The sequence below is a fragment of the Camelus bactrianus genome, chromosome 10 (assembly GCF_048773025.1).
Source record: "Camelus bactrianus isolate YW-2024 breed Bactrian camel chromosome 10, ASM4877302v1, whole genome shotgun sequence".
Classification (NCBI taxonomy): domain Eukaryota; kingdom Metazoa; phylum Chordata; class Mammalia; order Artiodactyla; family Camelidae; genus Camelus; species Camelus bactrianus.
This window is the reverse complement of record NC_133548.1, coordinates 72,484,917-72,557,005: the sequence shown is the minus strand read 5'-3', so window position 1 is coordinate 72,557,005 and position 72,089 is coordinate 72,484,917. Positions and strand designations below refer to the sequence as shown.

Genomic DNA, 72,089 nt, shown 5'->3' with positions numbered 1-72,089 from the left:
TTAATATTTATAGCAACTTTATTCCTAAATGCCCAGACTGGATGCTGACCATATGTCTTTCAATAGATGAGTGCATAAACTGCGGTAGATCTATACCATGAAATATTATTCAGCAATAAAAATAAATGAGCTATGAAGCCATGGAAAGACACAAAGAAACATAATTACAAGGCTATTACTAAGTGAAAGAAGCCATCCCCAAAAGACTACCTACTATTTCATTCTAACCGTATGGCTTTCTGGACACAGTAAAGAGACAAATGCTTGGCAGAGTTTAGCAATGATGGGTGGGCTTGAATAGGTAAAGTTGTAAAACTATTCTGTGTGATACTACAATGGTGGGTACATCGCATTATGCATTTGTCAAAACCCATAGAACTGTACAACAAGAGTAAATTTAATGTAAACTATAGACTTTATTTAACAATAATGTACCAGGATTGGTTCACTAATTATAAACATACCACAGTAATGTAAAATGTTAATATTAGGGGAACCGTTGGGGGTGGAAGGGAATACATTGGAACCCTGTACTATCTGCTCAATTTTTCTGTAAATCTAAAATTGTTCTAAAGATAAAATGTATTATTTAATCCACTGTTTAAAATAAACAAATTGTAAAGTTGTATATAACACAGCCCTGGCAGAATGCCATTATTCATTGCCTTTAATAGAGCCAAAATAGGTCACCCAAACCAAAAAGGGAAACCTCATCATTGTAAACATTTCCATGCCCTGATTCCATGCCCTTTCTGTCATCTGGCTCTTTTTACTGCGGTCTAATTTTACCATTGCCATCTATCGTCAAGACAATAAAGCGCTGCTTTCTGTGACAATGACAGGATAGTATGTGTTCCTTGAGAGGTACTGACAGGTCTTCCTCTGTGGTGAAAGAATTGTACTTATAAGCAACAGATAAAGTTTGCTTGTACAGTCCCTGCCCTTTGTCATTGTTCCCTGAATTCAGTGTCCTGCTGTGTAACATCAGGATTCCATTCCGTTCCCATCTTACTTGGACTTCCCAGGAAGTAATTTAGCCACCATGTCCCCTGTAGCCACTATAGAAGTAATTAATTATGTCATTAATATAACAGATATTATTGTCATTACATTAATATATAATTAATTTCATGACATAGTAATTATTATAAATTATTATTTTTATGGTATTCAGAAACATTAATGAGCACTTATATGGCAGGTAATGTATTGTAGCAAGTGCTTCTTATCAGTAACATCTTTTATTCTGATGTCAATTAACTGATAAATTTATAATTATTAGTCCTTTTCTACAAGGGAAGAAACCAAGGATTTGGAAGGCTAAATAAGCTAATTTTGATTTGCCCAAGATCACAGCTAAGTGATGTAGCCAGGCTTTAAACTAAGTCAGTGTGACTCCAGAGCCTATGGTCTGATTGCCTCTGTTCTGCTGTATCCAGAGAGCTGCTCTCCAATATTCTAGATGGTGGAATTAACCTGGAGTGCTCTGTTGTGTAGTGAAGACTGCAACGGACAAGAAATGAGAGTCCCTGCCCTGTATAATTATCCCTGTCAGGTCACTTGAGTTTTTAGAAAATTCAGGGGGGTTTAATTTATAAATTACAACTAAAAACAGACTTGTGGTTGCCAGGGGGGCGGAGGGTGGGAAGGGATAGACTGGGATTTCAAAATTGTAGAATAGATAAACAAGATTATACTGTACAGCACAGGGAAATATACACAAAACGTTATGGTAGCTCACAGAGAAAAAAATGTGACAGTGAGTGTGTACATGTCCATGAATGACTGAAAAATTGTGCTGAACACTGGAATTTGACACAACATTGTAAAATGATTATAAATCAATTAAAAAAGAAACATTAAAAAATATAAATAAACAAACAAATAAACAAACAAACAAACAAATAAATAAATAAATAAATAAATAAATAAATAAATAAATAACAACTAAATCTGTCTCCAAAAATGTGTGAATATCCCTTGCGAAGTTGTATACTAAAGAGTATATAAAATAGATTTAGGGCTGGTAGCCACTACATGCATACATTTTATTGTAAAAATACAAATCTCAAGGGTATAGTACAAAGTGTTTTGATGAATGTATACATCCTTGTAACCAAAACCCCAATGAAGAAAATAGAGCATGAACGTTATCCTGGAAGGTTGCTTCATGCCTTTCCTGTCCATCCACCTCCAGTGGCCTCCACATAGAATTTCTTGAACTTTATTAAAATAGGATAATATTGTCTGTGCTTTTAGGTCTGGCTTCCTTGCTGAGTGTAATGTTTTTGAGATTCACCCCTGTTTTGACATGTATTACTAGTTATTACTAGTTTGTTCCAACTAACTTCTCAGTAGAATTCCATTGTATACATCAACTAATGTGTTTCTTCTTCTAATGATGGATATTTTTGTTGCTTCCAATACTCTCCTAAACTGAATCAAGCTAAAATGAACAATTGTTAAAATCCATCCTGTGGATGTATGTTTCCATTTATTCTCTGCAAACACTTAGGATTGGAACTGCTGAAACAAAAGGTCGGTGTATGTTTAACATCTCTAAGGAACTAACAAATAGTTCTGCACAGTGATTTGACAATTAGACACCCTCCTCCCTAGCAATGTATGAAAGTTCCACTTCCTTCATCCTCTCCAACATTTGGGGTTGCTGGTCACTTCATTTTAGCTGTTCTAGTGGGTGTATTATGATGTATCATTATGGTTTTAATTTACATTTTTCTGATGAAAATGATGTTGACCATCTTTCCATATGTTTATGACTGCTAGTATAACCTTTTTCTGGATAGTTTATAATCATAATCAAGACTCATTAGCACTGATATAAAGCTAAACAAAGCAATAACACTAATACAGAGTCCAAAAATAGACTTTAAACATATGGGGACACATAAGTTTTAAATAAGTTACAAGTAAAATGTATATGCATACATATATTTCCCCAAATAAATGGTATAACAAAATCTATATTTTTCTTCCACTTGACTTTATAACTAGGTAGGGTATTTTTCAAATAAATAGTTCCTTTTTAATGCTACATTCTAATAGCTATATGAATATAACTGAATTACTATTCTGTTTTTTAATTCACATACATTTAGATTTCTTTCTGATTTTGGACTATAAAATTTAATGACTATCTTTGTAAAAATGGATTTATCAAATTATGCCATAATTTAAAAAATTATGGTGGTAATATTATACATAAGATTTACTCTCTTAACAAAATTTTAATTGTACAATATAGTATTGTTAGCTATAAGCACAACGTTATACATCAGATTTCTAGAACTTATTTATCTTATATAACTTTATACTTGCTGAATAGCAACTCTCCATTTTCCCCTCTCCTAAGCTCCTGGAAACAACCCTTTCAACTCTGCTTCTGTGAGTTTGACTATTTGAGATACCTCATAGAAGTGGAATCATGCAAGATTTGTCTTTCTGTGACAGACATTTCATTTTAGCATTTCATTATTGCATTGTATGTATATACCACATTTTCTTTATCCATTCATCTACTGACAGACATTTAGGTTGTTTCCACATCTTGGTTATTGTGAATAATGTTTCAGTGAACACAGAGGCAAATTTCTGTTTGAGATCCTGATTTCAGTGCTTTTAGACTGCACTTTAATTTGCATTTCACTGACCATAAAAGAAAAATATATCAACTTGTCTTGACCATATTTAAAAATTGCTGCTTACTAAAATGCATCTATAAAAAAATAAATAGGCAAGCCAGACTGGGAAAAAAATATTTGCAACATATATCTGGACTCATAAAGGACTCATATGTAGGTTACATAAAGAACTCCAACAAGCTGATTTATATATGCAGTTCTTATAATCATAAGAACCCTTAAGCACTACCTAGAACGAGGTAATAACAGAGTTCACATGAAACATTACATCCCATGCATCTTACCCTCTGTCAGAGTCCTTGAGGCATCTGTGTAATACCTCGAGGGCTGAAAACAAATGCACAGATGTTGACACTTAAATTAGCAATATAAATAAGAGAACAACGTTTTTACTCGATTTGTTTCTTTTTTTCTCCCTTAGGAAGTCTTTCTGGGGAATCTCACTGTCAACAAGAAAGTGCCGCCTACATTTAAGCATGCTCTTCAGCTGCCACAATTTAAGCTGTTCAATGTTTCACCAAAAGCAAGTTTACCCCCTGTCTCTGGCTGGTAACTGGGGTAACAAAAATAAGTTTAGTGATTTGTTCAAGTCTACATTTGAATTTACGGATTTTGTAGTTACGGATGTAGGAATATTCCAGTTTTCTGAACAAATCTAATAAACCTCTACCTAGTTCCCCTGAAGAGCAAGATGATAAAACTGTAAATACTTCAGGGTCTCAAATCACAATAAATATATATTCTCTTGACTCCCAGTAAGTTGTTTTAACTGCCTGATAGGAGGGCAATCTAGTGAAAAGGAAACTCTCATATATACACACACAAAGGGAAGGTAACTCTCAATTCAGTGGGAGAATATAGAATATTTCTGATGAAAACATAATGGTAACAGTCTCACAATTTACATCATGCCTTATCTTACACAGGATGGTTTACCCAATAAGTATCCTACAATGCTTTCCCTCTGAACACCTGGATTTCTAGCTTGGAGGGGACAGTTTATTTACCACCTCTTTTCTGGGCCCTGGTTCTTAATGACTTTTTTATCATTCCTACAATGCCTTGCTTTTTAAATATTATCTGAATTAATTCATGGTCTAATTTATTATTCTTCTCACAAATAGTACATTTCAATTAAAAATCTCTGCAGCTCTTTTTGTTCCAGTAATACAATTATATCCAAAATTGACTTAATTAGGTTTTTGTGGGTTGATCTGGTAGCTTAGCACTATAGCACTGCTTCGTTAAAAAAGTATATTCCTAAAATATGAAAACTCATTTATAAACAACTTGGAAACATAAATAATTCATAAGTTGGAAGCATATGAAAAAAATAAAATAAGATGCTTATGGTTATTCTAAGAAGTCAGTTGATATCACCAGAACTTTATACTATGTTAACTGTAGTGTGAATGTTTGTGTGTGTGTTGGGGGGGCATCCTCCCATCCTCCCACATGCCTAAATAATAATGATAATATAACCATACAGAATTAGTCTATGGATGTGTTCCTTAACATTTAAAAAATGCTACACTTGTATATGGAAAAATATATTAAGATGGTATGCATTCTCTGGGTTCTCTATTATTAAGTGATGCATCATTTAATTCATTATTCTTTTTAGGGCATTTTAGCTACTCATTAAGTAATATACTTTGGGAAAATTCTAAGCATCTGAACATTCAAAAAAAACAAACGATGTATCACATTGAATTATTAGAAAGCAATGGTTTGATTAAGTAATGTTAACTTCTATACTTTCCAAATTACATAAACAATAAACTCAAGTGTACGGCATTCTGCAGTGAACAGAATAGGAAATTAATTTCTACTTTTAAATTAGCCTTTATTTGTATCTCTAAGATGCAAATAGGGAGCAGTGTAGTCATTGAGGGAACAAAGAGGAGGATTAGAAATTTTCAATTCTCTTCACACGCTTCCTGACTCTATCAGTACTTTCAAGTAATCAGAGCATCATGGAGCTTAAATGGGCTTTAGAGATCATTTCTAGCACCCTCATTCTGTAACTTTTTGAATCTCAGAAGGGAGCCAATTCTCTAAACAAATATATTCTAGCAGAGGAAATATCTTGATTATATGTTTCTACTATGGTTATTTAAAATTCCAATTAGGGTATTAATGTGATTTTTAAATAAAATCCTGTAAAATATTTATCCCCTGCATAGTTCAGAAGAATCACAATAGAGCATTGTTCCCTTATGTGAACTGCATTTAAGAAAAAAAATATACACATCATGTAGTTTTCCCATGATCAGTTGTAACACCCATTAAGTCAGGCTGACAGGTAATTCTTCAGAAAAATGAAAATCTGTTACTCAAATGGAGTATATCAGAAATAACAAACGTTCTACAGTTTAAATTCTGTTAACTTGTGGACTCAGTAATTTCTATCAAGCCATGTATGAGTTAATTATAGAAACTAATAGGGACAATTCATTTCTCTTAAATGCAAAACACAAATTTATAAAAAAATTTAGAATCTAATAGCTCTTGGGGGCATATTCAAGAACATCACTGAGACATGTAAATCATATATATTTTAAGAACTCAATTGAAGAGGGGTTGTATAACTTGCCCATGTAATTCATCCCAAGGTTTTAAAATCCTGTGGTCAGGAGTTTCTTCTCCCTATCTAACCTATATCACTCATGCCTCAGTTAAGTCCATTCCTTCTTGTTTTTTTCTCAGTATAAATTGAGAACTGCTGAGATAGAGCTGATTTAGAGATTGAAACAAGTAGAATTGTTTCCCGGACTACTATCTCTTAGAAGAGAACATTCTAAAAACAGAACAATTTGGGTAACTTAAATAGAGTTAAATATAGAGAATTACTGACAACAAATAAATTACACTGAAGTAATTTGTAAAACTCTTGAGAAGCAGTGGAATTGGTGCTAAATTACCTTTTTCTGGGTTTCATAGTGCCAATGCCCTAGGTAAACATAGGTGAATGCTCTCATTAAATTAAATACCATAGAAACAGAAAAATGTGTAGGCATATATTCAGAAATTTCATAAATAGTAGAGTTCTACATACTTTGAATTTTTAATTTTAAAATGATATAATGTACAACATGGGGTATACAGCCAATATTTTATAAGAACTACAAATGTAGTACAAACTTTAAAAATTGTTAATCACTGTATTGTATACCTGTAACTTATACAATATTGTAAATTAGCTGTATTTCAATAAAAGTAAAGAATGCATTTCAAATTTCTTTGATTTATCTGAGCTTATTCTTAAAAGAAAATTACACTTCCTATTCAAGTTGGTGAAACTCCATCACCAAGTGATTGCAACAACTTAGAGAAGATGGCAGAAGCATAGCTTGAAATGGAAACTTGTGTGCTGAATTCTAGGGAACTTTTCAAACCAGGTTTCCATACCTCACATTATTAGCACTTCATGGTTGGATCAGTAGCTCTATGCCTATGACTTTCAATCCTTTCAAGGTTACAGAAACTAAGAAATCCTTGTCTTTGGAAGAAATCCCACAGATGGACACAGAGATCTGTCTTTGAGAGAAACCATACTTTATACTCTGCATAAATCTAGAGATTCCTTGTAGTATCTTTAGTTGACCTGAATCGATGTAAGACCATGGAAAAATTAGCCAGATCACACTAAACTTGGAACATTTTATCCATAAAAGAGAAAGCAGAACTTCAACAGAAAGGGAAAAGTAATTTAAGAGATTATAGTTCAGACAACCTGAGTTAATCAGGGTGCTGACATTCCAAATCCATTGTACTTGACATGACTTTGCAGATTCAGTGTTAAAAAAAAAAAAAAGAAAAGAAACTTTTTTTGGCTTCTACCACTGCCCTACTTGAAGCTGTAAAACTAAGAGATTTTTCTCAGTAATTTTTTTTCTCATTTTCACACTTTTCCAGCTACCACATCAGTATATATTTAGGTAATCAAAATAGTATATGTTCAACTTCTCTTTTAGGCAATTTTGTTGAGCTTTAAAATAATTTGTGCAAAGAGAGAAAGAGAGAGAAAGAAAGAAAAACAAAATTTGTATAGAAATATCCCACACTCAGACAAGAAACTGCCACAAGATAGAAATGTTCTAAATCCTGTAAAGGGGGAAAACAAACAACAAAATAATGCTTAAATTCAGAAATATTTTAAAATCTACACAAACTCTACAATCTGAAATTAAGATTTTTCCCCCCTAAAATATAGATTATACCTGAAGTACTTGTTAAAATCCAAGTTTCTGAGCATCAGCCTTGTTTACTTAAGTAAAATCTCCAAAGGTGAGTCTTGGAAGTTTGCATTTTAAATGTTTCCTATGTAATAACTCAAGCCACTAAAATTTGACAAGCACCCTGTGGAATTCACAGACATGAAAACAAACAAATAAACAAAAAAACCCTCTTCCAACAGGAATAATTTTCATGATGTCAGGTTCTAAGTCCCGTTAGACTGATTAGCTTGGTTGAAACAGAGGATCTTTTCATCTTGGCCAGAAAGCCATCTCATTAATGCTGGTGTTGCCTATAACAGCAAGATAAAGAAAGTAACAGTAAAAGCAATCACCCCAATGCAGAAATCTCCTTGAGGACAGAAACTCTGTGGTTCATGGTTGTGTCCTTAGCATAGACTAGGCACATAAATATTTGTCAAATGAGTAGGTGAACATGATCAGAAAGTTTGCCTTCACAGCCAAAGGGCAATCAATTGCCTTATTCAAAACACAGCAGTCTTTTTCAGAATGTATGACCAGCTACAATACCTTGAATAATCCAGCTCCTAGGTACGCTGAAGGCAATGGTGTGTGGGGGAGATTAATGGAAAATTACCAGCCAGGAGTGAAAGCAAGCTGTGTTCTTAACCTTCTCCGTGCTTTTTCTTTTTACTATGCAATTGGCACAAGTATTGTTTTCATCACTGCTGCTTGTAGTATTCTTTATGAGCAATTTATTGGTGTACTATTATTCTTTCTGCATCTTTCTATTGTATTTCTTCCCTTTAAACTTTCAGTAATTTTTTTTTCAGATGAAACATTTTACTTTATTGCAAAAATGGTAAGCAGATACTTAAAATGATGAGAAAGTTTAAATTTTACCTGCTTATCTTAATGCACTGATTTTAAAGCATTAAATTGGGAGCATAAATTGAGTGCTAGTAAAGGGAAAAATCAATATCTAGAGAACATATGAAGCACTCTAGCAAAGGCTGGTAATATTTGGTGGATGAAAGCAAAGAGTGCTGTGAATAAGAATTTCAAAGTCTGAAGAATGCATACATACTGAAAGATAAAATTTACATAAAAATATTTTTATGAGATAAAAATTCACAATCCAGCAGTAAGACACAATGAAGGTAAATCATTTCACCTATTTATTACAATTTTGCCTTTCTGAAAACTTGGTAAAATAAAATTCATTATCACTTAGATAAAATATTTCTATTTAAAAAATGAGGAATCAAAACATAATGAGTGGTTTTATAGTGGGATAAATTTTGTAATACCAGAAGTGGTACAAAGATTACCTACCATCATTTCTAATTTAAATTTATATATAGCATACATTTCAAATATTACACATTATTTATAAATAAGGCACTCATGTAAATCTAGCGTCACAAATAGCATTAATTAATAAACAATTTATTTGTCCAGAAAAAAATTACCATCTAAATACTAAACATCATGATATAGTCTTTGGAAGGATAAGGATGAAAATATATGCAGTCTTATTGACAAAAAATCTGTAAGAAATACTTTACAAATGTAACACCTACTATTATGTAAATAAAATATGGAAATATAAATACAAAAATTATACACTGACAAAATGGAAAGATAAATGGAAGAAGATTATTGTAGACAATTTCAAAAGCCCTGAGATTTTCAATGAATTATCAACCCAAAATAGCTGGAGTATGGGGGAGAGAGATAATTGTGGAAACCGAACATACACTGTAACTGCTTTGTTGATGAGGTGTGAAAGCTTGAACCATTTTTACTATCCACTTTGTTTCAAACCTGAATCCCCCATTATCCCAGTAGCATGAACCTTTCCAAGTCTGGGCATACTAGCCAGCAAACTATCATCCTCCTCATACCTTTTGCATGTGAAAGAAAATAACACTCTTGCATTAATAACTTTTCTCCTGAATCTCTCTGCTGAGAAAGTATAAAGCAAGATTATTTTTAATGCCTCAGGGTAAAACAACATCATCAATGATACCTAACTCCAGTTAATTATCAAATCTAAGAACTGGGTTTGTTTCCCAGGCTTGATGGTCCCCTTTAACTTTCGGTTATGGTTGCAATGAAATACCATGACGTATGCTAACTTTTGCTTGTATGAGACAGTCCAGAAATAGACTATCATTTGTGCTGAATGAGACAACTATTTGCAAAGTTAATAAAAACCAAACAGATTTTAGGAGTTTTAAAGTGTTGCACTAATATTTATATTTCACTATTCCATTTTTATGGAATTTTATATATTTGAATTTAGACTATATTTGAAATCTCCATTTCTAAATGAATACCTACATTTAATTTAAATTAATACTTACATTCATAATGGTGGGTGAAACATTGTTTCTGCTGAGAGAGTTTAACTGGAAAACCTTCAGGCATGCAGTTCCAGTTCATGAGATAAAGCATACAGCTAATAACCAGTATAAAGAATTCTTTACAGTTTACAGAGTGCTTGAGCATATATTATTTTATATAATCCTCATATCATTTATGTGAGATTTCATTGTCACCACACACATTTATTTGGAAAGAAATGGAAATCTTCAGATTACTCTTTAAGTTATATAGTGACTAAATTTCAAAACTCTGGCTTGAATTAAATCTTATCACTAATCCATGTGTATTTCACAAAAATAGTGCTCCAGATGACAGAACACATGGATAATGAAGCCAAAATCAAGGGTGACATCACCCCAAAAGGTAATTAGATTTATTTTGATCCAATAATCTATCACTTCATATTAATTAAAAGTCAGCCCTCTTGTAAATGTTTGTAACAGATACCTAAGAGGAATTAGCAAAGAGATTGCAGATATTTCAGGGGAAATCATAATCAGTAGTGGACAAAATAAATCAATCTCATATAATTCTGATGATTCATCAAAATAATTCAAAATGCACACCTATCTATCTAGTCTACCTCTATAGATAGATAAGTATAGAAATATGCAACATCAACGTATGTATAGAAATCTAACTCTGCTTTTTCAACATTAGAGCTATAGTATGCTTTCATTAGTAGAAATATTTTTTTAATTTATTTTTGAAATACTTCAACAAATATCAAAATATTTCTCTGTGTTTTGCTTTCTCCCTCCCTTTGGTTTTACTTTGAATTTTTATTCTGATTTTTAAACTCCCTCTATCTAAGATGAAAACTATCTCCTTATTCTTTAACTGATTAGTTCTCTGTGGTCCTCCAAATCCCATCAATCAGTAAAATGACTTAACAGCAACACATTTTTTTCTTTTAACCAATAGGGATTTGAGATATAAAAAGAGATATGTGGGTTTGCATAATTTCTGCCTAAAACATTGCCAATGATCCATAGTATAGCACAGTGACTTTTATGTAGTAGATATTCAATAAATGTTTGTAGAATTATGGTGGGGAATGTGGGAGAAGGATTCAGTTCATGCAGGAAAAGTGATATTGAGTAGAGTGATTGCTCTGTATATTTATAGATAGTTGGAATCTTCTAGCATATGTGATTCACAGCCCAGACAAATTATCCATTGCTCAAAGAAAAATACAAAACAAAACAAAAAAAAATACCTAATCTATGATATCAATTTTCTTCCTTCATTGATAACAAAAAATGAAATAGAGAGGAAGAAATCAGAAGCAATAATGAGAAAGGATTCATTAAACTTCTAAACTTCATGAAAATTTAAAGTTTGAAGAAATGAAGTTTGTACTTTAGATGACTCAGAGCATCCGGTTCTGATAACTCTATAACGGCAATTTTCTTTGTAAGTGAATCCCTTCTTATGCATGCTGTCTCAGATTGATCACAGAATCCTTTGAAAGGTTGACTATTATTCTTGTCTGGCTTTAATGAACTTGTATATTAGGATAGAATTTTAGGGACAGAAAACCTTATCCAGTCTGTATGACTTTCTTCATTGAGATCACGTTGAGGACATGATCACAAAATAGTCTCAAAATATGATCACCCAAAGCACATTTTCACGTTGACAAGCCTTCAGATTCTGCTTCACTCTCAGTCAGATTTCCTTCCCTCCCAAAGTGCAGGGATTTCATTCAAACAGCCAATAGAGCAACAAACTGTTGGCTCCTGTGGTGGATTGTTTCTAATGCTTAATTCTTTAAAATAAACTAATTCTTCTTTAGTAATTGACTTATTCTTTCTTACAGTCTTTCAAAGCATTTTTTTATGTCTGCTAAGTGCACTGCACTGTGAGAGATGAAATCATCTTAGCTCTATCTTCAGTCTTGTAGGGGATTCAGACAGGTAAACAAATCATTACTCAATATACTGGGATGGGAGGTTTAAGAGAAACAAACACAAAGCACAACAGTGGCATAAAGATAATGGCCTTTTCAGAGAAGGTTATACTTGTGCAGTAAATTTTAGAAAAAGAGTAGACTTAAGAAGGTGTAGAAGTGAGAGGAGAAGTTCTTTCAGCCAAAGGGAATAAAGGGTGAAAAGACAAAATGGTATGAACAAGATAAAGTATTGGGGGAACGGATGTGATTAGAAATATACTACCTTAGGCAAATAAGCATAATGTACGTCGTTCCTCTAGAATTTTGCAGGAGGAGGAAGATAGTAAAGCCAACATGTATCAGTCAGTCAGGATCAATAACAGCAAAATTTGAAATAGACAGAAGAAAATATTTGGCAAAATGAAATTTGAGATATGGAAAGTAACAATGAATAGATATTTTTGACCCATAAAAGCACCAAGTGTTAGGTGTAATTTCTCCTGAACAATATCATGAAATTAATTTTGGCATTAATTATAGGCCAAATAAAATTTTGAAGTCATTTTTTTGTGTATGTGGAGTGAGTTTTAGGAGAGTATAGCCATGAGGCTAGGGAATCACTTTCCCAATTGGGATAAAATCAATCTCATCAGACTCCAAGTCTCTTAAGAATAAAAACTCCTTTTTCTTTTTCTTTTTGCACCAAACTGTACATAAGTACTACTCGCAAAGAATCTACATAATCTACACCTTACTTTTTAAAATTTCAGACCCATTCTGTAAAAAACAGCATTTAATAAGATTATTTTTGTAAGGTATTGATACATATCTCTAAATTTGAAATGTGTCCAGCTTTTCAAAGATCTGGGACAAAATAGTACATATTTATATCATATCAGCAGATACAGTCATGTAGTTAATGTACCAAGGGATCCTGAATATTTTTCAAATACAATTTTTTCAACACTTAAAGACTAAGAGGAATATATCTATCTTGAAGTTTCAGTCAAGAAATAATTGGCGTTCAAAGAAAGGAAGGCATGGATAAGAGTGTAGAATAATGCCCAGCTTTCTCTAAACTTAAGGCCTCAGGTTTGTTTTGTTTGTTTGTTTGTTTGCCTTAGTAACATTGCACAGCACTGCTCTCTCCTACAGCTGCTATCTCCTTACATGGGACAGGTAAGACTTAGGAGTAAGCAATCTGTCACTGCAGAAAGAGAGAGAGCAAGAAAGCCACTCACTAATCTAATGGGTTGGTTCTTATTCCTAAATATCATTATAATATAAACTTCCTTTTTTCAAATTTCCTTCCAACTTTCAAATTAAATAGGGGGAAATAAGTGTCAAATGCCTTTGATATGCTGCCTCAAAAAAAATCTATCCTTGTGGAGATATAAAACATGACCTAGAACCAGTAAATCTGAGTTTCTACTGTGACACTAAAATGCACAAAAAATGTTAGAGTGAAATCAAACAAAGAGAAGAGAACATCGAAAACTGCACAGTAACCATCATGTTACCTATCGAAACAAGAGCTAATAAGCAAAGGCACAGTGAGAATATGGACAATTTCAAAATACTTCAAAGCACTCTAGGTAGAACTTCCTAATTTAAAAAGTCTCAAACTAGAGATAATCTAATCCATTAATCATCAATAATCATACAAACCTAACGTGAGAGACCCGTGAAAGGCCAAGACAGTTACTAAGTGTTCAATTAATTGGCCACAGTGTCTTCAAAGTGAAATACATGGGAACAAGTTCTCAGAAAGAACAGGAGATGAAAATTAGATATGTCTATTGGTTGGACACACTCAGTGGAAAACAACGTAACCACTATGGAAGGGCTTACTTCTTCTTACCCTTCCTTCCTCTCCTTGCCAACAGATTACAATTCTTGGGAAAAGAAATAACAAACAATATAGAAAAAAGCAAAAGTTGGGACAAACACTGAAGATTGGCATTCTTTCTTTTTATATAACCCTTCACACATATTTTATTTATTATCATATCTTGGCACTCAACCTCCAAAACATACCCTCTATTAGCTCATTTCTCTACTTTTCATAGATTACCACCAACCCAAGTCTTGAAGATCTCTGTCTCCACTGCTTAATAGCCTCCCAACTGGTCTCCTGCTCCTCAGTTCTGCCACCATGACCACCATTTCTTCATTCTCCACCTAATTTCCAAATAATCATTCTGAAATAAAAAAACAGATAGATCAGCCCCTTCATAAAAACACTACAAAGACTTTCCATAGTACTTATTGTATGTATGTATGTATGTATGTATGTATGTATGTATGTATGTATACATTTATGATTTAAATACAGTAAAATATACTGTTTGATGTGCACAGTGTATGGGTTTTGTCAAATACATAGAGTCTTACAGCCACAATTATAGTCAATAAAGAGGGATTTTACAAAATTAAAGTAAATAAAATAAGTTAAGACTAACTGCTCAGCCCCTGCACAGCCTAAGAGGACAACTTTAACTAGGGTTCCCATGCAAATCCTCTAAACAATAGACACATGTCTCAGTGGACCCTTGAATGAAAACAAACAGCCATGTGAGGATTTGGAGGCTTAGCATAAGAAATCAAAACCAAGTGATGACAAATTTTAGGATGTCTGAGATCGAGAAAGGTCAGAGTGAACATAGTACTATGAACACAGAGAAGAGTCATATAAGATGAAGCTTGGAGACCTGGTGGGTGCAGCTCCTGCAGAGATGTCTAGGCACAGTGAATAGTTTAATTTTTCTCTAATTGTGATAGCAGGAACGGTATGCTTTGATTTGTGCTTTAAATATGCTCTGCTGAACAGAGAATAGATTAAAAAGAAGAGGAGTAGAATCAGATTGATCAGCAGAAATACTGTAGTAGCTCAGGTGACTATCCTGGCATTTTGAGCAGGCATATGTTAAGATGTTGGAAATGTTGAACTGGAGATATATTTTGAGACTTAAGAGATAAGATTTTGGGATTAGATGGGATGATGGAGTGTGGCAGGAAAGAGAACAAAAGTATGAATGGTTGTATAAGTTGCCAAAGCACCTACAGAGGGAATGAAAACATTCTTAGAGATAAATTAAGACCTATTTTAGATTTGTTAAATTTAAAATTCATTTATGACATCTAAGTATTATACAAATGATGATAACATTTAATTATATTACTTTAAAAACATTTTTAAAATTCTCAGCTTAAGTAACAATTTTTGTGGAACTTCTCCATGATGTCTTCAGAGTTAGGTATGCAGGTCTTCTCTGTTCTCATGTTACTCTGTGTTCACCTCTAATATCCCAGATGACAGCAAATATAGACTTTCTTTCACCAGCTTTAAGAGAATTCCTACTCTAGAATGTACTCAATTAATAGATTTTAAATATGTTTTTTCTTTCTTATATTTTGATTTTTTGAATCATATTTCCCACAAAGAAGAACTTTCTGTAACATTTTGAAAATATCAACGTATCAAAAGAAAAGAAAAGACCAGTGTATCAGACCACCACAGTAGATTAAAAGAAACACACACACCAGGGAATAGAAGAGAAACATTGAGAGACAGAGAATTGTATGAGAGACAAATCTCCCTAAATGATATAGTCCAAGTGCTCACAATGCAGATGTTTACCTAATGTCAAGGGGGCTGCCCTGCTTTCAACAACTTCATGATATTTTATTAAATATGTCTCAGAATCTTTTTCTTTATATAATAATTTATTCTCATTTTTTTTTGCCTTCAGTTTTATACTTTTGACAGTTTAAAAGATGATCCTTTATTCTTTTTATACATTCATGTGACAAAAGTTATTTTTTCATGGCCCTCCTCCTCTGTTCCCATAGAAATTGTTTTCACCTCCCTGGTAGGAGATCTTGCAAGATCTCATCTGAAGTAAATTTTGGATGAATGGTCTTTAATTACCAGTTATTGCTGAGCTGACATATATGTTGTAGATCAAACTATCATTTTTACTGAGGGTACTTTTGATCTTTTCTCTGTTTTATGACCCTAACCAAAGTCACAACTACTTTTTTCAAGGTATATCAGTGCAAGGAAATCCAAGGATTTTCTAATACTGATATTTTCAGCTCAATAACTTTTACTAATATTGTTGATGTAATTAACCTTTCACAAATGGTGGGTATTCAGGCATCCTATCGTATAAGCTATATACATAGAATAATGTTTACTATGGTTATATATTTTTATTAAGACAACATAGTGTTAAGACAAGGCAGTATAATAAATAAAACATTACCTAGCATAGTAAGATGACGTCGTGTTGAAACAATATTTATGACTTATTTTGCTCTTATATAGATACAAAATTATCAAGGAATTCAAGTACCCACATTTCGAACTACCCCTGCATTTTTAAGAACAGCTTAGTCACAGAAAAAGCCAAGTAGCTCCAGAGAGATAAAGTTTACAGAAGTAAGAAGAATAGTCATCTAAAAAGTCTTCATGAATTATTGAATTCAGAAAACAAATACCTCAGCATCTGTTCTCTCAAGATTTTTTTTAAAGTTTTGGGCATTCATGATCTCCTTTATTTGTAAAGCAGTGGCATTAAACTAAAAATACTTATAGGACATTTCAGTTAAAGAGAAGGAGGGATGGCAAAAATATGCAGTCTTATCACCACAATGGACCTAAGAAAGGCAATTTACAGAAAACAGAATATTTACAGTCAACCAAATTGCAATAATACCAAATATACTTTACCCAGGTCAGCAAACTGAGGCAGCAGAGGAAGAGAAGGTGAATGCGAGGAGGAGCTTGCTTGAACTAGTTGGTATGGATACCGCATAGCAAAAAGCATTTCAAACACAGATTGTACATTAAACCCGAAATTAGATACCATGATACAGAAGAGGCATGGCCATTGTCTTCAGGAATTTATAAATTTATTGGGAATAAAGGAAATCATACAATTGAAAACAAACTGATAGCATTACTTACACCTTTTGGTATTTTCATTAAGGCCTCAAATAATAGTACCTTCCCAATTTTTAAATTATTTTTGATTGATTTGATTAACCATACAACTTATTTGCCACAAAGGTTAAATCAAAATGGCAAAAGTTTAAGGATAATTTAATATGAGGGAATTTTTGCATAATTTAATATATGTATTACATGATTTCACATATAAAATTTTTGCTTTATTATAAGATATAGATTATTTCCATTATTCAGTTGTTAGATATATTACTATTTAACTGGGTTAAAATAGTTTCATCACCTTTAATCTCATCATTAAAATGTAAATCACTATGTCTTTAGTATATTATACTTGGTAATATTTTCATGATTGCTTCAAATTTTAACCCAAGTTTCACATTCTTATTTTTCAAGTGATATATCACATAGTAAATCTGTAGATTCTTGAGCATTAAAATCTCCTTATTTTTGAAGCTGTTTGTTGAACCAGAATTGAATCCATTATTCTTTCATCACATCCAAAGAAATTATTATGACAAGGATATTATGCATGTACTACACTTTTTTTAAGTGCACACAATAGTGTTAAGAAATTATAACGTTCTCCTGATATACCTCTAGTTCTTTAATGGAAAGGCCAGTTTTTTCACTGATTCATTTATTAAAATACACTCATTTAACAGCTATAATGAGCCAAGCATGAGCTTCTATTATGAATAATAAACAACTGATTGTTCAATAAGAAAGCTTATATTAGAACATATATTAAGCAAATAATTTAATAGCACTTTTCTTAAATTACTATCTATTCTTCAACAATTTCATACAATAAGGCAACCAAAATAAATAACTAACATAAAATTATCAAGGTCAGTATATTGAGGGGCCCATGATTAATTTCTTTATTTTTGTTTCTTTGAAAGATTTAGATTAAATATTATATGACACTGTAGCTGAATTTTTTTGCTCCATGCGTTTGAAAATTCATTTTGGTAGTTAAAATTTAGCGGGCTGCATGTGTTTCTGTTTCTACCAGGGGATACTGTGTAAGCTGCTTATCTTTAAAAAATTCAGTGAGCATTACCTTCAGCAGGGATATTGTGGGACTATAGAGTTGATGGAAGGAGCAATAAATAAAAATAACAGGTATTTTTCATGACATCATGTACTGAACAATAGAAACAGTTCAACCAATGAGAAGTGGGCTCTCAGTCTTGGTGTGGTACCTTAGCAACAAGTCCCAAGTAACACAGACACACACACACACACACACACACACACACACACACACACACACAACCTGATGATGTGCCATCGTAAAGAGGGCTCAACCCCTGATACTGTATCCAGGAAAAACACTATTAAAACAATGAAATCTATAGAGGTCAAAATATTGAGGTTGCTTAATCAGATGATGCTGAGTGAACATATTTGACTCCCTAGTTGCCAGGAAGAAAGAAGTAAAGTGGGAACTTGGCAGCACACAAGTCCTAGTCTAGGAAGCACCACTCCTATCACTATTACATTTATCCCCAGCCAAGGCATCCAGCAGGAACGCCATACCCTGGGGACCCGGATGAAATAATTGGGGTATAAGCAGTTAGTTTGCTGATGTGCTATTTTTTCATTCTACCCCCAATAAATATCCTATTCCTCAAAAGTATAGCAAAATCATTTCTTAATTTATTACTCTTAATGGTGAGTCAAGGGGAAATGAGAAGTGCTGTTAAAATTCCCCCTCCCCTTCCCAGATTGCCCAACTCACTCAAGGGCCATCGTAAATAGAGAATTAGAACAAGTCACTCAAATTCTAACAGCTTAGCTCTGCATGAGCCAGACTTCACCCCCAAACTGTCTAATGTTTAAGCTTGTACTATCTGATGCTGCCTTAACTGAATGTAGCCTAATTTTTTTCTTGTTAGTGTGTTGCTGGAAGATTTACTAGAGGTTGAATTCTCATTGCCAAGATGCTTGGAAGGGGAATAAAGATGGGTAGAAATATATACTACTGCAGTTTTATTAATTCCTTCTCCTTGCAACAATCTAACGTCTAACTGTAAGTGGACAGTAAATGAATTTCCATTTTTTCATAGTCCATAGCTAAAATCATCATAAAGCTTCAGTAAAACCCTGCTCTAGTAAAATCAAAAGATGGCCATGGAGACATTTCCCGACACATTCTGCAATCAGATATAAGAAAGTGCAAGAAAAAGAAGAAATTGTGAACTTATGCTTTCATTTTGCTACTGGAATTAATACATGAAAATGGCTGCCAATGAATATAATACTGTTATCATCAGTAGCTATTAGAAGTTGTTTCTCTCTAAAATAATCTATGGAGGAATTACATTAGCTAGAAGGCATAAAATGAATAGCACAAAGCAATTTGGGAAATTTTTATTAGTGAATTAGGGAAGGATAGAATTTGGAATTAATTATTAAAGAAGAAAACAATATAAAATTCAAAAATAATTAAAACTATGATGATAAGATAAACTTTGCAATTTTTCCAGACCCTTGGCTGCTCTTTCTAATTTACACAAAGGCCCAGGCTCTCAGTGCTGACCCAAGCAGAACAGGCATTCACTCATCATACTACTAAGAACTTCCTAATATTTTAACATTCACAGCTTGCAGAATATAATCCATAATACTTACAGACAGGTTATAAATCAATACAGAAAGTTGTTAAATATATTATTGTGAGCTAAAAACATGTTTGAAAACTCACAAAAGCAGAAAGTGACTACAGAGTCCATGTATACATCCGGCCATAAGATTTTTAAACCTGTTTTTAAAACAAATCAAGGATTTCAGAATTGAGTTAAATACATGATTTGTGACCCAAAGGGGTCCAAGAGAGTTCATAGTGAGGGTCTTCAGAACAAAGTTCTTTGCTAGGAAAAAAGTTTGGGAAAACTATTGTTTGAAAACATTATATTGTGAAAATAAAACTGCAAAACCTAGATGCTCTGTTTTAAGAGGCATAAAGCAAAGGAAAAAGAGGTTGGATCATGAATATATGTTTATTGTAAAGAAATATTAACTGAGTAACATTAAATATTAATTCTAGGTTTCAAACTAAAAATGTGCCTACACCATTCAGTCAGATACCAAAGTGAGACCTTGAAAAAATAAAATATTTATATATAAATAAAAGTGTCCATAAAGGAATTTAAAGTTTATCCCTGAATCTGCCACTCTAACACTGCACCAGAATGTTGTCAACATGGCATAAATTTACATCTTTGAAAGGAATCATGATTTGAAAAGCACAAGAAATTCTCTGGTAGTAAAACAATACAGCACAGATAAGGTTTTTTTGTGGTGTTGTTGTTAATTTTAAGACCTCTAAAACATTTATAGAGAATTTTAAACTGTGATTCATAATCATTTATTTATTCATTCAATATAATTTATCTAGAATTCTACATGATAGCAATCCAAGAGCTAGAAGATGTATAAAGTTCCTATTCCTCTGAAGTTTGTATTCTAGTTGGGATGAAATTGAAATAAAGAAAAAGATTAATGATTAAGAACATGTCAATTAGTGAGAAGTTACATGAAGAAAGTGAATAAAATTAAATGAGAGAAAGTTACTTGCATATGCTACCTTAGAAATCAGCTAAATGTGCTTTACATGGCAGGGGTGGTATGAGATACACAGCTCCTATACAGAAAGCAAAATTTGATTTGAAATTTTAAGAGCAATTTCAATGAAATATTATATTTGCAGCATTGATATAACTTTTCCAGTTAGCCTTGACTTCAGAGTACAAAAAAAAAATAAGTTGTTATATAACCCAAACTATAACTGGAACTTTACTAAGAGTCAGAAAACCGGGTTCTAGTTATATACTTATTAATTCATGTCTCAGTGAATTCATTTTTCATTTATTCAATACATATTTATTAAATGCTTACTAAGGGCCAGAAAGTCTTGAATGGAAGCCTTAATACATAGCAATCAGTACTATGTGTAAAGTCTTCATTATGTTTGTCTCCTTCATGGAACTTATAACAATTTAGATTAAGTATGTATTTTAAATCACCTCTTTATTTCCCCTTTCCCCCACTAGAGTGAAATCTCAGAAGATCAAAAACTATGTCTGCGATGTTGACCACTGTATAGCTAACACTGTCATGTAGATGCTCTGTAAATATCTACAAAGGTAATAATAAAGGAAGGAGGGAAGGAAGTAGAGACAGAAGGAGGGAAGAAGATAAGGCAAGAAAGAGGCAGAGAGGAAGGATGAAAACAAGGAAAGAGAAAAAGGAAGGCAAAGAATGAAGAAGGTGGGGGATGGGGAAGGAGGAGGGACAGAGGGAAATTAACAAGGATTTATTGTCTACTGTTTGTCTAACCCTGTTAGAGTAACTGTTTCTGTGATCAAAACAAATAACAACCATAACAACAACAAACTACCAGTTTAATGCAAGTAAATAGATATTTCAAGAGCAGAATGATTACTGCTATGATGGAGAAAAACACAAATAGAGCCAATAATCCAGTTGAGGAAAGGAATCAGGAATGAGTGTTGAGAGAGGTAATGCTGGAATCTGTTACAACTGTGTGTCTTTAGATAAGCTGTAAGTCTAACATAAGACTTTCTGCTGAAGTTCAGGCAGACATGTCTAACTGCCTACCAGATCTTCACTAGGGGCCATTTGACAATAATATAAATTCAGTGGGTCCAAACTGATTTTCCCGTCCTATTCTCTATATCATGATTTCTTTTGTGAATCATGTGATCATCCACCACATTAATGCCCCTAAAAGCAGAGTGCTTTCCTCTTCTTTATCTACTCTATCCAAGTGGCTCCTAAATCTTAACAGTTTTCCCCCAAAATATGTCACTAGTCCTTTCTCTCCATTCATACTTGCCCTGCCTGCCTTGTTTCAGATCCACCTTGGTTTTTTGCTAATTACATCGGCTACTTAACTAGGACTGCTTATCCCTGTACTTGGAGATTTCATTCTACAGTATAGATGAAATTAAGAAAACCCAGATATAATAGTGTCATCTCCTTGATTAAAATACTTTAGTGACCCTCCTTTAGTAAAGACAAACTTAGCATAAATGAATTTGGACCTCAGGATTTGGTCCATAAATACTTCCCCTACCTCATGTTCCCTGTGCTCCATTCACACACAAATGCTTGAATTTCCCAAATGCATCCTCTTTTTCTCCTCTCCGTAATCTTGCATATGGTTTTTATTCTTCCTGAAGTCTCTACACCTCTTTGTGTATATAACTAATTCCTTCTCATCCTTCACTTTTACCAAACTCTTCCTGGATAGTATTACTCACTCTTAGCATCCATGTTTACTTCATAGAGCTTTTAGCACAATGCTATGTAGTAGGTGCTTCATTTTGTCTTCTCTATTTAATTTTGAGCTCCTGGAGAGCAAAAGGTCTTGTCTGATTCATTTATAACAATGAGTGGTAAATGATTAACTCCTGACAAATACTAAGTAAATCAATGTACAAAGTAACTAATAAATAAGCCATCAAAATTAGTTTATTATCTCATCCATAACATGTTTTCAGTGGACAAGTTTATTCTAAGTTACTCTCCAACGATAAAACTTCTTATGTTTGTGTGTAACTGAAGCATTATGCTGTACACCAGAAATTGACACAATATTGTAAACTGACTATACTTCAATTAAAAAAACATAAAAAAGGAAAAATAATATTCCAGAATCTTACATCTTATTCTAAGAGGGATTTCATTCTTATTGTTTCCACACAGAACATGTATGCATTCACTAACACCTGCCTATGGCCTTACTATTCAGGATATTTAGTCTTCTTATTAAGAGAAATCGGGATTAAATAAGAAATATAAAATTGTACTGTTGATGCAAATTAGCATACCAATGAATGGTTACATCTGGTTAGTAGAACTTTTAAAATTCCAGTATCTATGAATAAAGCATTTTAAACTATACTGAGTTTTCTTCTCATCATTTTCTTTTCTTAAGGGAATTCAAAATTCATTCTAAATTACTCCAGGTGTAAGTTTTAAAGAAGTAAATACTACACATCATTTACCACTGGGGACAAACACACAAACACACACACACACACACACACACACAAACATACACATCTTAAAAATTTGGAGATCAGCAATGAAATGGAAATTTAGTTAAGGTGGATTTTCAGAAAATATTGAATGCTAGGCTAGCATCAGCAAGAAAAATAATCAGTAAAAATTAGCATCTTCTTTAAAAGGAAAAAATGCAAGACAGAGTCCTAAGTATGAAACAACAGCAACATCAAAAATAACAACTTAATCCTTGGACTGACAGTTTAAATCTATTCATGCACTCCAAATCTTGATTAATTCAAAAACAATAAAAATGACTCAGGAGATGCCATTGACACAATAAGCTAGAACCAAATATTGAGTAAGACAGACTATCCTATTAGCAAACATACTCAAGGAGAACAAAATAAACAATATTTTGTAATATAAATGGCAATTATGAGAGGAGAAAATACTCAGACAGTGTGTACCAAACAGATGCATCTTTATGAAGGGAAATATGAGACATCCCCACACCACTAATATCGCCTCCTCCCTTGGTGCCCCAAGGTTGAATCTGTAAGGACGCTGATGGGAAGAAGAAGTCAATTGCATAGTTAAAACCTTCAGTACTTCCGTATTTTTGTTTAGCCTTGTAACTTTCTTAGTAACACTTGATAGACTATATTAGAAACATTTTCTAAATGCTAAGACTTGTATCATACTGAAGTGAACTTACTCATTTTCTTATCGTTCTCTATCCTATGCAACATTAAGTTTCTTGAGAATAGAGTGTCCTTTTTTTACAGCATCTTTAAATGCCTAGCATTGTGCAAATACAGAATAGGTGTTCATGATCTTCTGTTCCTGTTGAATAAAGTATCAGTGCCTTCTAATCAAAGACCAGCAGTAACACACTCATGGCTAAACAAGTTATTTTTATGATTCATGGCAGCCAGGAAAAACACTCATCAAAAGGAGCAACAGGGCATCTCAAAAGAGAGTGTTAGAAAGAATTTATCATAGGATTTGGCCCTGTCATAGGTAACTCTGAAGCTCATCAAACACCTTAGGAGGAGTCTACTCATTCAAAAAATATGGTACATTTCTTGAAAGTTAGAATAATAAAGAAGAGATCAAAATTTTATCATTTTTATTATGAATAACAAAAAAAATGCAAATTTTTCAAGTTCTTTTTTCTACTACTAAACTCTAAGAAATTTTAACCAGGAAAACTTTAATGGATAACTTCAAGTTCCATCTGTGCCCATGAGAAAAATTTTACAACTAATGTGGTAGGAATGTCCATTTTGCTATTTCTATGATAATTCTTGATATGAGTATAATATTAAATAAAAATAAATGAAGAATTCTTAAACTAAGTAATGTACCCTCAATGAACAACCTTACAATCTAACTTTACATAAGAAAGAAGAGTAGAAGTCTTACTTTCTAAGCTGGGGAATTGACTAACAGACCATTTGTAGCATTGGTTTTGGATGGAGTGATTCTGTATAAGTGGCTGAAGGAAAGATAAGTTTAAGTTTGCCATATCAACAGGTGCTAGTGCTGACATGCTAATAAGATTGGAAAATGCCAGCAGCTTTGTGGTTCAACAAGAAATAATATTTCAACTTAAAATAAAAAGTGTTTGAAGACATCTGCAGATATACCTAGAACAGTCCTTAAGAAGGCCATTTAAATCCAATCTAGCCCTTGAGTTGTAGTTACTTGAAAACCTAGATTCCCAAACTATAGATTATATTATAGATGCTGTTTTTTCCCAGAGATTCACTTGGCTGGACTCTTGTTCCAAGAATGCATTACCAATTTCTCTCTAACTTGGTTAGAAAGAAACCTGACAAATGCCACTGTGGAGCATCCAATTTCAAGGAGCATGATCTGCAGTGTAACATTTATGTGCTCTATTACTTAGCAGAAATCATTTTTATTTTGGTAATGATCTCCTAAAAACAATCAATGACAGTATGAAAATAATTATTGCTGAAACTTATTTTCAACAGTAGTTAGAAATTGGAGCCAATTATCTACAGGACTAGACTTCGAGGAAGCCTAAAGCCTGGAATAACAAAGAAATGATGCACCTGGGAAACTGACCTTCGATTCACCTAGTCCCACAACAAATGCCTAGGCATACACTTAAATTGTTAGCGGTTATGTGCCTTTCATTGGCAACCAGGGTACCGCTTGAATCTCAGACATCACATCCCCATAGAAAACAGCAAAGCATGGCTCTGCAAAAGGGGCAGTGGACTACTCACTCTGCTCAGGGGTGGCACTGGGTACTGTTGTAGGGATCTGAAGTCAGAGAAGCTTGTCCTTTTGACTGTGACTACTGTTGTTTTCCTGGCTTTGCGTAGCAACTTTGTGTATATTAAAGGGCCTTTGTCATTTGAGTCTTTGGCCAACTTCCTTTCACCATCCTCAGGCTGGAAGCCCTGCAGACTGATGCCTAAAGTAAATTTAGCACAAGGCATCACATTCTGGTTTACCGACCTGTGGAGATATTCTTTTTAAAGATGGAAGGATAGGATCCCAGAAAAAACAAACAGGTTCAGAATTTAACCCTTCTTGTGCCAGACAACAAACGCTGTGTAGCTGGAGAACTGGGAAGAACAGTTGTCAAAGCGTGCTCTCCTCCCTTTTGACTCAAGGCTCTGTGGCACTTTGGCCAACTGGTTAAAAACAAACAAAAACAAAACACTAGAATCTGAAGTGAGCAAAACATGTAAAAAAATATATGATTTCACTGTGGCTTCTATTGCCTCAATACAAGAGGCCCCTAAAGTTTTACAAAAGAAGAAACAGAAAGCCACCAGATTAGGTGTCTGGCTGGCAAGGAAGCAGATACTAAAACTGTGGTCCCTATGGCTGGAAGGAAGGCAGCTGTCTATAATGGTGCTGCTGTTAATGGCCGAGGTCCCGTGGGCCTTGCAAGTCCCAGCCTGGCAGGCAGCAACTTTCCAAGCACGCTTTTGCAAACTGTTGAGGTATTAGATATAGGAAAGGGTGAAAAAGGAGCTGAGAAGTGCTCTTCCTTATACTGATGCAATTCTAACTAACTACAGGGGGAAAAAAGAGGATGAGGAGATCAGATCACATGAAAGAGATAAAATAAGTTAAAGTATTGGTATCACCCTTGGTTGTGAGTAACTCTGTTCTAAGATGTGTGAGTTGATCTCTCTGCTCTTACAGACAGGCTGAAACGAGATCAGTGACCTTGGAGCACTGTGATTTGTGCAAGCTAACTGGGTTACAAATAATGGTATTCAGAAGACTGAGTATTAGAAATAATTTTCTAATTAGAACAGGTGGCCTCCAAGTGCAAAAGTAAAAGCACTTAATTGAGACAGGAAACTTTAATTGGTAAGAGTAGACAAAGCTATTTCATTTTGAAACTTCTGATTAAAATATGGTGCATAATATGTATGGGATCTGGCCAGGAAGGAGGAGTTTTTTGACTGGCATTGTTGCCATTCTGAGTACTGTATTTTGTTACTGTCCAGAACCATCCCACACATTAGAGGAAGATTAAGATCTCTGCCCCCTGCTCACCAGAAAAACACTTCATCTTAGAGTCTACAATCATTGAGCAAAAGCACTTCCACATAATTGGGGGGGGAAGGCTAGAGGTGTGCTCCTTAATGTAAATTTAGTAAATGCACACTGACAAATTTTGATTTGTCCAAGATTCCTAGTATTAGTACAAGACCTAGAGTTACTATGGTCTTGTGACCATGCTGATATCTACTCTGACATAATTTTGCTCAGAGGGACATGACTTCTCTGGGCTGAAGCTAAATGAAGTAAGGGAGCAGGGATGGGGAGTAGGGGAGTAAGGATTCACAGTGCATCTGAATCCTTTCCTGGGTGACAAGTCTTAATTTTGAACATTTTTTCCTGTTTTTATAGATTTTAAAAATTATGGTTTAAAACTACTATCTTTACGGTGGGAAGGGTCAATCTGGGTAAATACATATTCCTTCCTTCAATATTAGATGGTTCAAATTTAGGTAAAATGCCTCAAAAATGAGACTAACCAAGTGGGAGCTGACAAAAGTAAGCATCTTTCTGTAGACCCCAGGTGAAAAGAGCTCAACTGTGACAGGAGAGAAGACACAGGCTTGCTGCAAACGCTGAGCCCTTGGAGGGGGTCTGCAGCTGAGGCACATTCTAATGCAGCTCAAGTGTGCCTTCTACACAAGGAACTCATGCATTTGATGGAGGTGACTCCATCTTCACTGCTACAGCTACACAAATGTTCTGGTATAGTAAGTTTCCTGTGAGAGAGCAGATAGTAATTTGGTACGTGAAACAAAAACTTTGGTATTATAAGCCATCAGGCAGCTAGTGAATCTGAAGTAGCTAATCCATGGGAGGATTTTGTCAGCAAACACTCATGGTAATCCCATGCAGTTGCCCAGTCCACACCAAGGGCAAAATAAGACAACAAATAACTTGAAATTTGACAAAATCATAACTACCTTTTCTCCACCATCTTACCCAGATAAAGTGATTTTGTGTTCCTTTTCTGTTGAAGTCATGCAACTGGCCCTGACAGAATGCAAAATCAAGCATGCAGAGATAGTATGCCTTAATTCATGCAAAATATTGAACATTTGCAATTGGTCTTCCCATAGAAATAATTTACTGAATATGTTATTTTTATGTCTATACTAAAACCTTTGGAAATGAGTCTAAAGTGACATAAAATTCCATATAAAATCATTGACAGATATGTAAATGTAGCATAAACATAAATATGAGACAAATTTATTAGTGTCCTTTATGAATTAAATCTTATGAAACATCCCAGTATTGTAAAAATGTGGATTTAAGTCATTATTCCACTTAAACTTTGGAGTACTATTTTTTAAATCTTTGATGTTCCTAGATATTAATATAATTGTTCTTTCTAAAATTCTAATTTTTTTAGTTAGACAAAGACAAGAAATATATTTATACTGTTAAAGGAGCTTAGCAATTTGGGTTCAACATTAAGGATACCTGTGATAAAAAACTGAGTAATGAAACATGAAGATGAAAATAAAAAGAGATAAAGGAGTTTTAGGCTCAGCTTCAGTTCTTTTACTAGTCTATATTGTTCCTTTTTCTGGCTTTCACTTATTAACTATAGATGATTCTAATTGAGATACTAAATATTATGTATTTAGCAGTGTTAAATAAATTGAAAATTATTAATGTGAATACATAATCTTTTGGAAAAAGTCATTTTCCTGCTCTGTCACCTTAGGACTTGTTACTCTGTGCCACTCTGCTTCTTCTTTTCAACCATAATTGAGTAGTTCAGGCACTTACTGTATTAATACTGCTTATAATTTGTTTAATTTCCTATTTATTATGTATCTATGTATGGAATACATACACACATGCATATATGGCATACATATCTTGGACTGCAAAATTCAATTGTAACTGTTAAGACATCAGTTTTTCCAAATTTGATCTGCAAATTCAACACAATCTCAATAAAAATTTCAGCAAGCTCTTTGAAGATATCAACAAAATCATCTCAAAGTTTATATGAAAGGCAGAAGATCTAGAATAGCCAACGCAATACTAAATAAGAAGAATTAAGCTGAAAACTCACATTACTCAATTCCAATACTTATTCTAAAGCTACAGTAATCAAGATAACCATATCCTGGCAAAAGCCGAGACACACATATCAGTGTAATAGAATATATAACCCATAAAGAGGTTCTCACAAGTTTGGTAAACTGGTCTTTTACAAAGGCACAAGGGCAACTATAAAAGATAGTCCTTTCAACAAATGGTGCTGAATAAATGGATTTCTTATGCAAAAATATAAATCAACTCACAAATCTTAAACTTTACATAAAAAGTTAATTCAAAATTAATCACAGTCCTATTTGGAAACACAAAATAATAAAGTTCTCAGAAGATAACAGGAGAAAATCCAAATGACCTTGCCTTTGATGACTCTTAGACCCAATACCAAAAGCACAATCCATGAATGAAAATCATATTAAGTTGTACCACATTAAAATTTAAAACTTGTGCTCTGTGAAAGATTCTGTTAGAAATGAGAACACAAGTCAAAGGCTGGGAGAAAATATTTGCAAAACACATATATTATAAAGGATTTGTATCAGAATATAAAAAGAACACTTAAATTTCAAAAATAAGAAGTAATCTAACTAAAAACCTGAACAATAAAACCAAAAAAGACTCATCAAAAAATGTACGGATGGTGAATAAGCATATAAAAAGATGTTCAACATCATTTATCATTATGGAACTGGAAATTAAAACAACAGTGAGTACACATCTATTATGAATGGCTTAAATTCTAAAAACTAACAATACCAATTGTTGGTGAGAATATGGATCAACAGTAATTCTCACTCATTGCTGGTAGGAGTGCAAAACTACAGCAACTTTGGAAGATAATTTAGCATTTTGTTACAAAGCTAAAAATAATCTTAGCATATGATCCAGCAACTGTGCTAACAGGTATTTGCTTAACTGATTTGAAAATTTATGTCCACATAAAAACCTCCATGGGTATCTTCACAGCAGCTTTATTCAAAATCACTAAAATGTGGAAGCTTAAGATGTCATTCAATAGATGAATGAATAAACAAACTAAGGAACATCTATACATATACACAATAGAGTATCATTCAACCATAATAATACATGAACTATCAAACTACAAAAAAAATTAATGAGTCTTAAATACATGTGGCCAAATGAAAGAAGCCCATCTGAAAAAGCTACAAACTATATGATTACCAATTATAGAACTTAGAAAAGAAAACTATAGTGATGGTAAAAATTTAGCAGTTTCCAGGGCTTGAGAGCCAGAGGGTAGGGCTGAGTAGGTATCATTTAGGAAGTCAGAAGAATCCCAGGATGGAATGCAAAATGTAACAAAGCAATAGAACTCTATTAAAAATACACAAAATAACCAGAGCTCTTGAATAAGTGGCTCATTTTAAAATTGGGGAAGGAAATAAGTGAGATGAGTTTAGAACATGTTGTAGTGTCAGAAAGTAAGGAAGTGCTCAAAAAACAAAAATACACAATGAAAAAGGTATGCCAAAGAGACACAGGAGCCAATTTAAAGAGCTCCAAGTTGCCGAACCTGGAACAATTTCAGCAACAAAATAAACAAATAAATAAATAGCATTGGATTTATAACCAAAAGTATGAACTAAATATCATCCGTGAGTCCATTCTGATTAAATAAATTATTAAATACATGAAAAATACATAAATAAATAAGGAAGAATAAACAAATCTACCCACAGGAGAATATCAATTTATGTCAATACTGCTCTCAAAGAGATGGGGCATCAACTCTTCACTGCTTAAGTGTGGCATGCACGGAGTGATTCCTTCCAAAATATGCAATATAGAAGGAGGGGGGGAAAGAGTAATTTTACAGTCCAGAAACCTATTATCAAGGTCCTCATAAAAAATGATGTCATGTTAATAGTATGTACCTTTGATATAATCTGATGAAAATGGTGCTTTATTTCTGTGATCTTTCCACCAAAACCTATATCCCCAGTCTAATCACAAGAAAATAGACAAAATATCAGTTAAGGGGTATTCTACAAAATATCTGATTGGTACCCCTCCAAATTGTCAGGATCATTAGCAACAAAGGCAGTCTGAGAAAATGAAATAGCCAAGGGGAGCCTAAGGGAGTAAGGGGGACAGAATGACGCGATGTAATCTGGTATCCTTGCAAGAATGCCAAACATAAAAGGGATGTGCATTTGGTAAAAACTAAGAAAATCTTAATGAAATGTGGACTTAATAATGATGCATCAATATTGTTTTCTTAATTGGAACAAATGTATCATATTAATGTAATATCCTAAGTAATATGGAGAATCGCTACGGTTTCTGTGTAATTTTACCAAAAATCTAGAACTGTTCTAAAAATTAAAGGTTTATCTTAAATTAGAATAGATTGGTTTTTTAAAAAGCTACTTTTATTGTTCCTTGAAACATTTTCCAGACACTGTTAATGTATATGATAAGTAATAGCATTCTGAACTATGTAGAATCCTAGAAATACTGCAGAGTATATAAGCTTTATTCATTTGACAATGAATATGGAGCATAATGAATGGAATGGAAGGAGGGGTGCAATAAAGACAGTTACTTATTTCATGGTAAATTTTTAATTGTGTCTACATCACTGTCACTCCATCCACTCACCTAATGATTATGATAACATTCCTTCATTTTACTGGTGGTGTGGTTCCAAACCTAACATAGCAGCTAGCACTATACTAGGCATTAATTAAAATAATGTTTTAAATTAATGTAATTTCCTTGCTTGCAATACAGTGGGCTTCCACTTCCAGCCGTATGGTAGACTAAATATTCTGAAATGCCCTTAGGCACTGCAAAATACACAAATGTTATTTCTGTATATATAACAGAATACTAAACACTTTAGAAAGTCCAGCCCAAATCTTATTTTATGTAATCCAGACTGTGTAAAACTCATCACTTTTCATCTTTCAAACTTTAAAGATACTAGCTTATAAACAATTTGTAAGAAGACATAAATATTGATTAAAACAATAGTTCAATTCTTTGAATTGTTGGTTGTATAACAAAGGTTATTAAGTCTGTTGTATAGATTTTTTTTGCTTTCATAACATTCATTTAAACAAATTGATCATGTCGCTTTTTCTACAGAGCTGCCAAATATGTGAAACAACACTCCAAAGAAACTGCATTAAAATTTTAAACAGGGGAGCCACCCGCGTCCAGCCGGAGTCTCAGCCCAGCCGCGCCACGGCCCATGGCCGCCTACCCATACCGCCCGGGCCGCGGGGCCGGCCCCGCCGCGGGTACCGCGCTGCCGGACCAGAGCTTCCTGTGGAACGTCTTCCGGAGGGTTGACAAAGACAGGAGCGGCGTGATATCGGACAACGAGCTTCAACAAGCGCTGTCGAATGGCACGTGGACTCCGTTTAAGCCAGTGACTGTCTGGTCGATCATCTCCATGTTTGACCGGGAGAACAAGGCCGGCGTGAGCTTCAGCGAGTTCACAGGCATCTGGAAGTACATCGCGAACTGGCAGCACGGCTTCCGCACCTACGACAGGGACAACTCGGGCATGATCGACAGGAACGAGCTCAAGCAAGCCCCCTCAGGTTTTGGGTACCGGCTCTCCGACCAGTTTCACGACATCCTCATTTGCAAGTTCGACAGACAAGGACGAGGTCAGATTGCCTTTGACGACTTCATCCAGGGCTGCATCGTCTTGCAGAGGCTGACAGATATATTCAGACGCTACGACACGGACCAGGATGGTTGGATTCAGGTGTCGTATGAACAGTACCTCTCCATGGTCTTCAGCATCGTATGACATGGGCCTTCTGCAAGTACCAACATGGCTTACGGATAAAAGAGACTGAAAATGCCAAATCTCTTATTTTAACAAAACGAACACGGATGCAGTTAGATACTGTTCCTGTTTTAGGTTTTGTATAATGAATATTTGGGGACCCAAATGTACATATGTGGATAAGCTGGTTAATGTTTCACAACCGTAACAATAGTCATGTCAGATGTAGACATTTGATTTGAGACTTCACCTGTGCCATGAGGTGAGATGTAATGATGTTTCACATCTTCTGCATGCACAGAACTCATCATGTGCTTTTCTAGATAGCTCCCATTCTAGAGTGAAGACACCTTATTAGCCAATAGGAATTTTAAATAATATGGAACTTGCACAGAAGGCTGCTACCATGCCTTACTTTTTAAAGAGGTTTACTCTATTCACTTGCATTTGCAGCACAAGCAATAAAGCACACAGGCCCTTGTCAGAAAAAAAAAATTTTTTTAAACAGAATTTTACTGGGTTAATTTTTTTTTTCCAGTACACTTGCTTAGAGCCTAATGCTACAAATAATATTTTCAAATGTCAGATACAATTTCTTTCTTTTATGAAAGTGTGTTGGCTAGGTTAAAGTATTAACTAATCTTCCCACAGAGCACAATGATTATGAAAAATTATATATAGAAAAATGTGTTTACATGTTGAATTTAATATACAATCAAATACTTTATTTCTATATATTTAAATATGTATTAATCAAATTAAGAAGTAGAAAATGTTTAATGGCATTTAAAAATAATTATGGTTGTACAAAAATGTACCTATAGCAAAAATATGTTTTTCTCAAGATTATAGTTATTTTTTAATATTGGAAATGTTGGAAAAAGTACTGTCACAATCTATTTACTATTGTATTATATTATAAGAAGGGTTAGGTTTGACAAAATATTTTCTTAAATTATAAACATTATTCACTTTGGTATTGCAAGAATAACACCACTGATTGCATTATCAGAGTAGAAAAGTGAAATGTCAACATGAATGTTAATTTTTAAAAGGTAAAGGCATAATCAGAAAAACAATATTACTAGTATTATTCCCCAAAAGAAAGTATATCATAAATGGTAAAACCCAACAACACCCACATCACCAAAAATAACTAAATTAAAATACAATATGGGTGGTGTCTATACAAAAGGAGGAAACCTGGACACAGACTGTCACAGAGGCAAGACCATGTGAAGACACAGGGAGAAGACAGCTGCCTTTAAGCCAAGGAGAGAGACCACAGAAGGAACCGATCCTCCTGAAGCCCTGACTTGAGGATGGTAGAATTGCAAGGAAAAAATCCTGCTGTTTAGGCCATTCAGTCAGTGGTATTTGATTCTGGCAACCCTAGTAAACTAAGCCATCCAACACAAGATCACATTATGTCTAGAATGAATTAATTACATTAACTAAATTATGTTTGACTAATTTAATTATTTGAAATAATAAAAATAGCATAACCTATCAAATGAAATGAAATTTCAAGCTACCTAGAACTTGAAAAAGATTTTTAAAAGTTGTTAGGTCAACAAGGACCTGTGACATAGCACAGGGAACTGTATTCAATTTCTTGTAATAACATATAATGAAAAATAATCTGAAAAGAAAAAATACGTATGTATGTATATGTATAATTGAATTGCTTTGCTGTATACCTGAAACTAACATTGTAAATCAACTAAACATCAATAAAATTTTTTAAAGAAATTATTGGCCCAAGTAGGAATTGAAAACTGCGATATAAAATAGAACAAAACATGAACCCTCAACCCATTAAAACTTACTAAATGCAAAGTTGAAACCAGAGAATATTCTCATATTTAAATGTCTCAGAGAAGGTATGACAATAAAATAAAGCATATAACTAAATTTTTTTTAAATGATAAAAATGATGATAAAAAACTGATAAAATATGATAATAGAGGTACACAGAAATTACAGAAAATCCACAGGTTTTTCTGATAACTACATTCTAGATTTGGCTCATTCAAAAATGCAGTGTAATTCCAAATCAAATCAAGAAAAATAAAAATAAATAAATATTAGAAATGCACACAATTTGTGTGAGAAGTGGACATAACCATAGAAACTAAGTAAATATCTTGTAAAAATTTATTCTTAGACATTGACAAGAGTTGATAAAAACTGACAAATTGAATCAATGAAAAAAATTAGGAAAAGTTGTTTAAGGAGTGAATTTCAAAATCAAAGTGGATAAAGATGGCTTAATAGATTTGGTTTTCAAATTTACAAAGAAAAATATAAATCTCATGTTAAATGTATTATTATAATGTAGAATATACAAATGTACCCCAATTAATATTTCAAATCCCATTAACCCTTATGTCAAAATATTTTAGCATAACTTTTACTCAAATACTAAATAAGCTTAGGTAAGCATATATCTAAAAATGCAACATATTATAAATAAAATCTAGAAATATGTTAAAACAATGACTAAAATCTATTTTATTTTGGGAATGTAAGTATAGTTTGATACTAGGATTTTTCACTTATATATAATTTTGATTTGATAAATTATTAAATATAAAGTAATATACTTAACATTAAATTTTAGTTTTAACATTTATAATTTAATATTTTATTGAATCAAAAGAAAAAAATTACATAAAATGTTATTAAATGCTGCAGTGTCATTTGAGGACATTATATAATGTCATTTGAGAAAATAATAAAATATCTTTATTAACTTTTTAAAGGATATTCCTTTATATGACAATGACTATGTTTCAAGTAAATGGTGACACATTAGAAGTGTATGTCTTAAAGGTGTGAAGAAAACACAGATGGACTGTATTACCTGGGTAATACAATAGCTAATACAATAGTTAATACAATAATTCAATAAGGAAACATGCTGAACACATAGCTGCAAGAAGAACTCAGTATTAAATTATTATAGATGGTATTATCCACCTAGAGAAACTCAGAACACTTACAAACCTACTAACAATAGTAAAAGAAATTCAAATGGTAGCAAAATGAAGATTCATTGGTCTCTCATACACCCACATGATAGGGGTGAAACCCTAAGAAAGCCATTTTCAGTAGCAAGTGCAAGTTTTACCACAGAATAGAATAGAATATTGCTTCCCACCAGTAAAAGATTTTCTAGGGGGATTCTACTGGCCTGAGCATGGTCCACTCTTACCTCCAGCACATGATGGAACAAATCAATTTTATTTTTAAAGTTTGACCATACTTGTTTATTTACTTACTCTTATATCACTTTGCTCTTGTTAAGGTTGGGAGTTCTGTGACAGTTTTCATTATTTTCTGTGTCAGCCTTCAATATCAATCCTGTCTTTTCCACCTTACATCTCATACATATTTCTAATTCAAAAAGATACATACACCCTGATGTGCATAGCAGCACTATATACAATAGTCAAGACATGGAAGCAACCTAAATGTCCACTGACAGATGACCAGATAAAGAAGTTGTGGTGTGTATATATACATATATATATATATATGGAATACTACTCAGCCATAAAAAAGAATAAAATAATGCCATTTGCAGCAACATGGATGGACCTAGAGACCGTCATTCTAAGTGAAGTAAGCCAGAAAAAGAAAGAAAAATACCGTATGACATCACTCATATCTGGAATCTAATTTTTAAAAAAAGACACCATGAACTCATCTACAGAACAGAAACAGACTTGCAGATACAGTAAACAATCTATGGTTACCGGGGAAAGGAGGTGGGAAGGGATAAATTTAGGAGTTTGAGATTTGCAAACTATATATAAAAATAGATTTTTAAAAATGTTTCTTCTGTATAATACAGGGAAGTATGTTCAATATCTTGTAATAATTTTTAACGAAAAAGAATATGAAAATGAATATATGTATATATATACATGACTGGGGTATTGTGCTGTACACCAGAAACTGACACACTGTAACTGACAACTGCAATTTAAAAAAAATTGAGAAAAAAAAGATAAACAGGCAAAGGACAGAAAGAAGGAATATAAAAGAAATGTGTGTATTTCATATGGAAGTAAACATCAGAAATGTCCAGTTTTGAAAATGATTGAAGAAATTAAAACTAAAGCCATGATGAGGCAAAAAAAAAAAAAGGAATATTTCTAAATAACTTTTAAGATTGTCTGCTTAATGGTACAGAAAAAGAATTGTAGTGTGTGTGTACATATGTGCATGTGTACCCAATGTGAGTATGTATGTTACTCAATATAAGTATGTATGTTAAAAGTAAATTTAAGCCATTTATATTTATTTGTATAGCATTTTAATCTAAATTTTGTCATATTTTCATGCTTTTTCCTTATAAATTTACTTTTTTTGCTAACTTACTACATATTTTTCCTATTTAGTTCCTTTTCCTAACTTTACAAGTTAACTATCATTAGGCTTAAACATATTTTAATCTACATTTCTCTAATTATCACTAGAAATAATATCTCTTTATTCTTTTCCCATTGAAACATATGAAGTCATTTAGTTTTTCTTAATTTTCTTACACCTGATATGATCTCTTATTTTCCATTGATATTATTTTAAAATATTTAACATCATTTAAAATATAAATTCAATATTTGCATGTAGTATTTTTTGATATGCAAGACATGAATACATAATAAAAATTTAAAACTCAAAATAAGGGAAGTTGCAACTACAATAAAATGTTTGTTTTTAAAAGACATTAAATATAAAGTATTAATAAAAAGCATTAGTACAAATACTTGTCTAAATATTTTTATGAATGTGTTTGTAACACTATATATAATAGCAGATAGATAGACATATAGATGTCAATTTATCAAAACCAATAGGGTTCAAAACCATAATGAGATATCATTTCACACTTACTAGAATAGCTGAAGTTTAAAAGCATATAAAATTAGTTGTTAAGGATGTGAAGTTGGAAACTTCATTCACTGTTAGTGAGGCTGTAAAATGATTCAGCCACTTTGGAAAACAGTCTGGTAGTTCTTCAAAAGATTAAATAGAGTTACAATATGACCCAGCAATTCTACTCCTAGCTATAGATGCAAGAGAAATGAAAGCACATCTATACGAAAGTTTGTCCGTGAATGTTTATAGCATCATTATTCATAATAGCCCAAAAAATGTGGAAACAGCCAAGTGTCCAGCAGTGGATGAATTGATAAAATTTGGCATATACATACAATGGAATATTATTTGGTCACAAAAGGAATGAAACACTTGCACATGCTACAGCCTGGGTGAACCTTGAAAACATCATGCTAAGAGAAAGAAGCCAGTCACAAAAGATCACATGCCATATGCTTCCATGCATACAAAAGCCTAAGATAGGAATATCTATATAAATAGAAAGTAGATTAATGTTATTTAGGGTTGAGAGGATAAGGCAGGGGATTAGGGTAGCAATAGTTAAAGGATACAGGAGTTCTTCAGGTAAGGAAAATGTTCTAAAATTGACTGTCACACATATTTTTGAATATACTAAAAAATATTGTATTGTACATTTTAAATGTATAAGTTTTATTGTATGTGAGATATAGCTCAATAAAATTGTTAAAAATCATTTCTTCTTTGAAATTATTTAAATCAAAGGAAAGAAACAAATGATAGTAATAGAATAGTCAACCCCTCTCTGATACAAATTTCTTTTCTAAAGACAAAACTCAAAGTGACATTTCACTATTTTTCATTTCCACATACTGTCTCCTGCTTGTGATGCCCTTCCTTTATTCCTACACTAACAAAAAAATCTAATTCTCATTATTCTCTGAGCAGTTCCATGTCACCTCACCTGACTCTTTTCCTCTTCCAGGCAACATAGTCACTAATGTAACCTGTATTTTCTTAGCACTGTGTTCATACTGCACTTCCAAACATTGCACTTGATCAAAATAATATACCACAATTTCAGTTTCCTCCACTAAACCAGGAGATTTTAAAAGACAGTCCTCAGCAACCATTTTTTGTTTTAATACTCAGCATTCAACACTGTGTGATTTAGACGTGAATTTCACTTGAAGAAGCAGATACAAATTCACTTTTGTGGAATATCCATTTCAGGGCACCAAGGGGAGAAGAGAAATAGATGTCTATTGATTTTTTTTCCTAAATTTCACTCATTGTCATAATTTCTCTTTATAGTCAAGGATGATGCATCTGCCCATTAATATTATAATGGAAATAAGTTTTCTCCAGGTTATCCAAAAGTATGGAAATACATACTGCAACTATAATATGCTAGTACAATTTACTAAGTATATTAACTCAACTTAATAATTAGTTCAGGGGAACAAGTAATTTTAATAAAAATGATTGTTTTGTCTTATAAATCTATATATAAACTGAACATATATTTTCATATATTCTTATTTCACATTTTATATATATATATTTTAATTTACCTTAGAGATACGCACTTTTGGGTTTTGTGGTTATTCTCACTATGTTGGAAGACTTTTCTCTCTCAAAAAAATAAATTTGTTCAATAATGTCACTGTTAAATGAGAAATTTTGAGAAATGATGACATAGTCACAAAATCAGAATATGCCTTCTAACAACATAGGTATTTAGATGATATTTCAATATTTAATATTTACAGATAAATTTAAAAATTAACATCCTATGTCCAATCAAATTTGGAAGTGAAGAAAGCCATTTTTTGATGTACTTAGAATTGTCAGGAATACTTTTGACAGTGCCCATCTTTTAGAAGCAACTTCAAATGAAAAAGCAGAAGAGAAATGAACATTGGCAGGATGAAGCTTGAGGCTCTTTAAGCTGTCAACTTGCCATTTTTTAGAGAATTACATTCCACTTAAAATGGTTTTACATTACTTCTAATGCTGCTTTTACTGTTGTTTCCCATGAGCTGATTTCACTATACATACCAGAGGTAAAATATTTCTTATATGATTTATTTTCCCAGGATGTTAGATATAATATATATTTTTACCCTCTCTGTATTTTCCCCATTATACACCACAGTTTCCTTAAGGGAGTGCTTATCTATGCTTATCTATGGTGGGACTTAATGTTTAAGGGTTAATTGAAAAGTTTTTTTATGTCATAAAATAAAATATCTTGTTGGACTTCACTTCATCATTTTGAAGAAATACAAAATGGCCTTGGTGAATCCAGAAAAATTTGGATCCCACAAGAAGATGCACTGCCTTAAGTAACTTTCATAGTATATTGAGAAAAATTGAAGCAGGGAAAATATATTTTCCTTTCTAGCTTATTATAGTAATAAATCATATAATTAACAAATGGGTGGATTCTTTTACAACAGCAAATTAGATAGGAATAGAGCAACATGGTTTTGTAAAAAAAAAAAAAAGAAATACAGAAAGCTTTGCTTTATTCTATACTCATTCTATTTGGGGAATACTAAAGAGAAATTTTTAAATCAATGACATTTATACATAAAGAGAAATGAAGGTATTTAACTGTTGTCTAGTGAGTGGATAATGTAGTCAGTGTAGTCAGTATGGGTCAATATGAATTATATCACCTGACTTAAAGAGAAAAGGCCTGGGTTCAAATCTTACATCCTTCATTCACAAGTTGTGGGATCCTGAGCAAATGGTTTAGCCTCACAGTATCAGATGAAGTATCAGAAGTCTGCTGTAAATAGATTATTTTGAAATTTAAGATATATATTGGAAAGTTCTCGGCAGAGAGCCTGGCTCAAAATTGGTCCTGAATAAAATGCTAGCTTACTCTATATCTAATAGGATGATGTTTAAAATGGATCAGCCCATGCTGCATTTTTGCCAGATAGTCATAATTATTCTTGCCCTTTCCTCTTCCTCGCTGTCTTACTTCCCTCCTCCCCATTTTATAAGCGGCTTAATCTTCAACATTCATCACCTTAGAAGAGAAATGGTATCAGTGCTGGAGGAGGTCACTGGGTGGATGTGACGACCAGTTGACTCTCGAGCTGGATCCGGGCAACTGGAGGCTCCTCACCCCCTGTCCTGTCCCTGGAATGCAGGCTCTTCCCACCACTCCCACAGTGAGAGTAACTTTCAAGGACGCAGCCTGGAGTGAGCAACGTGTTTTAGAAACCATCTGGACAGTGCACTTGACTGTCTTTTAAGTCCTCTATATAAACTTTTAAGAGCCTGGTGGGGGCACAGATCTGTCTGTCTTTCGGCCACCCAAGACAAGACTTCTAGGTAAGTTCTCTTGCTTATTAAAACCACCATCTAACTCTTTGGAGTAATCTGCCTCTTTCTTAGGTCTCGCCTTGCCTCCATATGTGGAGGCCAGTTTGCGACCCACATACAGCCAAACACAGACATCAGTTCTTTTTTAATTTTAAAAACATTTTCCTTAGAAGAATCATTTAGAAGAAAAAGTGGAATAGTTAAAGAGCCAGGCTAGTCTCCAAATAGGAGGAAGTAAAAGTCAGATGAAATTCAGGTGGTCCTTTATCATGTGTTCCACATGAAATCCATTTGGAGTCCCAGCCCTGTGTGAGAGAATGCTGGCGGGCTCCACCCAGATTTTCAACCTCCAGGAGCACAGATGCACCATGCTCCTATTTGCAGGAAAACCCCATGTGAGGCAAGAACCAGGACTGTTTATAACTAGCATAGGGCAGAAGCAACAGAATAAAAGCAGCTAAGAATTTTTTTCCCCTGGGCAGAATCCTGATATGGGCTCAGAATTCCCACACTCAGCTTGGATCAGGATAATTAAAATGTTTACTATGTCACCAAAAATGGCATATAATAGTGAATGGCTTTGAACATAAGGTTTCCCATGGCCACACAGGGGAACTGACAGAGTAGAACGTTTTCCCTGCCCCTGAGAGGGACATATATGAAGCAGAGAGTGAACCAAATAAGGAGAAACTTTGGTTAAGGGTCAAGAATGGCGCAGAGGCAACTAAAGTGGATAAATATCCTGATTTCAAGCAGGATGATAGGACCGCAGGTGCGATTAGACTTATGATGCTCAGGAAAAAAAGCCACCACTCCTCTCTCCAGCCATGGTTTTACACTTCCTAAGTCCTCCAGAGCTTACACAAAGCTTTGGAAAAGTGAGAGAATTCTGAATTTATAGAGATTACGCACATGATATGTGGTAGAACAAGGACTCATACTTGATATGATTCAGTAACAGAAAAATTAAATTACGTTTCTTACACACCTGAGTTTCTAGATGGATATCCATATGTTCTAATAACAAATTTAGATCATTGAAATCTTTATTTTTGGAAATTTGTTTGTTGTTAGCTAGAGGGAACACTGATATGTTTAAAAATAAGTTGAAAGTACTGAGAACACAATACTGCCTGATAAGTAGCATCTATGAGGAGAGACGTGGTTTAATTGGGGATCAGAATTGAAGGCACCTGTATTATCAATAGTTTGAAAATAAATATCAAGGTGAAATTAAAAAAATGACTGAAACTTTTTCTTGACTGATTTTTTTTAATGCTGCTAATTTCTGCCAATAAGGATTTTTCTAAACCTCTCATAGATTGGAGTAATTGCATGTTCTTTAATTGAGAGATAATGTATTAATTATATTTTTAAGCATTCTGTCTTAGTTCAAATACATAGAAGTAATAACATTACAATCTTCCAGATATTTAAATATAAGCCTCCAAGTATTCTCTTTCCAAATATTTTTTATTAAAATATGCATATATATGAATACCACACATATAAATCTAAGAACTAAATGAGACTTAAATCTAATCATTTAAAAAATACATGATAATATGTAAAGTATGTGGTAGATGTAGAAAACACAAAGATAAACAAAAAATGGTGGCTGGAGAGCTTATACTCTAGTGGATAAATAAGACACATGCAAAAATATCTAAAATGCAAGATATAAAGTGATAAATGTTAAAGCTTGACTGATAAATTATGAAAATTAAGTAATTAAAGCAGTACTCCTGGGCATAGGGATCAGGGAAAATTTCCTGGAGAAGAAAACCAGCAAAATGGATTTAAGCAAAGAGAATAGAAGAAAGGGCATTCTAGGAAGAGAAGCTGGGGAGAAAAATCAGTAGGTGAGGAAGGGGAAGAAGCAAAATATTTTACCTCAATTTTGTGAGAAATGAGAGCAGCACTGTGTAACAGAACTTTCTGAGAGTGAAAATATCCAGGATACGTGCTATCCGATGCGACAGCACTAGCCACGGGGTTACTGACCACTTGAAATGTAGCACTGTGACTAAGGAACTCAGTTTAGAAATATATTCAATCTTAATTACTTTAACCTGTCATTTCGATAGCCATGTGTGTCTGGTGAGTACCATACTGACAGAGCAAATTAGCGTGTGTGAATTGTGACAAACAAGGATGAACCCAGTTTGTGGGCTGAGTAATAGACTAGTGAGCAATAGGAAACATTTCAAGTTGGCTGGTAGGAGAATATGAAGAACAGAGATAGGAAAAAAACCAAGATGACCAATAACTGATACTCTTGTGAATGAGCAAACAGGAATAAAACAGAAACAAGAGGGAAGGAATCTTTGGTGAACACCTTTGCGACAGTGTATTCTAGATGCAGTGAGAGCCCCAGTTAGAATAACCTCATTTAGATGAAGCAATGCATAACAAGGAATCTTTCATGGATGCACTTGCCAGTACTTGGCATTACCTTATCCAGGAAGATTTCTTTGACTTCTGCTCAGTCTCTTCTTACCTCTCCTCATTTCCTCCAACATCAGTTAGGAGTTTCTGGTATACAATATCAAAGCTGCCTTGGATATTTTTATAGTATTATTTTACAGGACTGTAACTTTATGGTTAACTATCTGTCCTAGTAGCCTGAAAATTACAAAATGGCAGAATGTGGTTTATAAGGCATGGTATCTGGCAGTGCTGGGAACGTGAAAGTCGTTCCCTGTGTGTTAATTGGATTGAATAGGCAAGAAGGAAGGTACTAATAACAAACATTAAAAGTCTGAATTATTGGAAGGATGGTGATGCCATGAGCAAAATGGAGAATGCAGAAAAATGTATTTAGCAGAAGTTGGTAAATCATTTCAGGCATGCTACATTTATGATTTCTGGCAACATTAAAGTAGTGCTAGAGGTAAAAAAGAATTTAGCTGGGGGAGAGCTGTTAATAAGAAAGGTATAAGTATGAGCAAAGCAAGCCACAGAAGTGATAACTAAAGCTGCAACTACCTAGGAGACTGGGAAAATGTGCACATATAAAAGGAAACTGGATTAATTAGCACAAATTAATTTTATGTTTAATGAAATAAATAGGAGTTTTGCTTATTTAAATACAGTGATATGAAAAAATTATTGAAGACTTAGTTTTCTATTTTGTTCTCTGAAACAAGAATAATTTTTTTTAACTTCCTTCCATTTATTTGGGTGTTAGTGTCACCAATACTGAGTTCAAGTAAATTGCTGAGGCATTAACAGCTCAATATCCTAAGGTTTGCTTGTGGTATGTGAGACATACTACACACAGGTCTATTCACAAGTCAAGGTAAAAAAATGTATGAATTATCATTATTTTTCTAGGGTTAATTAATTATATCTTCATACTCTTTCATGTAGTAGACTAATATTATTCTTTAAACTTGTTCAGAACTAGATGTGACTTAGTGGAAATAAAAGGGAAATCAAAAGGTCTGAGTTCTAGACCCGACATAAAATAACTGACTGAATGTTGGCAAATAATGTTTCTCAGCATTGGGATTATCACCAATTAATGGCTGAATCAAGATTCTGTCCCCATGACCTAATAACTTCCCAAAGACCCAATCTCCAAATACCATCACACTGAACAGTAGGATTTAACATAGAACTGGGGGCGAGGGGCACAAGTATTCAGTCTATAGCTCCCATAATGTCTTAGTCACATTATATTTTTGTCCTCAATGTAGTGACAGTACATTTTATTTCTATTATCAATCCTGATACATTTTCTTCCCTCAATAAAGTGAATCACTTTTCTGATCAACACTGTCCAGTATCATCCTTTATGCTATGTTCTTTAATTTCATTATTCAACATAATCCTCATGAAGAACTTACAACTTAAGGATTTTCATATTTCTGCTCCACAGGAACAACTAAGTCACTTCTGACAGTCTTATCAAGAGGTATACAAATACTATTTGCTAAATAAATCTATAATTAAAAAAAATAAATTTGGATTTGGATGTACTAAAATAAAATTACATTTCAAAAGCTTGATAGAGTCATAAAATTAAAATATGAAAGCACCTCATGATTAGTCTATTAAACCTTCCCAAATTGAAAGCGTTTCCTCCACTACAGATTCCTCATAGATGGTACTTCAGTTTCAGCCAGTCCTTCTGAATATAGCCACGATCATATCTTTCTACTTCACAAATCTTCCACAACTTTCATAACTTCTCGAAGCTCCTGTGAAAAGCCCTTCTATTCTGTGGATGCTGTGCATCATTGGCTTATCCCACCTCTGTGTTCACTTTTGTTAACTCACTCTCGACCACAATCTTCCTTTTTCTTTTTTTAAGTAAAAGCCATCTTCTCTACTCTAGGTTCTCCATATGTCTGGATGACTCAATGTCTATGTGGACAATCCTTCCGATACCCCAGTTTCTCTGTTTGTAACTTTTTAATCTCTAGGAAAAGCCTTTAGTTTCCTTCCACTTCCACTAACTGTACCCATGGTCACATGTTAGACATTATCGTCACCCACCGAACTGCTTCATCTAGTTCAACCCTCTTAGTTCTCCAATTAGTTAACCCCAGTATGTTACACTGGGGTTTTTTAATACATAAGAAAGGACAATAAAGAGAGCTAATGAGCCTTACTTCATTGTCCTTTCTACCTTTGTCTTTCCTTTCCCATCCAATTTTGTGGGCCTTCATCTCAAATCTGTATCTGGCAATACCCACTCCATTGTGTGTTTAAATTTTAAGGAGATGAATTAGGAAGTTATTTCATCCATCTAATGATAATTTGAAGATAAAATCTAAAAAAGTCAATGGTCATTTGAATAAATGCTATGAATGACACCATTATGTCAAAATTAAAATAAAATAAAGTGCACTGAGATCTCCATTTTCCCTTCCTTTCATTCTTGTGCTCTGTGTAGAATTTTTATTTTCATCAATATTTCCCCTGTCCTCTCCCCATTCAACTTGGCATGGCTAAGTTGTATTCATACTTTAAGTGTCAGATTAATGAAATTTTTCCAACCTTGAAAAATGAACAAAATGTTCTTGAATATGCTCTGTTGAATCCTCATATTCTCCTTAAAAATGATAGGGTCTCCTATCATAGCGATAATGCTATCTTGTAATCTTCTGGGTTTTGTTTTGTTTTGTTTTTCTTCCACTGAGTTGTAAATTCTCTGAAGACAAAAACTTTGCTTAACTTTGTTTATTAGTCTCTCGGGTAACAGTACAGTGTCTAACACAGAAGTCATGCAATAAATCATTATTAAGCTAATAAATAAATGAATAAATAAGTGGATTGATTAATTAGTACTGGTTTAGGATTAGATTAAAGTCAAATAAAAGACAACTGAACTCATTTAAAAGAGTCAGTAAGTTAAGATTCCAAGGGTAAGAAATTACTGAAAATCTTAGTTAATAGTATAAAGAAATAAAAGAGCAAGGCTTAGAAGATCTAGACAATTTCCAATAGAGTTTTCCTGGCTGGTTGAGTTCAGCATATGGCAAGCCCCATGGAACCACATTCAGATACTGAAACTCCCCCTAGTGGGCTTGGTGAAGCACCCTGCACTTGGCCGTCTCCCGCAAACTCCTTTGGCTTCCTTCTGGACACCTGAAAACTGCAGTCCTCCCACTTGGGAATGGAGTGGATGATAGGAAAATCTCATGGGGTCTTTTGAGTTTAAAGTGTGTAACTTAATCTGGTATTCCATCCACATGAAATATTTCAAATTCACTTACATTGATTATTTTGTGTCATAAGACCATAAAACTAAAATCTCTTACACATATTTTACTTTATTCTATCAAACTCACTATATGAGTAGACATCGTTCTTGAAAGGTATCTCAAATTCTTCTAGAGTTAGCATTTTTCCTTGTTTTTATTTAGTGACACAAAATCTAAACTACTTTATCTTTTGATTTGATATGGTAGGTTTCATTTTTGTCTAGTTAATATAAATGTAAATGAATTTGTCTTTTTAATGTACCTTGATTTATACAAGGAAATAAAAAGCCATAATTTAACTAACAGCAAATGTTTGCTTGTTTTTGTGTCTAATACTGCCTAAAGTGGTTAAGATTATAGAATAGCAAATGTTTATTTACAGTGAGATGATTGATCTGGAAATATAAACAGTAAGATATAAGATAATGATGTATTCAACTATATATAACTAATGGTGTTCATGGGGACAAAAATATAAGTACTGAGTTCCATATTAAGCAAATACAATTCATGTACATTGTAAAAAAGATAAATTTATTTCTTGTAAGACTTAACTATATGTATGCAATCAAGGCAACTTTAAACAACAGAAGAAGTATTATTTAACAAGGCAAAGTCTAGTGTCATAGAATACTGGCCAAAAGTCCACAATCTGATTTAATCCAAGTTGGGGTATTCACTATTTTAGATCAGGTTCTCCCAGAACAGACCCTAAGACAAGAATTTGTCTGAGTATTCTAACAATGCCCATTAAGAGAAAACACAGATTTAGGAAACAAATGAGTTACAGCGGAAGTGTTCCCAGTGGAAACAAGAAAAGGGACTGGGGGAAGCAGGACAGGAAAGCGAAGTCAGGATTAGTGTGGAGGCAAGTGAGGCACTAGTCTCAGGTGCCAGAAAGCTCAGTACTCAAAATAAATTTTATTTTAATGCAAGATTATACATAAACCAAAATGAATACAAAAAAGCCATGATGAACAAAACGTCAAGTTTTTCAGCAGGCTACTGTGCTGCTCTCTGTTGGTTTTATAACCCCGTGCTATTGCACAACAGGAACAGCATTTTGAATCAGCCCAGGGGGCTCAGATCTCCTGCCAAGTAAACTTGTGACAATAGTGTGCAAAGAGACTGAACAACACAGGACTGTTGCCGACGAAACGAGTCACAGAGCTGCTGTGGTGCAAAATGTCAATTGATAAGTCCTCGAGCATTTGTGTGATGAAGCTGATGTTCTTTTTCTGTAGCTTGAAGAGGAAACAATAAGGAATCTATTAGCTGATTACCTTTAGCTAGAGGAACAGGTAACATAGAGTGAGCTCTTATATGACAGATATATACAGCATGTTGACGCTGAAGCAATACCTGTTGCACTTGAAAAAAAAGTTTATCAATAGAAGTTTTTTAAAAACAAGGGAAGATCCACTTCTGGAAGCAAGGAGCATGACAATGTGGCATATCTAGAATCAGAAACAATGTTTAGAGGTTCTGAAGAAAAATCCTGTAAAGCTAACAATATTGCCCATAATTCAGCAAGTTGTACAGATGAGAACGAATGTGTTAAAAAATTTTTGTCGGTCTTCTGTCAAATATCCTGCAGAAGTTTTATTAACATCTGTAAAAATGGTCATACCTGAAACAGGAGCCGGAGAGATTACCTTGGAAATTATAATAGGTGTCTGTCGAAAAAAATCAAAAAGTTTAGAATGAGGATAATGATTAGACAATTGTCCAGGAAATTTTGATAAGGCTAATTGCCATTCTTCATTAAATTGAAGGCTTTTTGAAATCTGTGCTTGTGTTAATTGAGTAATAATTTCATTAGGTTCTTTCCCGGTCAATTGAAGAACTCATGTTCTTCCTTTGGCAATCAATAAAGCAATCTTCTCCAAATATATACTTAATTTTTTATTAATCCGATTAGGAAGAAAGAGCCATTCAATAATGGCAATATCCTGGGAGATTACTCCAGTAGGAGTATGAGGAGTATGAAAAATAATTAATTGTATTGGTTTTTGTAAATTAATATATGATAAATATCCAGTATTAATTTGTTGCTCAACATATATAAGCTCTTCCATAGCCTGGGGTGTAAGCGTTCGTGGACTATCAAGAGCTTTATCTCCTTCTAGAGTTCCAAATAAATGATGTAACCGATATGTTGGAATACCAATCGATGGTCTAAGCCAATTAATATCCCCCAACAATTTTTGAAAATCATTAAGGGTTTTTAATTGATCTTTGCGAATTTGAATTTTTTGAGGTCTTATACGAGTTCTCTCCAATATAGATCCTAAATATGAATAAGGAAAATCTTCTTGAACCTTTTCAGGAGCCACACACAATCCAAAATCAGACAATGCTATTAAAACCTTTTGATAAATTTGTGATTTTAATTCTTTAGTGGGGGCAGCTATTAATAAATCATCCATATAGTGATATAAAAGATATTGAGGAAATGATTGTCATACAGGTTCTGAAGCTCGAGCTACAAACTCCTGACATAAAGTAGGACTATTAACCATACCTTGTGGCAATACAGTCCATTGATATCGTTTGACAGGTTGACTGTGATTATACATAGGAACAGTAAAGGGAAATTTTGCTTTATCCTCTGACTGCAAAAGAATGGTAAAAAAGCAATCTTTTAGGTCTATCACCATAATGTTCCACCCTTGTGGAATCATAGCAGGAGAAGGGAGGCCTAATTGTAATCCTCCCATAGGTTCTATACATTTATTTACTTCACGTAGATCTATTAAAAATCTCCACTTTCCAGATTTTTTTCTAATAACAAACACTGGAGAATTCCAAGGAGATGTAGAAGGTTCAATATGGCCAGCAGATAGCTGTTCAGCCACTAATTGTTCTAAAGCCTCGAGTTTAATTGCAGGAAGTGGCCACTGCTCAATCCATTTAGGTTTTGTAATAATCCATTTTAAAGGAAGTGCTCGAGGACGCTGAGCAGTGGCTATTAGTTTTCCGACGGAAAAGACAAGGTCACACCTAATTTTGTTAAAACGTCCCTGCCCCAAATATTAATGGGTATATTTACAATATAAAAAAAAGTTGTAATTGTAGTTTCAGCTGCTGTTTGAACTGATAATGAAGAACTACTCTTCCATACATTAGAAACAGTTCCAAGCTCAGATAAGGATAAGGAGCATTTTTGTTTTTCCTATTCAATAGGCCACTGTAGATTTTAAATCCTTAAAAAATTTATATTCCATAGGCATATAATTTACATTTATCATTCCGGGAGGTCCAGGCTCCCGAGTAATTGGAAAAAGCTGTGGAGGATCAATAAAGCCACTAGGTGGCGCTGAAAGATCATCATCATCATCATCATCATCATCATCATCATCATCATCATCATCATCATCATCATCATCATCATCATCATCATCTTCATCATCAAACATAGTAGCAGGAAAAGTAAAACGCCGATTTTCTCGGCCCACATCTACATCTGACATTTTGGGTTTTTCTATGGGAAATAGGGAGGCATATGAAGGGGCGATAGGATTCACAGGCACAGCAGAGACTTTCCTGGAATCCGTTTTTGCCTGTACTTTATTCATCATTTTATGAAACATTTCAGCCATAGTAAAAACTAATCTATCAAATTTTTAACCCCCCTTTGCTGCCCTTTCTTCCCTTTCTTCCTCTTCCTCTTCTTCTTCTTCCTCCTCACTAGAATCAGAACTATCATCTGGAGGTTTAGGAGGAGGCTTCCGGGGGGGGGAATCTTTCTCCTGGCTTTTCCCTTCTGAAGATAAGGGAACTGAATTCAGCAGGAGGATAATTAGCTTCACTATCTGTCTCAAACAATTCATTTAATTGCTTTGAGGAAGCTTTAACTCCCACAGATTGTAACAGACCTTGTATTAGGTCCAAATATTGAGTTTTCAAGGAATTAGAATTCCCCATTTCAATCCCGAAAGTCCCCCTTTCTTTTTCCGGGGTGTTTATTGTACCCTTTCGGTTTTATCTATATTAATCCCGAAAGTCCCCCTTTCTTTCCCCGGGGTGCTTACCCTTTCGGGTTTGTCGGACCCCACGTTGGGCGCCAGATGTTGCCGACGAAATGAATCACAGAGCTGCTGTGGTGCAAAATGTCTCCCGAGATTCGGGTTCCTTTATTTTTTATACCATCTACACAAAGGAGTAACACTTGCCAAGCACAGAGAGTAAACATTTTTTAGGTTGACGCATGCGCACTACATCTAAGGCTTCCTTCTCTTAATTACACTCAGACTCTCCTGTTCTCAGGCCTGTTCCTTTTGAGGAACTAATAAACATTCTTGTTTGCAAGCAATGCTTCCCCTGGGAATGGGCAGAGTCACTTGGCAGGAATTTCTGTTTGCAGACAAGTCCGGCCACTTCTGTGAAATGTCCCGCGTGCAGGCACATCCACAGCTTCTATGCTAAGTTTCCTTCACAGGACTTTATGTATTGTCATTTTTTGAATCATAAAGCTTACAGCGACTAATTCCACTTGGTTTGAAATGTGGGAGACTATTTTGGTAAGTATACACACGGGCACATGTTCTTCCTTTTGCCTCGAGCTCTAACGTGGGGCAGCAAGAAATAACAAGGAAAGAAAAGAAGCTAAGCAAGGTGCGACTTCAGGTTAAAGGACCCAGCCTAATTCATCACCTGAGAAAAACTGGAATAGAACTGACAGTCGGCCTTTTGTATCCACCTGTTCTGCATGTATGGATTCAACAAACCACATTCAAATTCAACCCCATGGATACAGAGAGCCCCACTGCACCAGCCATTTTGTATAAGGATCTTGAGCATCCTCACAACTTGGTCTCTGCTGGGGAGTCTTGGAACCAACACCTTGTGGAGAAAGAGAGATGGTGGTACATATTAAATTTTGTCCATCTTGAGACAGAGGGTCTGGGAATTCAGCCTCCCATATAGGGAAAGCACTGGCAATAAGCCACTTCCAGCAGAGGGTGAAACGGACTCCCAGGCAATTCAAGTTTCCCACTGAGATGCCCAAGGACAATCCTTTCAAGAAGGTTGCAGGTGCAGACAAGCCTTGCCAGCAAAACACACAGACACTGTGAAGAAAAAGACCTGACCAGAGCCACGGTTTCATTTGTTTTAGGTTCCGCTAAGTTTATTTTGTGACTGTCAGCAAACAATTTAAACCCTCTGAAGATAATATTCATATCGATCACCTCACAGATTTGGTATAAATAACAAACGAAAGGTAGTAAATTAACCTACCATTCTCAAATTCAGTTCACTATGTCCATTAATAAATAGAGAACACAGACATAAGTGTAATCAAGTGAGCCTAAAAGAGTTCTGAGTAATGAAATAGTATTACAAACAACACACACTGAAACTCATACACTATTCACAGTAGTGGTTCTCATTTTCTCTCTGGGACCCTATTTCTTATTATACCGAAATAATGTTACAGAATTTTGTTGTGTGGGTTTCCAAGCTCCTACATAATTACAGTAAACAAAGAAGAAGGTGAGAGACTGCTCCAGATAGATGTGCAGACAAACAGACAGCTTGAAGGGACAGAAATGAGAAGTGACCTGTCACTTCTCTGTCAAAAAAGTGTGAGTTACAAAAATGATAAAAATGATATAAATGACCTCAACTATCAAATCAATGTGTATTCTTTTAATATGGATATACACACAAAAACATATGTGTATATGTGTACTCATGTATTTTATGAAAAATATTTTATGAAACTTACAAGAAATTATTTTAAATGACATAGAAAATTCTAAAGAAAGGAAGAAGAGCAGAATTGTCCAGCCAGAGGGCTAGGGAGTAGCAATGATCAAGGGATGGGTTTTGCACAGTAGAGTAGACCTGCAGGATTCTTCTCACCCACATCTTCAGCTCTCATGCTGCCATGCTCTCAGACCACCTGGCCACCTTCCTCATCACCAGATCTAGCTGGGTGTCAATAAACTCCTGGGAATAAGACCCAGAGAGTGTATACTATATCCACACTAACGGAGGGTGAATTTATGTTGGTAAAAGCAACAGAAACTGCCGGTTGTGTTAGAGGCAGTGTGTTCCAGTGATAATCAGTGACTCTGAGACAGCTACTGAATAATGGAGATGATAATGAGCAAAATACTACACACTTATAGAAAAAGGAAAGGGCTTCACTGAGTCTCATGTGTTATTTTTCTTCATCTATTCAAGACCTCTGGGTAATACCTAACTTAAGGAAGGGTTTCAGTGAAAGGGAAAAGCTTCTTAATTAAACAGAGAACTCAAACATTTGGCAATTTTGTTTTTGGCTATCTTATCCTGGTACGCACTATGAGACTGTTCCTATTAGTGGAGCTAAGTAATAGAAATTAATTCTGGCTAGCAGATGCAAAGCGAGAATTCATCATAGAGATCTAGAGATCCTGGGGCTTCTCACAAAATTGAAAAAGAAAAAGATGAAAAATAAACCTAGAAAAGTGAGGAAACAGGGCAAACTGGAAATTCCATGTAGTAGGAAGTAATTTACAGCAGGGTTTGGTTTTCACCACTATACTAAATCAGCTCAAATAATTTTTCAGTCTTTGGACGCTGTTAAAGATTCAAAGGATCTAAAGTGAATCACAGTGAACAAAGCTATGTCATGTGCTCATGTATGGTTAGGGATCTTCAGAAACCTTGACAGGCAGCTCTATAAAAACTGCAGACAAGGAGGGTGAGGTAATAACCAGAAAGGAAACCAGAGTGTGATAACTAGAAAAAAGAAAAGTTAAGATTATGTTGTACAAACAGAAAAACAAAAGTAAACAAAAACAAGCAAAACAAGGAAAATATTATTTAAAATAGGTCCCTAAAAACCTATCAAGTTCATGTTGGCTGGACAGGGGTCATATGCAGTCCAGAGTAGAGGAATTTCTGAATAACGTCCAATAACATTGTGTCAGAAACAGGGGCAGAGTGAGAGTGAAAGACAAGCAAGTCAGAAGCCCCTGAACTGTTATGAGAGCTGAGATGCAATTTGAATTCAATCTTCCTGTCAACCAAAGCATAAGAGTCACATCAGAGATCTATATTCCACCCTACAGAAGTGGATGTTACACCTGAAACTCACATAATAAAAAAAGAAAAAAACCTGATGTTAATATCTAATTTTTGAGTCATCGAAACATATACATAGGAAGTACGTGCTGCATTTTGAAGCAACATCTATTCAAAATAATTATTCTGAATGATACTTAAATGATAATGTGCTCAGATATTTGGAAAATTCTGAGATTCAAGTTTTCCCCCAGAGTTATGAACACCTGAAAAAAATTGCATTAGTGACATATGTGTACAATATTGAAAAATTGCCATGTCAAAATCACATGCATGATCTATAAAAATATTAGAGGTTGATAGAACTACTCAACTACACATTTAAATTCAAAAAAAGCCAGTGTACCTTTAGCATTTCACATTCATTAACTTTCTAGTAAATTAATATAATACATTGAGATATTTCCAATGCTATAAATACTAATAGCTTTTGATTGCATACTACTTGAATTAAAAACTGGCTTGCTTGGCAAGGGAAAAAGGAAATAAAAGCTTACAGGTATATTAAATATTCAGCTTTGCTATGTATATGAAAAGTGTCAGTTTCAGGATTCGTCTGCATGCAGATTATATATGTATCACCAAATAACTGACGCAAAACTGTTTATTTGAGCAGCAGCTTAACTTGCTTAGCAACAAGTTAACAGCGTGCTCTTCCTCTCTGCACCTTCCTGCTTCAGCTCTCCCAGGGTCTCCCTGTGTGTTAACTGATTAGTGTGATCTCCAGATATTATGACAGCATGTCAGGGATCCAATTTTATAATTTGTATTGAGGAAAAATTAGCTTTTGTATATAACTGGCACAGTTAAATTAATTATAATGGTAGGTATGTTTTTCTTCTGTTTAATCTTTTTTATGCCTGTTTTTCCATTCACTGAGTAGCCCATAGCACCCAAAAGTTTGCTTGGGTGGACCTACAAGGATGCCTATTCTCTTTCCTGGGAAAACTGACCCTTGGGAAATTCAGTAGCCTCTTTTAACCTCTACTATAAAGAAGCATGTTAAAAATGCAGGGGCCTTGCTCCATCCCTTTGATTCAGTAGAACATCAGGTCATTTTGATGGAGACTAAAATCTTAGAAATTCACCTGTTTCTGGCAAAGAAAAATTCCAATTGCTGCTTACAGAGAGAAAGCTGTTCAACATTATCAGAATTTGACTAATGCAAAATCATTATCTGCCAGAAAATAGTGATACTATCATAATATCTCTCTCTAGTATTTTGGAGAATGATCAGCAAGCATCTCAAAAGCCATAAACAGGAAGGTTTTTGACATGAATTCCACAATACCAGAAAACTTGCTGTATTTTCCTGAATATTTTCTTCTTACATGTTTCAACTTCTTAAATACTCAGAACAATTATACAATTTAGTGCCCTGATCAGGCTTCCCCATATTTTTTTCTGCATTTAAGCAGGATGCCCTGAGCTAAATAGATCTTATCCATGCCAGATCAGACAAATGTCAGACTAAAGGAAAAGCTAGTTGCTTGCTTCTGTGCAAAGTGAAGACAACCAATCAGCATGAATTTGGTCAATACCAAACTAAATTTACACCCAGGCAGCCATGTAGCTGCTTTAACTGTCTTTATTTCCATTGATTAAAGGTGTTAAAGACCTTAGATTAGGGTCATATTACTTGAGAATAACTTCAAAACACAATGAGAAAAAATGCTGTTTTTAATATGTATTCATGTTTATATTATGATATGAAATTTAACTTTCTTGCCTTCATTTATAACTGATCTCTACTTATGCACTATGAATTTAATTCTTTCCTGCCAATTTCACTATGGGTCTCATTTTTCAATCATTTATTTATCCGTTCAATAATTTATCAAATGTCTAATATTGAAGGGCACTGGACTAGTATTTGAAGTATTGAAAAAAAAAGACATTGTGCATTGGGACCACAAACTTTCATACAAAGGCTAAACAGATTAAAATGACAATATATTATGATAAAGTTTCCAACAGGATTATGCACTAGTTCCTACCAGAATATAGAAGGTCATTTTACTCAAACCAAGGAGAAAAAGAACTTAATTGTGCAAAAAGGAAAAAAAGAAATCACTTGATTTTGGTTTGAAGCCTATTCTGGAGTTTTCCAGGCAAAATGGGAATAGAAGTGAGGGAAGAAGTCAGGAAAAGGGACCAGCAGTGACTGGTAGAAATGCATGTATTTTTCAAATAATTTGAAGGAAATATTTAGACATTGGGGAGTTTTATGTACAAGACTATAATGATCAGAGTTATGTATCAGAAAGATCACTCTGAGTCTGCAGGGGAGAATGCGTTGAATTGGGCTGGGAAGTGACATGCTGAGGGCCTACACAAAGTCAGTGATGATGAGATTCCAAGGATGACATTGATTGAGAGATATTAAGAAAACAGAATAAGAAAGAGTTGAAGGAAAGAGAGGAAACAGGTACAACTTCTAAGTTTCTGATTTTGTCTACTGGCTAGGAAATTTTGATTTAAAACTTATAGACTTCAATTGTGAAGTTAAGTAAAAAAAAAAAAGAAATGAAATAAAAATGGTACAAAATAGGGAAAATAGTTGAAATATTACTATCATCACAATACATAACCTTAAGAAAGTAATCTATTTGACTACCTAAAACCAACCTTGGTTGTAAATAAAAAAACAGTCTGGTCATGGGTAAAGCTAGGTAGATACTTAGTGATATTGATCAACCAGTGTCCTCTATGGCTTACTAATCAAGAATCAGAAATACATCTAATAAACAATATTAAGACCCCAATAGGTCTTCCTCATTCTCCAAAAATGAATTATGAATAAAACAAAACCAAAAGCTGTTTAAGAGATAACAAGAATTAAAGAATTTGCAACAGATGGTACCAGCTGTGCACATTTAATTCCAGCTCAAACAATCTGCCAAACAGTTAGACAGAACTGCTTTTGCATGGGAAATTAGAGTGTCTCGGCACCAAGGAGGAAATCAGAGAGTAGTCTCTCTGGCATTAGTTATCAAACCTTTTATTATAATTAATGTTAGTGGACACAAACCTTTCCTTTCCATGCTTTTTTGTACTATGTGTATTCCCTCTCCTCCCTCCCTCCCTTTGTCTCTTTTCCTCCCTGTATTTCTCATAAGCATATATACACCTACACCCGTATACACATACACACACCTATGTTTCCATCAATTAAATAAAGAATAAACTCAAAGAGTTAAGTAGTCAAAATGTCATAATCTAGGCATTCAGCAAATATGTATTAAAACGTATAGTATAAAAAGTGTTCACTGTGGACATTTTAAAGATATGTTCTAAATAAATCCTAACATGCTTCAATATATTTATAAAGACATAAACTGAAAATAAGAAAACAAAAATAAAGTAGTATAAATGTCATAAGTTAATCTATATGGACTTGATACATATACGCTTAAAGTCATTGAAATAGATAAATATAACATGTTTGAAGAAAATAAGACCTGAACTCAGCATTGAAATTTGGAATTTGGATAGGCTAATAAAAAATAAGCAAGTATTAAAGGCCAAGGGAGCAACATCCACTAAGGCTCAGATGCAGAACGCAAACACATTCAGAGTTTGCATTGATCATAATCAACTCACTAGAAGGAGGAAATGTCCATGAGTGGGCTTGACTGTGAGATTTAAGACCATCAGTTTATCCTGAAGATAATGTTAACAGAGTGCTGTGAAAGCTGTTTGAGAAGGTAAGAGCCATGATGAAGTGGTCATACTCAGTGCACGACAGAACGGAGCAGAAGCTGTAAGCCTGAAGGCCCGTGAGTAATTAGAAGGTAGTTGCAGTAATAAATGCATGAGATAATTAGTACCTGAGTTCCCATGATGGCAGCAGAGTGGAAAGGAAGGTAGCAGAGTCTAATATAAAGGAGGCACTTTCAGACATTAGTGTTTGACTCTAGCTAGGGAAGGGAGAGGCAGAAAAACAAGGTTTTGACTCTGAGTAGTTGAGATGAAAAAGAGAGTGATTACAGAGAAGTTCAATCAGAAGAAGCAAATCTAGGGAGGGAGGAGTACATGGAAGAGGATGAGTACAATATTAGCCACATTGTCTCTGAGATGTTAGGAAGAGAACAAAATGGACATGGTTAGGGCTCAAGCTGGGGCCTGAGCATTCTAGACAGTCATAAGAATACATCGTTTTGAAATGAGAGAATATTAATGAAAACTTACGAAGATCTCAAAATGTTCCAGTCAAGAATACTCCCACTTAGGGTGGGGGTAGGAAGAAGAGCCTGTGGGTTAGTGGGGGGAGGGGGCAGGGGTGGGAGAAGAGATATCAGAGATCAAACTGGAATCTAGTAACCACGTTCCTAAAACCAATGTCATTGGCAGTCTTGGATACTGTATTCATTTCCTAGGGCTGAGACAACAAATTACTAGAAATTTGTTGCCTTAAAACAACTCTTACAGTTTGAAATCAAGATGTCAGCAGGATTGATTCCTTCTGGATGCTCTGAGGGAGAAGCTATTCCATGCCTCTCTCCTAGTTTCTGGTGACTGCCAGCACTCTTTGGCATGTACACCCATCATTCCAATTTCTGCTTCTTTTTCAAATAGATTTCTGTGTCTCTGCATCTTAGATCTCTCTCTTTTTTTAAGGACATTTGCTGTTGGAATTAGGGTCCACCTTCAATCTAGGATGATGTCATCTCAAGATCTTTATCTTAGTTACATCTGCAAAGACTCTTTTTAAAAATAAAATTACATTCACAGATTCCAGGAGTCAGGATTTGGAAATATCATTTTGTGGGGTGCATTATTCAACCCATTAGAGGTACTATAAAAAGGTATGTAGAGTTAAGGATATATATAGGAACATAACTTCTGTAATCACACCACTTGAGAATGTTAATAAAAACTCTGTGAAGTAAGCAGTTATTCCCATTTTACAGATGAAAAATTAAGGCTCATTCTGTTATCACAAAGTGTAGCTTTCTTACCCTAAAGGTATTTTCAATCCCAGTTTTTTATCTGAAAATGCATTACTGTATGCTGCTCCATAAAAGAGTGTGCAAGATTTTTAACGAGGTAGAAGTGTTTGTTTGTTAATTGTTTTGTCACTGTTGTTTGTTTTGACTGTGTTTTGCTTACTTGTTTTGATTTAGAAAAGGGCAAAGCTAACTGGGAAAAACAAGGATCAATATTCTTTTTCTTCCCAGAGAAGCAAAAATATTGAAATGGACAAACTGAATGATAACCACATTGTAATTGTTGGATGGCTTAACCTTCTAAGAGATGCTATTGTTATTGTATCTATATAGAAATCTTATGTCATGCTCCAGATTCATTGTCCATTTTAGACATGTGAAATCTCCCAAAATTCAGATTGGTATTCATATTCTGGGTAATGAGCTAAATTTTCTACATATTTGCAAATACAGTATTTGTTCAGTGTTACTATAAATAAAGACAAAAAATTCCAGATCTATCTACTGATTTATACTATGTATTTATTAACACTAGTATTATATAGTATATATTTTATTTACTATATGCTATATTAATATTAAGTAATATATTATTTAATGATTATTAAACCTTATTTACTATGTTAATAATAAATGCCTGATGACTTCAATCAACTTAAAAGGTTAAATTGATTCTGTTTATAAACCACTGCATACGAAATACCAAAACAAATTGATTTGTGTATTCAGTGAAACAATCCATTGATTGAGTTGTTTTAAAAATGTGCCCCTGGAAATTTACTTGAGTTGACCAATCATTAGGGTCTACTAAAGAGAGAGAAAGTGTAGAAAATATTTGCCAGGAACACTTATTGTCTCCCAATCCCCACTTCTCCCTGGCTAATTTTACTTCTCTGGCCTCATCTGCCATGTCTGAAACAAACTGATCAAATCCTAAATATGCTTATAGAGTTTCTAGCTTTACTTAAAATATTTCTGGAAAATAACCTCTCCACCAAGATATTTTTCTGCCAAACATCCCCAGATGATTCTAGAATGGCTCAAATGTATACCTCTACCTTGAAATTTTCTCCATTACCCCCAACTATAAATAATCTCCCACCATCTTGGTGTTTTACAGGCATATCTCTTAAAATGGTTATGCTATTGACATTCACTATTGTTACTTAAGAGTATATTCTATCCCTTCTATTACATTGACATCTCCTTCAGAATACTGTGTAGATCTTGATTTCATTTCCTTGTAATAGGAGCTCAAAATGATTTCTTAAATAAATGAACACAGAGGTGAAAATGATACTTGCTACACACAGAGTAAAAATGAAATTGATCCCTGTCCAGGTGGGGCAGCTATTTGTACTTATAATCCAAATTGGATTATGTGTAACCAGACCAAAATCAGCTGCATTGATTTCATTTCCTTTGGTGGCCAAAATGATCCTTCTAAGTCAAGGTCACTGTTAGCTTCCTCTGAAGAAAGGACGTTTATATTTTTTGGCTTACTGTACTTTTATTCTGAGAAATATTTCAACATTTGTTAAATTTAGATAAATTTGAAAAACCAAGGAAGTAACAGAGTTGTTAGTGATCATTTGAGAAGGTTAAACACTGGGTCAAATTATGCAGTAATGAATATTTATACTTTTAATATGGTTCAGACACTGGCATATGAATCCATATACATGGATTATAGAGTTCATATTTCTGAAACCTCCAACAGTTCTACTATTAATAATTCCTCTACTTTAAGTTTACAAATATTTAGGAAAGAATAATCTCACAATTATATTTATTAAAAGTTAATAAATTCTGCTTTATCACCAACAAAATCACTTCACCATCTTGTAGAAGGAAAGTCCAAGCACAGGAGACATGTACTCACCTTCTACCTGTAGGCCGTGTTCTGCTTGGTTGGGGCATGTGGGATTGTGATCAAATACAATTTAAAGCTTGCACCTTTCCAGAATTCACTTTCAGTTGTAGAATTGTTTATTTTTAAATTTGGATTTCTCAGCAAAACTTCATAAAACTGATATTTTAAGCAGATAAATGAAAGAAAATGTAAAGAAGGTCTCACACATGTTACCTAATCTATGATAGACTAGCAAATTGCAAAATAAAATGCATAGTGATTTTCCTGAACTCTGAATATTTGAACATATGCATTTATCTCAAGATATTATAACCAATTTTGAAGATTAGCAGTTGATAAAAAAGATTAGCAGTTGATAAAAAAGATTAGCAGATTAGTAGATGATAAAAAAAAAAGTAGAAGAAATGAGTTTATTGGCAGATAACTTCAGGGCATGAAATCAAATATGCATTGCATTTTGATAGTAATGTTGATAGATTTGGTATCTTTTGAAATCCACGCATTTGATTTGTGTTCTCTAAATATTTATGTATCCTCAAGTGCATCTGAGGCTGATACCACATAACTATATTAAAGAAATGATAAGAAGGCCTGCCACACTGGGAATTGAGATTTATTCAGATCATGTCAGCAAAACAACTTTATTACTTATGAAAAGAAGAGACCTGGATTATCCTGATTGTTTAGCAAAGCTATCTTTTGTTTAACTTTTTATTTCTATTTTTCTATGCAGAGACAAGTTAAGTGATAGAAGGCCCAGGGTTAGCAGGAGAGTGAGATATACTTCAGGACAAACAGAATAGCCTTTAAGGATTCTTTCCATTTTTGTCTCCTTCCTTTTAGCATCATTAGCACATGCTCCCCAACTATTTACCATGGTTCTCTTCTTTCAGGGAAATGTGCTCACACAGCTTATACTAAATTATCATGTATTTTATATTATACTGTCTATTTTTAAGAAGGCACCAGCTAAAAGTCTTGGGATGTTAATGTTCTAAATTTATTATATATGTGGCTCATGTCAAAAATAAGTTTTTTGGCATCCGAGTAGGTAAAATAAGTAAGTGAAATAAGTTTGTTTGTGTGGATACAGCCATAGATACTGCTTTCAGTTTTTAAAGAAGTTTTTATTTTTATACAACTTTCAATGGTTCCTTTCCATTTACAGTTATTACAAAATAGTGACTATATTTCCCATGTTGTACAATACATCCCTGAGCCTGTCTTATACCCAATAGTGTGGACTTCCCTCACCCCTTTATTGTCCCTCCCTGCTCCTCCCTGGTAGCTACTAGCTTGTTCTGTATATCTGTGAGTCTACTTCTTTTTTGTTATATTCACTAGATTGTTGTATTTTTAGGTTCCATATATATGTACATCATATCATCCACATATAAGTGATATCATACATTATTTATCTTTCTCTGTCTGACATATTTCACTTAGCATAATGCCCTCCAAGTCTGTCCATGTGCTGCAAATCCGCCTTCAGTTTTAAGGCTTTTATGTTCTCTCACTGTTTAAAATACACTATTATTACCCTTCTGTGGCATAGAAACTTCAATTTCTGACTTTCTTAATGTGGTTAAAACTTAAAAAGACTGAAATGCCTGTTAAGCCCCACTATTAAACTGAAAGAGGGGTCAGGGCCTAAGAGGAACGAGCGCCTAGGAGAGCACATTTAGTAACACTTCCAAGAGGCTCATCTCCAGTCTCAACAGTGCTTCCTGATTAACAGCAGGACAGACACTTTTAGCCACCTGATAATTTATCTTCTTAAACAAGATTGTTTAAAGAAAAGTTACTTTATCATGAATATTAGATCTCTTTCTTTTCTCCTCAAGCAAATAGGGGCTATTGCAAATCAAGGCAATGTATAGATTTGCTTTAGAATTCCTACATTATTCTAGATTCAACATTTAAATCTGAATGCTTTATTTCCCAAGAGTTGGAGAGGTTAGAGAGATGGACCCAAGAATGGGCATTTACAGAAAAATGAGAAAATGAATTCCTCTTTTTCTCCTACTCTCCTGGCAACAAATTCTAAATAAAAACTGGGAACAAATAGGAAAATGCCTGCTTCATTACTTGTAAATCAACGTTTTATTTTACTGTGTATTTGAACAATAATCCTTGCGTAAATCTGTCTATCCGTGACACGAATTAAGAAAAACACTTTATAAGTTGACAAATATCAAAAGCACATACAAGTCTTTTCAAAATTAAATGTAACCTCTTCCCAAGTATTTATGTTGGCTTTTTTCTCAGTGTACTCATTCTGTTTCGTTCATTTTTCTGTGGGATATTGCCCTTGTGATGCTAAAACAGAATAAATACATATCAACGACCTGGTTTAACATGGAGCAATTTTGGAAATGGTGCTTATTTTCTCCCTTTTAAATGACAACTAAGCCTATTTTAAGATCACATTTTATTGCATTCCATAGGTATTTGGGGAGCCACTGAAACGGAATGGGAATCTGGTACTTCCAGTTTAAAGAAGCTGTATGTTTCTGATCTAAACTCTTGTTAAGAACTCTCTGAGGTACTTCATCACTGTGATTGGCTTGATGATCCTTACCAAGCCACTTTTCCCCTTGACCTGTATGTGAGCAGATCAGTAGATTGCAAGGAGAAAGAAGAAAGAAAGAAAAGAAAGAAAGAAAGAAAGAAAGAAAGAAAGAAAGAAAGAAAGAAAGAAAGAAAGAAAGAAAGAAAGAAAGAAAGGAAGGAAGGAAGGAAGGAAGGAAGGAAGGAAGGGAGGAAGGGAGGAAAGAAGGAAGGGAGGAAGGGAGGAAAGAAGGAAGGAGGGGGAATTTTAGTAACCCCAAGTTTAAAAAGAAAAAAATGTTTTTCTTTGTGTGTGTAGCACATATATGTAACACACATATGTGTGTGTGTGTGTGTGTATAAAATTTGATCACCTGTAAATTTTTTTATATCTTTGCTTATCTAAAATTATCCAGGTGTGTTTACTATAAAAATCATTTCTCTGTTACTAGACTATTTTAAAACAAGCATCTTTGAGAGCTAGCATAGGACAGTACAGTGGGCAAGCATATTGACCCAAAAATTAGACACCATAGATTCATATTTCCTCTTAAGTATATTACCTCAGGCAAGTCAGATAGTTAACTTCCTTGTGTATCAACTTGTTCACCTATAAAATGAGGCTAATTGTAGTACTTGTCTCAGCAAGTTGTAAACAGATTGAATATGATATATCATGTAAATATAATACAATGTCAGACATGTAGTAAGCACTCAATGTTTGCTATTATGTTCATTATTTTTTAATCTTCTTTTTCTAACAGTCTTTTTTTTTTCTAACAGTCTTAAATAAATCTATGTACACCTGTGCTGCTTTCCTACAGATCAGCTGAGATAAATGATTTCTCCCACCCAAATTTAGATACTATTTTTCTTTCAAGAGAAATTGAGGAATTTCTCATTCAGGATTTTGGCTGATAATGTTATGTTTCTGGAATACCTTTGGAAATGCTCCCTTGAAGAGGAGGCTGTTTAGCATGAAAGACGAGAGTGTGACCCAGCACTAAATGTATTGGACTAAATGTCAGGGCTTCTGATGATGACCTTGGATAAAGCACTTCATTTCCCCAATGCCTTAGCTTTTCCCATCAGTGAAATATGATTTGTCCATCCTGTCTCAGAAGCTGGAAGATGCAAGTAAAAAAAATAGCTTGTGATTTACTATGAGCTGTAGAAAGTAGAAACTACAGTATTGTTCAATGTATTATGAGCTACCAGATAAATCTTTTAACAACTTCACATTGAAATGATAGGCAGGATTCCTTTAGGGAGAGATAATCGGATTATAGGATTAGTATGTCTGACAATAAATATTAGAAATTGGTATCTTAGTAGTAGTCATGATGGTCCCATAGTCAAAGTTTATTTCTGCACAATAATTACCAAAATATTTCTCACTTATGAGAAATAAAGTTTTGGGATGTAAAGTCCTCCTGCTGGGATAAACACCCACATGTTCAAATAGATTACATACACCCAATATTTTTGGGGTTTTTTTTTAATGAAAAGTAAAATCAGTTGAGGTGACTAACCTCTGTACACTTGGTAAGGAGGACTTTGTTGAGTGTCCTCATTAAGTCCAAGGACCTGTTTGCATCTAACTCCTTGTCTGATCAAGAAAAGGCAGCAGCAGCAGCAACACACCCTGACATCTTGACTGAAATCACTGCCAGAGCTGCCACCAAGGTGGCTGAGCAGGCTAATGATGTTTTCAGTGTTGATCCTCCCAATCTCGGTCTAGTCCCAACCTTGTCACCCACTCCCTTGGAATCTGCATATACAGACAATAAAAGAAAGCACTGGCAAGAACAAATAGTATTCTGCCACATCTCATGTGAAAGTACCTCTCCGAATTTAATGAGGTCAGCTGGGCGTCTGCAGCTTTTGCCTCTTGCTAATGCTCCCTACCTGGGAGAGAAATCTCTCTCTCTCTCATTCACACGCATATATACTGCACAAACACACTTGGGAAAACACCCATGCATAGAAAATCATACTCTCCATCATTTCCATAAACACACACTTACCTTTCACTATACTGCGTGTGTGTATACACACACACACACACACACACACACACACACTCCCTGGGAGAATCACAGGCCCACACAAAATGCCACATACCCGGAGATCTCAGAATCCTTCCTATGCCTGCAGATTGAACCCACACACCACACACGCCTATAGACGCTCGCACTGTGCTCACTTCCCAGAGCACAATTCCCTCCAGATGCAATAGCCTTGCTCTCCTGAGCGGGCAGCTCCAAGTTGAGCCCTGAGACAAAAGGTGATCAAGGTAATCGTGTGGTGTATGGGAAGGGAGCCATCGTTTGTGGGCAATGTGGAGAGCTGCAGACTCAAACTGGGCAGTCCAGTCCTCTGAACCAAGCCCTGTAGATAAATACTAATCCCCCTGATAGCATTCAGCATGCAAATGGAGACAGAAGCCTTTGCAAAGATCTATTCCAGGACCAGTGCTGCAGCCCTCCCCTTCCTGAGATGGTATCAGATTCCCGAAAAGGTTAGATCTCCAATCTGGCACCTAGTCTAAGGAACTTGTGAGTTGTAAGATCTGAGCCAAGTCCAGCCAAAAAAAGATTAGGAAATCAAAACACGCTGGTCTCCGGACGAAGCTCCCCTACACCTTGGGATGAGGAAGTAGGGTACCTTAATAGATGTGAAAGAGAAGGGGGAGGCTTAGCCATGGCCAGTAGATGGCGCGAGAACTCTTCTCTTGTACGATGTTAACCCTTGAGTGGTGTGTGGCGTTGCCAGGTCCAGATGTGTAGATACATATGTTACCCGTTTTGAAAGAAACGTCCCATTTAAATATTTGGGAACGATTCAGAATGAAGACAAATGGGTCTGTTCCAGATAAGTACCACAGATAAAGTAGTTTAACTGCGGCACACATCAACTGAAAATGGGGTAGGGAGGATGAAAGGGCGAACTCTTTGGGGAGATGACTGACTCCCTCCCCATCTCACGTCCGCCCTGGTCACGTATGAAATCGGTTTGCCTAATGAATCAAAAAAAACCGGTTATGCGTTTACATGTAGGCACTTGAATATGTAAATACACGTGTGCAAATAAATTTTTCCCTGTGATCTCCCATTTTTCGATTAAATCACAGGATGGTAAATGTGAGACGCCTCCCTGAAATACGCTGCGACTACAGTAGTAACACATGTCGTCTTATAACGACGTGGGCATCGATGGAGTCCGATTCGTTATCATCACGGTTTCCCCAAAAGCAACACAGATTCTCCGATTAAAATACTCCTTTAACATGCTTTCTATATTCACAGGCTGCAAAGGAGAGCTCACTAATATAATATTTCTTGGGCTTCTTTTACAGGCAGAATTGATCTATTCGGGGCAAAAAAATCAAGCCCCTTAATTTCAAATATTGTGGGGAGTTTGTCTAAACGAGGAGCCGGGCTCTAAGACGCTCACTAGTGGTGTCTGGTGGTTGCTATAACGAGCTAGAATTGGGGTAGATTTTGGTGGAGGGGAAAAACGTACAAGAAAAGACAGAATCCAGAGTAGCGGAGACTTTGTGCCCCCGTTGGAGAGAGATGGCTGAGTCCTCGTCAAGGTTGCTGTGGTATCCCAGAAACACCATTCACTCCGAGCTGTGACCGCGCACCAACAACAGCAACAACTCCCTGCGCCGAGCCGAGGAGCAGGAATTAGGAGCCCGCGAATAATATGAAAGGGATCCGCAAAGGGGAAAGCCGAGCAAAGGAATCCAAACCCCCGAAGCCTGGCACGAGAAAATGCGCTAGATGTGGCCGCCTAGACTTCTTCCTGATGAAGAAAATGGGGATTAAAAGTGGATTTACATTTTGGAACCTCGTCTTTTTATTGACAGTGTCTTGTATGAAAGGTAGGTTTGCTTTCGGGGGTCCCCTCTGCTTTGGATGGAGGTGAGCTGACTTGTCGCTGGAGAGAGGTCACTTACTTTGCAAATTTGCACCAATAAAATAATCTTGATAATACTGAAGAAGGAGTTGATTCACAGCTCCTTTTCCCCCCTCAGATAGGAAATGCATTTTGCTTGCCAGATTTGGCGTTCAGTGCAGTGATTGAGCTTGTGCTCAATAAATATTCTTGCAGTATGCTCAACCGAATACGTGAGTTGGTTCCTATAGCCTCTAACTAGTGGATATCCAGGCAGAATTCTTCTGCAAGACTTTCTTGGTGGTGAGGATTACCTTGATTTCTAGTCAAACCAGTGAGGTTAGATGCTTTGGCTGGAATATTTGTATTAAAGACGCTTGTTTAAATGCTTTTTAACCCTTTCAGGTAGGAAAGTTACCGGCATGTTAAGAATGTGCTTATTTTAAATGCTTTAGAGCACAGAGGTCTTCCAAGCATCTCCCTCCCCCCAAATGAATGTGTGCATGCATATATGAATTATTTCTACGTGGCCTCTTGTGTGTTGATAAGTGATAGGGGAGCTTCCCTAGGTCCTGTGGTAGAGGTTTGGGTTTAAATGGGGGCTTTTAAAAGGTCTGAGATGCCACGAAGTGTAAACAGCCACCTTTGGGGATGAATGAAGGTAGGAGGAAAGTCATTAGCTGACGACCAAAAAGAAAATCCCCAGCAAGTCTCGGCGTTCAGACAGGTAGAGAGTGAGTGTCACATGCACAGACAAGGAGGGGAGGGGAATGCGTGGGATGTAAAATTTATTCCCAAGCAGGAAGGCAAGGGACAGTCAGGATCATTGGAAGGAGAGCTGTCCTCGGGGAGAAAATAGATCCCCAGCTCAGTTCTACAACTTCTCCTGCACCCTGCTGCCCATTAATTGCTGCAAAGAATACTCAGGCGGTGTTTATGACTCATGCCATCATTTTTGAACAATCACCTCCCCATACTCATGGCAGCTCACATCGACGCGACGGATGTCGTTTTCAGTGGAGCTAGTTTCAATCCCCGGGTGTCTGTGTGTCGGGGGTGGGCGGTGTGTGTGCGTTGGCGGGTGGAGGGGGAGCGAGTTTGGCCCAGGCGCGCCACCGGGGTCAACACAAACCGGACGCTTCTTCCTTTGTAAAGGAGTGCCTCTGAACCGCAATCGGGCCGCGTCGCTATGAAACAGTTTACTGTCCAGCTTGCAGCTGGCTGTCCTCCCACAGAAGGGAGCCCATTTGCATTCAGCGGAAATGATAATTCATGTTTTGGGTGGAGGGAGCTGGAGGGGTTACCTCTTCCTCTAAAAGGACCAGTGATGGGTGGCATGTCTCGAATTTTAATTTATATCCCTAAATGCCAAGAAGTCGTCCCTGATCTCTGTGGCAGCAACTGCCTTGTAATCCCAACCTGCTCCTTAAAGCTTGATTTCTCCCCTTAGAGTCTTAGCGCAGCTCTAAGCCAAAATGGTTGTCCTAAACGGTGTAACTACACTGCCGAGTAGTTGCTTACAAGGGGTTTTCGTCGCCGGCTCGACGTGTGAGGAGCCTCACATTTCTGCTTAGTTCGCCTACCTCCAGGAGTCGGTGGTTAATGGATGGCCCTGGGGCTGCCTGCTAGACGCGCGTTCCGCGTGGGGGAGGCGCAGGGAGCCAGCAACAGCTCGTGGCAAGAAAAACGTTGAGGTGGCCCTGCTAGAAGATGACCGAGGGTTAAGTGGGAGTTTTCATGTGACAGCTGTTGAGTCAAAACACATTCGGGGGGCAGATGGAGAGAAGGAGTCTCCGAAGCAGGGAGAGCACGCCAGCCTGACAAACACGAGCCGCGCCGCCTGCAATTACAGCCCGGCGGCCCGCACCTACCGTATTTTCTCGATAAGACGCGTCGATAGAAAAGAAAGGCATGTTGGTTTGCTTTGAATGGCACTGGAAATGGGAATCCTCTCCTGTACTTTGGACAGAGATAATCAGTCCACTGAGTATATTCCAGTTTCGAGGACATTGGGAAGAAGGAGTATTTCACACTCTGCTTTGATCCCGTCCAAAATCAATTTTCTACAGACCACTAAAATTTTTTTTAATGGTAAATAAGGTTCTTCATTGCCACTTACCTGCCACTTGAGAGTCATCTCCTATATTTTACAACTTGGAGCGCTGTCCTCAAATTCTGAGACACAAACTTACAGAGGCTCTTTGCTATAGACCTGCTCCTGGTCAACCAGTAGTGCCAATGTTGATAGTTGTTTCTTCTTTTTCCCTTTCTCCTTATTTTGTTTTAATTTCACCTGAGTCTCAAGACTTTTCCTAAAACTGAAATTGCTGCAATGGCTCCAATATTGTTTCCCCCGATGTCTATGACCTCTTTTGTCTTCCACACTGCTTTTCTTCCGGTCTTTCATGCCCACGGGGAAGCTCAGGATGGGGAGTCCTTCTAAGGGCTCTGCAGGTCCTAATCCAGACTAGTGCTGGGGTTCAGGAAGTTGGAGGTACGCGCTTTTCCAGGTGAACAGCTCCGGCCCGAGAATTCCACCTTCTGTCCACATTTTTCATCCCTCCACCATTTCACCTCTGCCTGCGACAGCAATGACAAAAAGGCTCAATGGGAGGAAACGCCTCAGAGCAGAAGACAAAGTGGCTTTCAGTAGTAGGCCTGAACAACTCCAGTGGGGTTGAAAAGAGACGCAGCCCTATCTGGGCATTTTATCTCCACTGTCACCATCTGAAGTAAAAGGCCATAGAGGGCACCAAATTGGGGGGTGGGGAGAGGCAGGGCAGGGGATGCTTAGACTTGATGCATACCTATTTCAGGCTGAAACACACACACACACACACACACACACACACAAGCAAGCTGAGGTTTCTGAAACGCAGCCTGCAGCTGCAGCGTCTATTTTAGGTTTCAATCAGATAGAAACTGTGAATCTCCAAGTCATGCTTAAATGTCCCGCCCACGTAAACAGACACCCGCGGGGTGCTTTCCCACGCTGCTTCTCCGGAGCTCCCGGGGGAGTGCACAAATGGTGCAGGGAAGGTACAGAAGGCACCGACCACGGAGCACAGCTGGAGGGAGCCTGTGGGCAGCCTCTCCCACCCTGTGCCAGAGCTGCTTTCGGGGCTTCTAGTAGGACCCCGGACTTCGAGAAGGATCTACGTTTCCTTGTGCTCTGGGTATTAGTCTTGCCACAGAGCTCTTCTGGAAGAGCGGAGCTCGCACCCTCTCCCGCGGTTAATTACTACTGGAAAGGCTCTCGGTGTCCATGAGGCGGGAATGCTGCCAGCAAAGTTCATTGGCTCCATTCACTCACCCCAAGGTGGCCGCGCTGGAGGTTTCAGCCCCGTGCTTGTCCACTCAACTGATAACCCTCACTCCCCAACCTGAAGCCGACAGTCTGATCTGACAGCAACGTTAGGAAATTTTCTGTCCTATCTTGAGGGAGTTTTTCAAAGGTTGGTAGGTTGGGTTAATGTCTTTACAAAACAGTAACAACAGCAAACACAAAGCCACCCACTGCCACCGCCACCATCAAAACCCTTCCCCTGAGGTTAGCAAGACTGAGACAGATGCTGAGAGAGAACCTTCATGTTTGAGTCGGGGGTCCCTGTCCTGCTACAGTATGGACAGGTATCCCTCCCCTCTGTTTCCTCTGGGACTGCTTTATGCTTCTAGGAAGTCGGACTCCCTGAAATTTTCATGGACCACCTGGGGTTGAAACTGAGCGCTGGTCTTGGCCTTTGACTCGAGAGTGAGGGAGTGCGTGCGTGTGTGTGTGTGTGTGAGTGTGTGTGTGTGTGTGAGTGTGTGTGTGTGTGTGTGTGTGTGTGTTGCTGGGAGAAGGAGGTCCACATGGATTGAAACCAAGGAGCCTTTGGAGCCCTTGAGAGAGGATGTGGGTGTGTGTCCGAGGCGGAAACGGGTGGCGGTTACAAACAGTACGTTTCTGTTCCCGGGACTCTAGATGGTCGGTGGTGCTGTGGCCACTGATGTCGCGCTTTCCCTAAGCTGACCTCAGCACTGCCCTCACTGAAACAACTTCTCTAACAGGCTCCCGGGGCGTTTGAAAACTCACTGCGGAGCAAGTAATGGGGATTGCTGCTCTGCTACCATCCCCCTCACCCCCAGCCCAGCTGTGTCGCTGGGAGGAAAGCAAGCTGGGGGTGGGAGGGGCAGTCCCAGGGTTGAATCGCCACAAGGGCTTTGTTGGACCCTAGGGGAAAGGGCAGAAGAAATGAAACAGTACCAGGTCCTCCCGGTTGCCGTGTGGTCCTCTCCCAGCCTCGCTAGAGAGGCCAGCTGGGGGCTGAAAGCGGGACACGCGAGAGGATTGCAGTGCAATGCAGAATAATAATGAAGCAGGACGACCAAAGAAAAAATGATAGACTCAGACAGCAGGCAGATTCCCTTCTTGAACACGGAGCCTTTGGGGAGGCTTTGCACCACTGAGTTGCTAAGCCAACCCAATTTACTGCCCTGTAAAGGCTTGAAGAGCTCCCAGAATTCTGAGCTGAAGTTCCCCTGGATAGTTTTCTTCTTGAAATCACTGGGAAGTTTCATTTTGCAGCACTGTATTTTCCCCAATCTTCTGATTGTTGAGGGGGTTGGGGAAGGGTGGCGACCTACGGGCTGCATCAAGCCCCTGTAGGAAGAGTGTGTGAGCAGAATTAAGGAGAAGGTTTCAGGTTCTTGAAAACATGATGCCAGCACATTTGAGATCCTTCAAGGAGAAAAGGGGTAGAATTACTCAATGATTAAGTATTCTAGGAGCCTAGGTTTAGTTGCAGTAGTTGTTATAAATGTTCATGATTTTAATTCGCATTACAATTTGCAGGGTAGTTAAATGGATGTTGGATACACGTCTTTTCCCTGAACACACAACTTGGTGTCTACAGAGAGTGAAATACTAAAGCAGTAGCAAATGGCATCTATACAGGATTCTAAATACAGTAAAACTCTATCATGAGTGAGATCTAATAAAAAAAAATAAGGGAGTTAGAGCAATTAATAATGTGCTTGTACTCATGTGAAAAAAAAAACTCTAAAGCTAAAATGCTTGTCTAATCTCAAATACAAGTAAGTGAAAGCTACTAAAGTTCACTTCCTTACAGCCACAAAAATACTCCTTGTGTCCCATGATGTGACTTTCTTCTAAACATCAGGGTCTCCAGAAAGAGCTTTGGGATGTTAAATACTTTCAATATTTTGTCCAGATTGCAAAATAACTTTGAAGCACCAAGCAACATGTCTGGTGAGGAACCTGTTAGTTTAGGCAACAAGACTGAGAAAAT

At 35.6% G+C, this 72,089-nt stretch overlaps 1 long non-coding RNA gene and 1 pseudogene across 1 annotated transcript; one reads left to right on the top strand and one right to left on the bottom strand.

Annotated features, from left to right (window-relative positions):
• The first annotated feature begins 27,907 nt into the window (after positions 1-27,907).
• Positions 27,908-47,274, top strand: LOC141578921 (programmed cell death protein 6 pseudogene; annotated as a pseudogene).
• Positions 47,275-47,347: 73 nt separating this feature from the next.
• LOC141578922 (uncharacterized) lies at positions 47,348-50,598 on the bottom strand. Its single transcript, XR_012509816.1, has 2 exons — positions 50,481-50,598; positions 47,348-47,690 (listed from the first exon to the last, which is right to left on the bottom strand). It is a non-coding gene; the product is annotated as an uncharacterized LOC141578922 (long non-coding RNA).
• Positions 50,599-72,089: the final 21,491 nt, after the last annotated feature.